The sequence below is a fragment of the Lithobates pipiens genome, unplaced genomic scaffold, assembly GCF_037356315.1.
Source record: "Lithobates pipiens isolate NorthernLeopardFrog02 unplaced genomic scaffold, aLitPip1_a1.2 Scaffold_28, whole genome shotgun sequence".
In the NCBI taxonomy this organism is placed as follows: domain Eukaryota; kingdom Metazoa; phylum Chordata; class Amphibia; order Anura; family Ranidae; genus Lithobates; species Lithobates pipiens.
Window position 1 is genome coordinate 169,051,804 of NW_027507789.1, and position 60,948 is coordinate 169,112,751.

Genomic DNA, 60,948 nt, shown 5'->3' on the forward strand with positions numbered 1-60,948 from the left:
GGCTGCTAAAACAACTTATAAATGTATCTACATCAGTCAATCAAAGCAAAGTCTTCCAATTACATAGCAATGAAAACAGAATTCTAGTAAATTTCATTCATGCACAGACAGGTCTCCTGTAAAATTCCCATTGCTCAAGAGAGAACATGGACTGCTTTCCTCTGTCATTGTTGGATTTAGGCCACCTACATGCACTTCAATTCTAAATGTTTACATAAAAGATAATAATAGGTTATAAGAGCAAACATGTGCTACTAAATTGAAATCTACACAATTCCTGCCACTTTCAGACTTGCTTGGTGTTAATGAAAAGGGCATTGATACAATCCAGTGTAACCAGTATTGATGCCACTTTCAGCAAATTAAAAGGACTTTTTTTTTGTAAAAAGCTCTATCTGTCAACATTTCTTTTTAGTCATGCACCTTTAGCCCCCGTACACACGGTTGGACATTCTGACAACAAAATCCATTGGATTTTTTCCGAAACTGGTGTTGCATACACATGGTCGGACAAAGTTGTCGGAAAATCTGATCGTTCGTAACGTGATGATGTTATTTCATTACGACGGGACTATGTACAGGCTAGGAGCCAATAGCTTTGGTCTAGGAATTGGATCTGAGCATGCGTGGCGCTTTGTCCGATCGGAATTCTCTACAAACGATCGGACAAAGTCCGATCGGATCATGTTGTCGTAAAATTTTATATCCAGCTCTCTAACTTTGTTGGTCGGACATTCCAACAGAAAAGGTCCGATGAAGCCCACACACGATCGGATTATCCGACAACACGGTCTGATCGGACATTTTCCGTCGGAATGTCTGACCGTGTGTACAAGGGCTAACAGTTAGACATGCTTGCATGTTGCTGTGGTATGCTTGTTGGTAGGGGTTAATTTAGTGCCCCTTTAAGGGAGAACTTTTTCTCGAAATGCTCCCAGGGAGTGAGGTAAGTTCACATTCTTCCTGGCAGGATCATAGCTTAGTCAGTGTTTGGTAGGCTATGGGAGTAGGTATGCATGGTTGGAGAAATGGATTAAGGACTTGCTACCCCTGTTTGGGCGCCACTGTACATGGTTGTGGAAGGTACACTGCCATGAAAAGAGGACTTGTTATGTTACTCCATGGGAGAGGATTCATTTATTTGGACTGTTACTATTGACTAACTCATGTACAATAAATGGCCTTTGGCCAATTTGGAATGATTGCAGTGGATGCCTGTTAACAATGGAGATGTAAGTTGGGAGAGCACCTCTTTGAGCCTTAGTGGAGTACCACATGGTGGGATGTAGGATCCTGGTGAGTCAACTCCAGTGTAAACCTTGTCGGATTGGGGCAGGTGGTGGATAGGAGATAGGTCTCCCTCTGCGACCAAGCAAGTTACCAATGACCTAATATCTCATGGGTCTCAGGTGTTCGGCAGAGTATCAGAATCCTATCCTGTAATCACAGGAAAGACACTGGACCTGATGCAAGGAGTCAGGCCTAAAGCCAAGATTGGAGGTTCATTGCTACGTTGACCAGGATTATGCACACAAAAGGCAGAAATGGAGTTCTGTTTGGGTTGTGGACTGTAAATGGCCAGTGAGTTTAGGCCTTAGTCAGTCCTTTTCTGAAAGAGTCCACCTGGTGGAGTGTTTAGCTGACTTTGTCACTGTTGGCCCTGTTGCTGCTGCCTTGACTCCCAAGAGCTTGTGCATAGGGAAGGGTTCTTGGGGAATCTAAATCTAGGGGTTTGTCTACATAACTAGGAACTGAGCTCCCAACAACTGCCCCTGTAGGATTTTTTTGAGGTCAAGTGAATACATCACAGGGAGTAGTAAAATCTCTAGGAAAAAAGTAAAATAAACCGCTAATGCTGGGAGAGGCTCTAGAAAGTATTGTCTGGGGGGTATATTTGGGTCATACAATAAATTCTGCAATGCTTTAAAAACCTTATTTTTATCTATAGTATGTTATTATATAATCAAATTTGCTCATTGCATAAAGTATGCTGTTTTCACTTTCTGCAGTGTTGCACAATGGCTGCTCACTAAAGTGGTTCTAAAGGATTTAGGTTTTTTAAGATAATGCTTTCTCTGCATTAAGGTAAAAAACCTTCTGTGTCTAGGATACCCCCCCTCCCCCCAGGCCTCTATTATACTTAACTGAGCCTAATCTGGATCCAGTACTGTGCAAAAGAGCAGCATCTCTCTCCCTCCTCATTGGTCAGATTAATAGCAGGAGGAGCCATTGGCTTTCTGCTGCTGTCAATCAATCCTGTGACAAGGAGCAGGGGTTGGGCCGAGCCCCACTGTTTGTAACTATGGACGCAGCCAGTGAGGCACATGCGTGAGCCCACACGAGTGCCCCCCAGGGAGAGGCTTCCAATTGGGGGCACACAGCAGTCGGGGAAGGAGCTAAGAGCACCAGTGGGGGACTCCAGAAGAGGAGGATTGGGGATGCTCAGTGCAAAAAACATTACACATAGCAGGAAAGTATAACATGTTTATTTTATTTTTTTAAAGTCCGAAGGTTTACAATTACTTTAATTCTTCTTTTATCATCCCATATGGGACCAACCTGGGACCAAACAAATTGCGAACATTGTATGTGGACATTTCTACTTGACCGGAAATCAATTGTTTGATCAACTTTTGTTGAAGGGACATACTGAAAACATTTCTTGATCAGCAGCTGCAGCCAGTGAGCAGGGTATTCTGACAGTGGTGGCTTCAGCTGTCAGAATACAATGTCCGGGGGAGGGGATTCCTCCATGCACCTCGTTTGTGGAGGAACGAAAAAAAAAACCTGTCTATTGCCAGTTTAAGAGTAATGAGCTATCTGCAATCTCTACACCTTTAAATGCTTCTGGTTGCCAGAGACCACATCACGTCAAGCTTTTTGTCACATAAGAATCTTCAGATGATTGGTAGATGATAACAGTTACTGTGCCAATTTGGGGAACCTCTAAACCAGGGGTCTCCAAACATTCTAAACAAAGGGCCAGTTTACTGTCCTTCAGACTTAAGGGGGTCCAGACTGCTGGAAGTTGAAAAAGTCCTGTTGTCATTGGGAATGAACAATTGTCCCATCTTTGGTTTCAGTGAGAGGAATAGCATTCCCTCATTTGTGTCAGTGGGAAGAAATGTGCCCCATTGTTGGTGTTATTGGGAGGCATTGTGCCCTATCATTAGTGTCATTTTGCCCCATCTTTGGTGTCATTGTGCCCCATCTTTGGTGTGATTGGGAGGAATTGTGCCCCGTCTTTGGTGTAATCGGGAGGAATTGTGCCCCATCTTTGGTGTGATCGGGAGGAATTGTGCCCCATAGTTGGTGTCATTGGGAGGAATTGTGCCCCATTGTTGGTGTCATTGGGAGGAAGTGTGCCTCATCCTTGGTGTCATTGGGAGCAATTGTGCCCCATCATTGGCGTCACTGGGAGGAGTTGTGCCCCATCCTTGGGGTCATTGGGAGCAATTGTGCCCCATCATTGTTATTAGTGGATGAAAATAGTGCCCCAACGGCCAGATAAAAGCAGGCAAATAGCCGCATCTGGCCTCCGGGGCACAGTTTGGAGACCACTGCTCTAGACCTAGGCGCTTTTGAATTAGGAAGTACACACTATTCTTCACAAAGATTTCCCATCTTACCACGCTTTCTATTTTCTCAAGAAAAAAAGAGAGAAGGCAGTTGCTGACATTTTGTGCACTATTGTAGCCAAACGAAAAAATTTTATGACATTTTTTACCTCCGCATGATTCTTCTTGAGATATAATAGTTCTTCTGTTAGGGACTCAATCTGTAATTCCAGATCAGACCTGGACATGGTCAGCTCATCCAAGACTCTTCGCAATCCATGGATGTCAGCCTCTACGCTTTGGCGCAAAGCCAACTCATTCTCATATCTGTGGAAACATCACAGCTATAAGTATCATAGACTTTTACCTATGCCCATCTTGTTAGGAGATATCCACTACATAAGTAAACATGTTACAATATCTAACTCACTTTAGTCTGAAGTCATCAGCTGCCAACCTGGCATTGTCAATCTGCAAAATGTACTTGGAATTTTCAATAGTTGCAGCAAGTATCTGAAATGGGAAAGATTGTAAATAACTGGTGCAATATACAGTACAGTGAAACCTGAGTATCGTGGTTTACGAGTTTTTCGCAATACGAGCTAAAAAGAAAAAAAAATCCTGACTCAATTTGCGAGTGCTCTCTCGCAAGACAAGCAAGATTCAAGCTGCTGGGGTGTGCAGTTCCGCATTTGGGCAGAGGTTCAGGGGATGCGGGTGGCGCTCGGAGACACTCCATTTCGGAGTGTCTCAGAGCATCTCCGAGTGTCTCTGGCCACATGTGGTACTGCATACACCGACGCCTCCGCACTTCTGGCCACATAAAGTACTGCATACACCAGCAGTCATTGAGTTTCCATTGATTCCTATAGGGAAACTCAATTTGATATATGAGTGCTTTGGATTACGATTCTTCTGGAACGGATTATGCTCGTAATCCAAGGTATTACTAGTAAACATAAAAACCATCTAAAAACATACGCATTGCTGGTAAACTATATGAGAAATAGATTTTTTTAAATCTCAAGTCACAGCCAAAATCAAGACTAAAGCAGGTCATACATGGCTTGAATTCCAAAAAAATTTTTTATGAGAATCTTAACTAAGAAATTTCTTTCGAATTTCCCACTATTAGTGGGCTGCAGCAACGAACAATTTTTATGCTTGACTGATCAGGCACATTGGATTTTTTGGGAAAAACAAACAAACTTCTAATCAATGATGGGAGAATCGTGTGAGAAATATAATCGAAAAAGAAATGTGCATGAAAAGAAAATTCCCGGAAAAAAAAAAGATTCCCAGCCACGAAAAAAAATATCTGTAGCAACATGAGGTGAAATTGAAGGCTTGGTTGGCCAAATTTCAAAATGAATGGTGGCATCATTGGATAACAAAACACACAAAATTTCTGATTTTCGAAAGAAAATTCATTGAGAATGGGACCCATGTATGGTCTGCATTAGCCTGTAGACAGTTATATCCAAATGAAGTGTCAGCATGTTGTACTGTATATAGGAACCCTAGTGCTTCCCCTCCCTCTCCCAATCTATGTTCTAAAGCCTCATACACACAATCGGACTTTGTACAAACTTTCCCGTGGACTTTTGTACAAAGGGCGTTGGCCATAAATTTGTATTGCATACACACGATCAGACTTTTTAGACAACAAACACGAATGTAGTGACCTTTCAACTTACTGACGACACTTCAAAAGAGGACATCCAATTACTCAGGCGCCACCCTTTGGTCAACTTCTGTATTGTTGTCTGATCTTTTGCATTGGTTCTAAGCATGCGTGTTTGTACTTTGTACAAAAGTCCTATGGTTTTCTTATGGTTTTGACAACATAAGTCCATCGGACTTATGTTGTCAAAAAATGTGTCCGTTCGCACAGTCAACAAAAGTCAGATGAAAACTGAAAAAGCTTGTCCAATGGAGCGTACACACGGTCGGATGTTGCCTTAAAACAGCTAATTTGCATGTTTGTTGTCAAAAAGTCCGATTGTGTGTACGGGCCTTAAGACTGGCCATGCATTATCCAATTTTCTTATACAACTTTCCTTTAGGTTTACTAAAACCATATATTATGAGGTCAGTCCTAAATACTTTCAAATTGTTTTCAATCAGGCAGGCCCTTGCACTACATAGTTAAAGGTAAATCTAAAGGAAATTGAATAAGAAAATTGTATAATGTATGACCAGCCTTAGAATAAAGGAAGCTAATATTGTATTACGTTCAGGTAACTACATATGCTAAAGTAAAAAGTCAGTTTTACATTGTTAGCAGTACTTTGAAGACTCATCTCTTCAGGCAAGCCTCCAACTAATCTTTTATCGCTTCCACCAGCTCATTCCCCACAGTTACAACCTCTTGCACCACTTGCCCCACCCTATTAGATTGTAAGCTCTTATGAGCAGGACTCTTAACCCTCTTGTATTTTATTGTATTGTAACTTACTGTCTCCCCTTTATATTGTAAAGCGCAGAGTAACCTGTTGGCGCTATTTAAATCCTGTATAATAATAATACTTTTTAATGCATTTTTCACCAAAAGAAAATATACCACCATCTAATAAAATGTATTTAACATCCAATCAGTAACAACGTTAAAGTCTAGTACACACAATCAGAATATTGTATAAAAAATACAGCTTTCGATACAATCGTACGATAATCTGATCGTTAGTACACAGCTTTCGTCAGTTATCAGAAGGGGCAAACACGAAAACTTTTCTCATACGATACCAGATCGTACAATTTTCATTTAATCAGTACAGTTTTTGTCTGAAAATACAATACAATACATCACTTCTAAAAAAAATTCTGTTGTAAGAGAATTCTCATACTTTAGTAACTGCTTAGTTCTCGATATGGAGACTAGTATGCAAAAACAGACAATCATTCATCCAATAATCTTATTGTATGGCTTTACTATACTAGGCTTTACGTATTTTTGTAAATCATCGGTCACTGTAGGGACACTCAGGAAACAAATGTTTCCTATGTGTTCCATTCACACTGCAACACAGCCTAGCGCTGTGCTAAAATGCAGATAGGCTGCATTTTAGCACAGCGCATCACAACGCCCACCATTGCACTGAATTAAGTGTACGTTTTGTGCACTTCAAATAAAGTTAGTAGAAAAAAAAAGGGAGCAGTGCAATGCGTTTAATCATGCATCACACTGCCCCCTAGCGCAGCCAATAGAAATATGTCTGTGTATACTGCGTGATTGTATACTGTGTGTGTGTGTTTGTGTATACTGTGTGGCCCCATAATGTCTGATTGGCTGGGGGGCCCCATAATGTCTGATTGCCTGGGGGCCCCATAATCTCCTATTGCCCGGGGGCCCCATGAGTTGTCAGTCCGCCCCTGCACCAATGGTCAAGATACTAGCTCAACACATGTAAAAGTATGCAGTCATTGTATTTCAATGTATTTCCCACAGGATTGGGATATTTTCATGGGTTTGAATGTACAGTAATACAGATTTTGCTCAAAGCTATGAAAGTCAAACCAATAATATAATACTACACATAGAACTGTAATGTATATGTAATCAACGTTGTACAATTTTTCAGTAATAGAATGCATTGTACAAGCAGCACTGATTAGTCACTAGAACAATGTGTCCCAACCTCTATTGTGCATAGGCTTCAGTTAACTCTGCATTTGTATTACAGCTGGATCATCCAGTTAGGGCAACCTGCAGGAGCTCACACCAGCCACTGCACATTTGGATAGACTTTGTGCTTAGGCCATTTAGACTTTCAACAGTGAATAGTTGGGAATATATGAAAAAATTTAATTTTTGAAATTACCCCTGACCACCTTTTCACATATTTGGTCTGTGCAGGACAAGCAGTGATTTTCTTCTGCATTTTCCAGAAGAAGATGCATTATAAAAATACGTTCTAAGTGCATTTTAATGTAGGCTCTAAATTACAGTAATTGTTATCTCCCTAAATGTTCTCGATAAAACGAGGTAGGCACAAAGCATAGCTGCTCAAATATTTTTTTCATACAGTATAATTATACAAAATGTGTAGGTATCACATTGTCCTACCTTATTCCGGAGGTCATCAATAATATCAAAATATTTGCTGTAGTCTGCTGCTCCAGCACCCGTAGTGGAACCTGGACGTTGTTTTTCATACCATTCTTTTATTTTGCGCTCAAGTTCGGTATTGCTCTCCTCTAAGGACTTGACTTTGTCCAAGTAAGTAGCTAAACGGTCATTGAGATTCTGCATAGTCTGTTTTTCATTGGTAGCAAGTAGACCACCGCCTGCTCCACCATATCCTCCCCCACCAAATCCCCCACCGCCTGCTCCACCATATCCTCCAGCAAATCCCCCACCACCTGCTCCACCATATCCTCCAGCAAATCCCCCACCGCCTGCTCCACCATATCCTCCACCAAATCCCCCACTGCCTGCTCCACCATATCCTCCACTAAATCCCCCACCAGCTCCCCCACCAGCTCCCCCACCATATCCTCCACCAGCCCCTCCACCATATCCTCCACCAGCCCCTCCACCATATCCTCCACCATCCCCTCCACCACTAAGCCTGCCCTGCTGACCTGCTCCAAAGCCAGCACTAAATTCATTACTTCCAAGGCCACTATCATAATAATCACCAAAACCTTCACCATTCATCACTAACCCTTTTCCTCCACTAGATGACATTCCTGAACTTTTGCCGTATTGCGTATAGAATGCCATTATGAATGAAGTGCTAAACTAAAGTTGGAGAGCTATCACTGTGATAGGGAGCAGACCACATTACGGACCTCCCTTATATATAAAGTTTAAATGGGTGTAACCTCTTGTCTTCCTTTACTGGGAAATATTATTGTGTAAGTTCCGTGGTTTGGTGCCCATCTGGGTAATTTATTCTTCTTCAATATGTTCCAATCTGCACAAATATTTTAGCTCAAGGCTATGTTTATTAAATTAAAAGGTGAATATGGGTGGAGTGACTTTAAACTGTCATTATATTATCTTTAAGCTGCTGAAGCCTATCTAGACCTGCCTAAACTAATTATTTATGCTTTATATTGTAATGTTTGTGCTGGAAGCAGTAATATTTTTGCCAACCGATAGACAGGCTCTGTTATCCAGGTTGTAGTTTCTCTTTTACTCGCCAAGGTTGAATTTTGATATGTGCCAGAGGACAGACACAGATCAGAAAAAGGTGGATGAGTTAGAACGTATGGACTTTAAAAACCATAATCATTTTATAGCATATTATAGCTATTTTAGGACTATACGAAAACAAGACTTTGCAAAAGGCAGCTTGTTGACATATCACCTCTTCACCAACTTCTGAAAAGCAATCCACCACGGGGCAGCAATGATGGTAAATGAGAACTTTAAGCCCCCATTACACCCTCAGAGCTCCCTTAGATCCCCTTTTGTTCCATGCACCCATCAGAGCCCAGCTCCTCTCCCCTCTTACATCCCGCTGAGACCAGTCCTCCTCAGACTGACACCAGTGATGCGAGGGCATTTATTTCCACTGACATTGATGCAGGACTATTTTTTTCTCTTAGCAATGCCACTGCCACAGGGACCATTTTACTTTCATGACACCACCAACACAGCAAAAATGTTTTCTTCAAGTAATGCCATTGAAGCAGAAACATTTTTTCCTTCAAGTGACACCAGCGAAGCAGGGCCACATTTTCCTTCATATGACACCACTGACACATGGATATATTTTCCTTTAGTGACATCTTGAAATGTGTCGATGGTGTGTTTTAAATTTTTTCTTATGGCGATTAAATATCATTGTTCCTGAAGAAACCACACAAAAGGATATCGGGGAACTGGAGAAAATGCAGAGAAGGTCAACCAAACTGATAAGAGGCATGGAGGAGCTCAGCTATAAAGAAAGATTAGAGGAACTGAATTTATTCTCTTTTTAGAACAGGAGATTAAAAGGGGGGCTTGATATGATAAACATGTATTAATAAATAAGTGGTCCATATAGGGAGCTTGGTGTTGAGTTATTCAATTTAAGGTCATCACAGCGGACAAGGGGCACTCTTTAAAGTGGTTGTAAACCCTGTTACACCACTTTTACTTACAGGTAAGCCTAAAACAAGGCTTACCTGTAGGTACCGTGAATATCTCCTAAACTTACACAGTTTAGGAGATATTCAGTATATGCGCTACTGCCGACGTCATCGTTGCATGCATACTGAAGAATTGGGACACTTGTGCCGTTTCTTTATGGTCGTGCCGCAACCGACGGCTCTTGTGTGCATGTGTGAGGGGTTTACTTCATCACGGCTCCGGCCAATCACAGCCACTGAGCCACAAACCCGGAAGTAACTCCAGTGGAAGATGTCCGCGCTGTACTCAGAGGGCCGATGCCGATCCAGGGCATTGTTCTAAGGTAAGTATTTCATAACGAGCTAGTATGTCTTTGTCTTGCAGGGTTTGTTTGTTTTTTTCTCCCAAGGTTTACAACCTCTTTATGTCTAGATGAAAAAGAGATTTAATCCCCAAATACAGGAGTGTTCTTGTGGTTCTGGCCATCTCAGTAGATTGCTTTAAAAAAGGCCTGGATTATTTTCTAAATGTACATAGAATAAGTGGATACTAACATTTATAGGTAATGTTGATCCAGAGAATATCCGAATGGCTCCTGGGGGATCATGAAGGTATTTCTTTCCCTGCTGGAGCAAATTGGATCATGCTTTGCTGGGTTTTTTCCTACCCATAATTGTGGGTATAGGATTGTGTAGCGGTACACCCATGAGGGCTGCTGATTGACTCCATACCTCACTGGCTACCCCGACTCTGCAGATCCTCTTACCTCTGATACCTTGGGTTCCATTCTTCAATAGGATGTTAGTAATGAGAAACTCACACAATGTCACTGAACCACTCAGAAAGTTTACTAGAGTGAATAATGGAACACAATGAACAATGAATAACCATAAACGATAATTGACAGTTGATCTGTTGAGCTCTTAATTCAGATATGCAAAACTGTTAACCTTATAGTCACCTCTAGGAGTATATGTAAACAGGTGTACGGTGGGATAAGTATTCAGTATATTTAAATACTTATATTAAACATCTTCCCACTGAGGCATCAATACACACACACCAAATTGCAATACAATATTCCTTACATTCAAGAACACAATGTAATGTCTAATGCCGCGTATACACAATCAAACAATCTTTTTTTACCCAAAAGTCCAGCGGACTAAGAAAGTAGTTTTGCACCAAAATATGTCCGCCATGTGTGTGCTAGTCCGCCGTACTTTTGAAATGAATGGACTTTCCCGTGCACGGAGAAAAGTCCATTCATTTTGAGCGTGGCTCCAGGTAGCTGGGACCAGCGAATGAAGCATCGCTGGCCCCATCACCTTGCATGGACTTAAAGGGGAAGCTCTACGCAGAAAAAACGGCGTGGGGGTCGGTCAGGAAAGGGAGTGGGGACGAGCGAGCACCCCCCTCCTGAGCCATACCAGGCCGCGTGCCCTCAACATTGGGGGTGCTTTGGGGGAAGGGGGGGCCACGCGGCCCCCCACCCCAAAGCACCTTGTCCCCATATTGATGAGGACAAGGGCCTCTTCCCGACAACCCTGCCGTTGGTTGTCGGGATCTGCGGGCGGGGGGCTTATCGGAATCCGGGAGCCCCCTTTAATAAGGACGCAGAGGATGCTGGGACTGTGACATCATAATGGGCGGGGACATCACCCGGCGATATCCCTATATAAGTCGCCGCACGCCGCGTGCCAGTCATTGTGGCCAGAGACAGCGACGAGTCAACAGCTCAAGAAGAGAAGACCAGAAGAACAGAAGGCGGTGCCAACGATGAAGACAGCGGTGACAGCGGCGATAGAAGACCGGGCCACCGCTTGTAAAAGAGCTAGAAGAAGGCGCGGAGGCCCAGCAAGAAGAATCAAAGCGGGGGACAAGACCCCCGATGGGGAGACAAGACCCCCAAAGTCTGAAGAAAAGGGCGGCGACGAAGAAGAAAGTCGGGCTCCTCCGCTAGTAAAAGAGCTACCTACAGGAGGAGTCCAGCGAGAAGACCCTCGAAGATGGAAGAAGACCCCCGGAGCTGTGCAATAAACTATTTTTAACCCTTGTGTGTTTTTTTTCACAGGTGAATGGGTAGGGGTACATTGTACCCCATACTCATTCACATAGGGTGGGGGGCCGGTATCCGGGGGCCTCCTTATTAAAGGGGGCTCCCAGATTCCGATAAGCCCCTGGCCCGCAGACCCCGACAACCAACGGGCAGGGTTGTCGGGAACAGGACTTGTCCTCATCAACATGGGGACAAGGTGCTTTGGAGTGGGGGGCCGCTCCTCCCCCTTCCCCAAAGCACCCCCCATGTTGAGGACACGCGGCCTGGTACGGCTCAGGAGGGGGGCGCTCGCTCGTCCTCACCCCCTTTCCTGACCCGGCGGGTTGCGTGCTCGGATAAAGGTCTGATATGGACCTGGGGGGGACCCCCATGCCGTTTTTTCGGCGTAGGGCTTCCCCTTTAAGTCCATACTGACGGGGCCAGCGACGCTTCATTCACTGGTCCCGGCTACCTTTAGCCGCGCTCAAAATAAACGTGTTTGTGGGCAAGTCTGTTCATTTCAAAAGTACGGCGGATAGTCCAGCAGACTATGTCCGCCGGAACTATTCTGCCGGAAAAGTCCCGTGTGTGGGCAGGTCCGCTTGTTTGGACAGTCTGGTGGACTTTGCGGCGGTTTGTCCGCCAGGCAGTCTGATCATGTGTACGCGGCATTACATGTACTCAAAGACTCCAACTAGGCTGTAATTCAAAACTTTAACTACAAGTAAAACAGCAGTGCTTAACAAAAAAAAGCAAGATGGTAAAAGTTCTTTAGTTCCAGATATCTTCAGCTAGCCTGTTGTTTAAACTGTAGTATTTGTAATCCACAAAACAAAGGAGAAGAAATGACTGTAGAATAAATGGTATGTCGATAACTGCTTAACTGAAGAAATAGATCATTTGTAGATTCCTCCTTATGTGTGTGTGTAAAACAGTACTGACCTTACAGTGCAGGGGAAAGAACAAAGCCCATAGTTCAGCTGTATGATGCTTGAGAAGAAGTAGAGTCACCTCCCTGGAACTACAAGTTTCACCAGCAGTCTGTAAAAAGAACTCACTCAGCAATACTGTACTCTCTACTGGAATGGGAGGGTACCCTCTCACCACAATAGACTCAAAGGCTGTAAGGCAATGTCCGAAATCCCCTCCTGATTTCTCTATCTGGTGAAAATGGCGCCACCACGCTGTGCTGCAACTCCAGGTGGGCTGAAGTGCAGGAGCTTCCAGTAGTTCTGAAACGCAGACCAATCCGATTGCTAGGATGGCAAAGAAGTATTCTGGGATCCCTCAGATGCTGGCGAGTAGGCTCCACGCTGTATAGGCTGCAGTCTCTCACTCCTGGTCACACACAGACCTCCTGCTGGCAGGTGTTGAAATGGCGTCCAGAGTGGCTGAAAGCAGGCCATGCCAATCCTTTTTTTACTGCTCCCAGCAGGCAATGCTGCATGCTTTGCATTGTTTGTATTGTAGTTCAGAGCTGATCCAGCTAACAGAGTCACTCCCTCCTCTAAACTATATCTCCCACAATACTTTGCTGCATTTTTTCTCAAGGATAAAAAGAACATCCTAACAGAACCCAGCAGGCAATAGAGGGAGCAAATTCATTTGAAATAATAACTGCAATAACTATAGTAGCAAACCCTTGGCTACAATTGTATATATATAGGATTGTATTTTTGTCCCTTTTATTGGTTGAACTAGCTGGACTTGTGTCTTTTTTCAACCATACTAACTATGTAACTATGAAGCACCATTTTATATACTGGGTGCCTTTGCTGACCACAGTTTGGTTCCATTTTGGGTCCTCATTTTACTTACCATTGTCCACCGGACATGACCAAAGCCTAGAGCAATGCAGGAATCTCCAGAACGAACATCTAGTGCAACTGCCCACATTCTGCATTGGCACTGTCATATTCTCCACATGTGCTAAAATAGGTTGGTTGACCCTAGAATGGGTATCCAGCAAGCTAATGAATGTGATTATTTCTAAATTTTTTGTTATACTATCCATATATTTACAAAATGTTTTTTTTTTTTTTTTGTATTGCTACATTTCTGCAGAGCACATCACTGAATATTTAAGGAAGCTGAGAAATCAGTGACTCTTGGTACATTCATAACTGGACTTCTACCAATAATAGGAACATTTTTACACATATAATTGATAACATTTAACTGATTGATGGTGTATTTATGTGTATGTACGGTGGGGATGAGCTCATTGGGAGCGCCACATTTTTATTGAAATATATATATTTGCTAAGGTGCTATTTATTTATTTAGTGATTTTTTATTAAAAAAAAATTTGTAGCACGGGAGCAAAATTATTATTTTAATACATAGAGGTTAGCTGTGATAGTTGTCAATGTACCGTATATATAAAGCCATTTTCCTTTAATTTGGTATAGACTAAATGCTCAGGTATTTCCTTCTTTCCCCATCTCTACTCTTTTCTCTTGGTAATTTTCCTTAGTGGTAGTTGGCCAGGTACCAACAGCATCACCACAAAACGACAGTTCAGAGAATTTTTGGTGAATGAAGACTGCACACCTGGACCTGTGACACCTCACAGGGCACTTGCCTATCTTCCTGGTTCCAATATAAGGACTGCAAAATCTTGACGTCTTTCATAGAAGAACGGTTCTCTTTACTACTTGAATGATTGCATCTTATTTATGAAATGCACTTACTAGGTTTTCATCACATTCTGAAAAATGTTACGATAATATGAATCTATGTGACCCAAACCTCTGTCATGTTTCTTCATTTAGCCATATATTGAAGAATTTTCCCTTCACTTCCTGTCCTGTAGACCAGCCCTCAAATTTCCCACTTGCCTACTCCCATTTTGCGAGTGGAAAATTGTTTCTGGCGAGCGAGGAATGCCTTGGTTCGGGGGGGGGCAAGCACCACTGGCATGCGGGGTTGGAAGGGAATCATTCTCCCAGCTATCACCCCTGGGGTAAGAGAGAGTGGAGGAAAAAATGAGCTTGCCAGATCACAGAACAGGGATAGCCCCCTGTAAAGCTTGCATTTTGCCATCCGCTCGTGGTCACACACAGCCTCCCGCCTCCTGACCTGCGCCTGTGACAGACAAAACACATCCCAGCGTTGGACCGGTGTCCTGTCTATCACACAAGCTGGGTCAGCTGTTACAGCGGCCTGGCCCCGCTCTGTGATCTGGCAAGCTCACCTCTACTTCTACACAGGTCACACTGCAATGATGGGCACAGGTAAGGCTACTTTGCTGGGCAGAGGTCACGCTGCAATGATGGGCACAGGCAAGAATGCATTGGTTGCTACAGATCATGCAGCAATGATGGGCACAGGTGAGGCTGCATTGGTGGGCAGAGGTCACGCTGCAATGATGGGCAAGGGCGAGGCTGCATTGGTGGCCAGAGGTCACGTTGCAATGATGGGCACATGTGAGGCTGCATTGGTGAGCACTGGTCACATTGCCTTGATGTGCACAGGTGAGGCTGCATTGTTGTGAAGAAGTCACGCTGCAATGATGAGCACAGGTGAGGCTGCATGATGGGCAGAGGTCACACTGCAATGATGGGCACAGGCGAGGCTGCATTGTTGGGCACAGGTCATGCTGCAATGATGGGCACATGCGATGCTGCATTGGTGGGCAAGGGTCACGCTGCAATGATGAGCACAGGCAAGGCTGCATTGGTGAGCACAGGTGAAGCTGAAATGGTGGGTACAGGTGAGGCTGCATTGGTGGGTTGTGGTAGGCACTTGTGAGGCTGCACTGATAAAGTTGTCATATGCATGCTGTGTCTCAGACAAGGAGCTTTCCTGCTCTGCTTACTCTCCACACCCCTAGTCACTATGTGCTCTCAGCTGGGGGTCACCTCTCACTTCAGGCCTGAAGGTTTTTCATTGTTACAGGATAGCACTTTTCCCTGCCTATCCATCAATGGCTCCTAGTTACACCAGATTTGTTCACTGTTGGGCACACTCAAATCTCTCTTCATAAAATGTGAGCTTTAAGAGATGCTCTATCTAGCATGGCTTAACTGTGTCCTGTTCCACCTCTCAGCAGCAAGGTTATTAGAGTCCACTTCATTCAGAAGCAGTCAGAAGCTTGGTCCAACATAATTTTATTATATCAGTTCACAGTGCAAATCTACCAGCTAATATCTTCTTATAGCAATCAGCAGTCCCATATAGTGTGGCAGTGAACCTTCATGTGCCCATTAGCAGGGGTGTCAAGAAATAAAGCTTTTATCTGCTATTTCATGCTATCTCTGTTGGCTTCTCTCTTCCCATCAGCCTGCTATTTACTCTTGCTAAGCTCCACCCACACTATTTAAAGAGGAACCAAAGTCTCTATACTTACCTGTTCAACAGTCCTGCACTGGCATCTTCTTCTGTGTGCCAGTCTTCAGGCCTCTTCATTGGTTCAGTTTACAGGGATGGAGAAGATGGCGAGTAGGCAGGTTGGGGCATTTTATTGCAGTAGAGACAGTGATTTGATAAAGGGTCACCGCCGAAACTGGCTGCCATGACCACAGCCTGCTGACAGCCTTCTGCTTTACCACTGTATCTACGTTCCATCCCAAGACTTTTTGGTAAGTCGGCCCAACTTCACTCTGTGTTGGTGACATGACATCCAGTGCACAGCCCGACTACACCAGCTGCACCATCCAGCAGTTTGGGTTTTTCTGCCCGGTCCATTGGGGGCCTCTCCACATCACTGACCCTTACGGGTTCAACCAGTGGTCTGTCATCCCTTCCACTGGTTGAATGCCCATATGACATCTAGCATCTACACACCTTTTGGTTGCCCCCAGCACCGACCCAGAAATGCAGAGGTTTGGGTGAGATCGAGGTTTATAATCAAGCATGATGTTTAACATATATTGCCTGTCAGACATATTTTATCCCTCTCCATTCTTGGAAATCGTTTGACTTTGCTTTCATAATAAATCTTTTAATTTCAGACAGACATTTTTATGACTTTTCTGAGGTATGGTTTCAAGTGGTTTGTAGCCATCACCCCCCAGCGCTGGATTAAGAGGAATCTTTTGTTGTTTGTTCTGTAGAGGCATAGCTTGAAGCTTGTAGGCCCCGCTGAAAAAGTTGACATGGTCCCCCCCCCCCACTACCACCCACCACTTCCACCGTGCTTGCAGATACACTCACCGCATGCCAAGATACTCAAATGGCTTAAGAGTTTTGAATTCCCAGAGTTCCTCCTTACATCAGAGGACAGGGATCACAGCTGAAGAATCAGAGGACGAGGACAGGGATCACCACTGGAGAATCAGAGGACAGAGACCCCTAGCAGGTCACTTGGCAGAGCTCCTTTCCCATCCCAGCACTGTATACAGCCCCCCCCCCCCCTCACCCTACACAGAGCTGGAATCACATTCCTTTACAAACAGTCTGTCAGCCTTCACAATATGTATCTGGCTTTTATGTTCCCGTTCTGACCTGTGAAATTCTCTGGTCAAAACGGCAGTGTAGATGCAGTAGGCAGATACACCCTGTGAAGATGGTGGCTGACTGTGTTGTAAGGGAATGTGATCTCAGCCCTGCGGAGGAGGAGCAGTATAGAGTGCCATAATGGGAAAGAAGCTCCGCAGCCGGGCATAAGATCCTGGTCAGAGGGGGTGGTCAGGGGACTTTGGGGGGCGCAGCGTATATCCCCGCCAGGAGGTGTTAAGGGATTTGTTTTAGCAATTTCTGAAGTTTTCTTTGTCAGTGTTGGCAAGTGTTGGAGGAAGGTCACCTCCCAGAGGTGTGTGTCTTTTTCCCAGTTGTCAGTGTAGCACTAACCCCCGAAGGAGCTGCTGGTTATTTTTGGGCTTACCGTTACCTTTCGTTCTCCTTGTGACACATCTAGGGGATGTCCCGTGGTAGATGGCCCAGTAACTTGAGACTGACAATAGATCCACTTGAATGGATTTTATTTGCAAAAACTCGAACCATTGAACAGTCTTTCAACTTGGGATCAGAGGGTTGGGAAGGAGGTTCAGGTGCTCTCAATGTCAAAGTCTATAAACGTTAAAGAACTTGCTTAGTTTGACTGCATCCAGAGAATAGCCATTCGCAGCTGGATGACTCAGGTTGGACATTCCCTCTCTCACAAGGCCTAGCAGCCAACAAGGTGCTTATTCAGGAACAAAGTCTTTGTCACAGACGTTGTTGCAAAACACGTAAGAAACTAAGCTGTAGAACACTTGTAGGATACCTGGATCTTTCAGCCCGCTTGGCGATATCCACAAGACTGGATTCTCTCGGTTACTTCAGTCCTTCCTTGTTAAGAAAACCAAACTCACACGTGGTGTTCTTCTAAAGAGTCCTCCCCTGGAATGCTTGAAGTACAATGGATCTCTCTCGAACTGGAGATGGCACCCAACCACCTCAGAATCCTCCTTTAGTTTCCCTGCCTTGGGCTAGCCAGCCCCAAGGCATTAAAGTCCGGTGGATCCGCACCCCAGGCCATAGCCTTCCTGGGGGCTGGTCAGGAGGACTAGGACCAAGTAGTCAGCACATCATATTGGAACGGAACCCAGAAGCATGTGATGTCTGTATCTTAAATACCCTCTCCCAGTGGGCACAGCAAGAGGGCCACTCCCACTGACCTGGCTCTGAAAAAGAGTAACTTAAGCGCCTGACCAGACCATAGTTCCACGCCTGCCACAAGAGACAGTGCCCCCTGTGGCCATGCTGAACATCTCACAGCCCAGTCAGACTGACATAGAAGTCAAATTTAGAAAAATAGACACAAACCAAACTGTAGCTTGGGTAAAGTTTTAACTTTGAAAAACAAGGAGCCCACCACTACATCAGGGAAGAGGTGTAAGCATACATCTCTAGGTGGGGGATACAAAGAATCCTAGCTGGTGACTAGGAGACATTGAGCGGTGTCTTATCTCACCAGTAACATCCGTCCCATCGTGGCTACAGGATGCCACTATTCTCCTCTCAAGTTGTTTAGCTTGGTTACCATTCCATGTTGCCAACACACAGCACAGACACTTCCTCATCCTGGGCTGTTCTCACCCCATTCTCCTCTCCATTCAGGAAAAGGCTCACAGCTTCTCCCCAGGCAATGAGAACAGAGGGGTGTAGCCTGTGGAAGGCAAAGTGGAAGCCCAGTATTGGAGCCTGGCTGTGGGGCCCTAGAACAGATCAGAGCTGGACTTTGTAGAGGATATGATAATATGACAGGGAGGCTGCAGGGGCCCCCTGGGGCAGGGTTGCGATTGTGACCCCCCACAACCCCTTATGCTACGTCCATGCTCTTCTGCAATAAAAGCCTGCCTGCTTGCAGTTTTTCACAGCAGGACTTTAGTTCAATTTTAAGGAATCCTGAATGGAAGGAAATTAAATCTAGTTCCTGGAAGGATTTAAAAGAGAAACACACCGCTGCCTACAAGCTGCTATTGTCCTTGTTAAAAATAAATTCTGAAGGCTTGCTAAGGTGAAATTGAGTGACTATAACCCCTTCCTACCCAACCCTAGCATCCTTTTAACAGGATTCTGATGCCCAGGGGATAAGAGGACTTGCCAATCACGTGACCACTGTCAGATCATTACGAAAAAAAAATACTCAAAAGCTGTGTATGACAGCTTGGTCACTATGCTGGAAGCATGTACCAGCACAGAACTGGAGGCTCTGACCCGAGGAAGCAAAACCCTGCTTCTACCAAGACATAAAGACACATAGCAGTACAAGACATGGCAAGTGGGTAATATGGAAAAATCAGCTAAGCTTGATATTGTGTCAGGACCTGGACTTGAACCTGGGACCTCGGCTGTGTCTGGCAATGAATCTTCTCTCTGAGCTATCTGAGATGCTGGACAGTTACTTGTCAGATCCTTTTGACAACCCTGCCTTGTACCTTGATTTCAGCTGAACCTTGAACTCTTTGCTCCTCCCATGAACTTCCTGATATAAGCCATGTCTCTGCCCTTCCTCCTTGCCAGAATATTGTGCCATCTCCAGCCTGTATCTCGCTCCCGTCTTCTCTGCTGCTGCTTATATTTTACTACTGCTCGTTATCGACCCTTGGCTTGTTCCACGACTACGCTTCTGCCTGATCCCAATCTGCAACAACTCGTTACCTACCTTTTGGCTTGCTTACTGACCACGCTTCTGTTTGATCCTTACCTGCTCATCCGCTACTGAACCCCGGCTTGCTCACCTCCTGGTGGGGCGAACCTGAGGACCGCGACCTGGTACTAACACGCAGCTAAATCCATCTCTACCATCTGGAGCTCTGGTGAAAACCGGTTAGTACTTAGACTCCGCACCTCAGGTGAGCCTGTGTCTTCTGCCAGGGTGTCGGCCTGTGTTCCTTATCCTGCTAGTGGTAATCCTGCAACTGCTATAGCAATTGGTCTTCGAGCCTGACCCCTGATCGTGACATATTGGTTACAATTACTTTTCCCTCTGCCTGCCTTTTTGGGCACAGTTTACAGACTTCAGTTCCTCTTTAAGTGGCATTTTAACCCCCCCCCCTCCTTGAGTCTGCAGCCCTAGGCAACTGTTTATTCTTTTTATTATCCACCACTAACTTTTAACATCAGGCAAGCAAGTCCTGGTTCCAAACTGATTCATTAAAACACTGGAGGAGCTCTTTTAGCTTGATGTTGAGCGGACACATGTATCTTCCCCCATTGGTTGCCACCCTAATCCAGATTTCCCCTTTGGCATGCTAGTCATTCCCAAAAGAGATGAAAAAGGCATTAAAGTATTACACAAGAAAAGAAAAGTTGGAATTTAATCATGATTTATTTCCAATAGTATACCCAAGAGGCAATAATTTTGTGTGCTAGTTTTAATTAATGTATCTGAAACTTGTATGCTTGAGGTGCTTTATTACTTCTGAATGGTAATGAGTTAGGCATAATCTGGGAGCTTACTTTGCACAATTGCAACAAGATAAGACAGCTTGCATTTACCTGCCAAGTACATTTTTGGATGATTTTGGCATGCTTTCATTTGTTTCAGTTGAAGATCTGACTTTCTTAGGTCAGATACAGATTATCTCTAACATCAGGGAAGCTAAGAACACTGCTATCAATATTAATTTCAAACCAGACATCTTTTTAGAATTTCATTTGTGTATTTAGTTGCAACAAAAAATATTTCATCGCAGGTTTTCATGTATTTCTAGACTCGAAAACAGCAAACTGGGCACTTCTACAATTGATAGTAATGATGGATGGGGAGATTATGCCAACCCACCCAATGAATGGCAACCCAAAGCAATGCTACAGTAATGGCAATGCACCCAACACTACTACAGCGCACCACAACCCAGAATTCATGCATTGTGGTGCATTTGTTAGGAATTAGCTGACAATGCACCAGAACTGATGCCACAACATAGGTGCGTAATGAAGGTGTGTTTGGGCTTAGTTCAAAATGGCTGAAAGGCAATAATGTAAGTGAAGACCGGATTTTTGTAGTCGCCATAAATAAATTTTCTTGGAGTCCACTGAGGAACATATTGTAGGAAGTCATTCCCCTTCGGGTTATACTGAAAGAACTTGCTCTACACTTTCAATAAATCTTCTCCTATGGGACTTTGCCACTCATCCTATTGTCAGGGCTGGCTTAGCCCTTCCTTCTCTGGGCTGGCTGCTCAGCTGTCGGCTAATTGCTAGCTCTCATATCTCTCCACAGTTATCAGCTGTTCCTGATCATGCTCGTCTGACCTGCCTACTTAAAGCTGTCTGGCTCACTTCATATCCGCCTTCACCTTGGTCACATCACAAGAAACCATCTCCTGTGGGTATGTTTGCTGTCATCCCTTCTGGCTCATGGTCCTTGCTGTTGCTCCACTTGGATCCCTGACTTCTGGCCTGGCTGATTACCTGATCTGGTTATTGAGCTTTGGACTGGCTGACTACTCAATCCAGTTTCTGGACTCTGGCTATGCTTTGGATATGCTTACTCTATTTACCTTTTTATTTTTATTAATAAACAAGTGTAATTTAATTGTACTTCTGTCTCGGTCTAAATCATGGTTTCTGACACCTATACTCTATTTAGTTTTGAATATTTTTGACAAATGCATTTACATTTTTAACATTTTATTGCATTTGACACATTGACACTGCAAGGACTTTTGTGGTGCGATATCAATGGCTAAAGTTTGGGGAAACCTGTCCTACACCCAGCTTTCTTCTTTCTGTAAAGCCCCGTACACACGAGGGGACTTATGTCCGACAGACTTCCGAAGGAGTTCCGTCGGAGTTCTGCTGGAATTCCGACGGAGTTCTGACAGACTTTTCGGCTGAGCGGACTTGGCCACACACGATCACACTAAACTTCGACGGATTCAAACGTGATGACGTACGACTGGATTCGAATACGGAAGTTCATAGCCAGTAGCCAATAGCTGCCCTAGCGTCGGTTTTAGTCCGTCGGAATAGCATACACACGAGCGGATTTTTTTAGAAGGGACCGGGTCCGGCGGAGTTCCGTCGGGAAAATTTGAAGCATGTTCCATATTCTAAAGTCCTTCGGACTTTGGCGAGTCAAAAGTCCGTTGCAGCCCACACACGATCGAATAGTCTGACGGACTCAGTCCGTCGGACTTTGGATGTTGAAAAGTCAGCTCGTGTGTACGCGGCATTATCGTTGCTTATACATTGTTATAATTCCAATCCAATATGAATATAGATCAGTTTGGTTATAGTTTCCCTTAAGTCTACTGAAGCCTTTATTCAAATATTCTGAGCCCTGACAAAGGGGCAGTTGTGCAATGCGTTGGCTTTTTTTATGTGACAGTATTGCGAACAATTAAAGGCACTTTGTCTCTTTCACTTTGTGGTTTGGTGCCTATGTGTATACTTTGGGCAATAACAAGTTTAACAAGTTGTATCTGAGCTTGTGACTTTAAGGAGGGTCTAACCCTTTCTCAATCCGATAAAAAAAAAAAGATTTGGCTGGATGATTTTCAACCAATGGCATTCACAATTATAATGATAAAAAAGTATGGTAATACGTTTACCAAAGGAATGCTTTTGCATTGCCGGGAATGAATTTGTACCCATCTATTAGTTGCCTGGGGTTTTTATTTGTAGTCATCTTCTGCAACTGGAGGTTTGAAGACACTGAATATGACTGACACCTCTTTTTTCAACTCAGTAGTAGTTATCTATACAAAATATATCTATTCAAATTTATTGGTAAGGTATAGTGAGGATTTTGTACTTTGTACTACATGAACAATATCAAATATCCTGCAATTACCTCCCCTCTCGCAAGCAAGTCTTTTAATGTCCCTTCACCTGTCTATACATGCTACAGTTGTAGAGAAACCTGTTACTTATTATTTATTTTTGTATTGAATGTTTTTTTTTTTTTTTTTTTATATAGATTTTAGGAAGTCACAGTTACACCAACCTATCCACCACAGGTCATGTCACAAGTCAAAATCAGTTGTTCAGACATTTGGAGCAGTCCATGTAAAAAAAACGATCAAAAACAGCGCATCAAAGGGACTAGTAGATTGATGTGAAAAAGACTTTAAAATGTCATTTATTAAATGTAAACAATGAACACAGACATCTGATCCCTGCAGGATCTAAAACACATAAAAAACACCAATCATAAAACGGACAGATGTTTGATAATAAAAAGCTCCTCAGATCTCTCAATTAAAACTTTGAAAAGGTGAAAACCAAAGACCAATGTGCACAGCTATCGAATGCCTAATGAATGCAATCAATCATCTGAAAGAACCCAGAGCGTTGTATGAAAAGTCAGTGTAAACGAATGGAACAACGTTCCTAGGGACACTCACTTCATAGGTGTTCAATGGGCTGCAGAGCTGATGAGTCCAGTCTGATGACCGAGGGGGAGGTGTTTATTTCAGCTCCATCTGAAGCGTTCGGCTTGGAGGCAGAGGTGTAATGCTGCACGCTGGGTGGTAAGGATCAAGCTTAGTCACCAGATGATATCAGCTGTACACATAGGCAGCTTAGAGAACGCTGCACTGCTTGCAGCGCCGCTTGTCCGAGCGGCTGTGGATCACATGAGAGGCTTGTCACGTGGAAGGCTGTGAAGGGGAAGGTTGCTATGCCGACTATATTGTTTTGTTTTACGGAGCAGTCCATGTAGACTGGGGCGCATTAAGTGTTATAAGCACAGTATGAGTGAAAAAAAAGTAAAATAAAAAAGATTGAGAAGAGGGGATGGGATTTAGGCATCAGTGACTTCATACGCTTTAAAGTGGAGCTCCACCCAAAAGGGGAAGTTCCGATTTAAGGACTTGTCCCCTTGCTCCTCTTAAATAATTGCCACTTTTGAGGAGCTGGGGGGGGGGGGGTGTGGGTACCCGATTTTGAGAGTTACCCACTCCCACTTCCGCTCCGAATGCCTAGACAATCAGAAGTGGAAGTTCTCCTCCCTCCCCCACAGTCTTCTGGGATACGGGACAGGTCCCAGATGACTGCTTCCACCATTCATGCTAAGTGGGCACCCGGCTGTGAAGCCGCAATTTGTGACTTCTGGGTTGCCCATGGTTGAGATGCCGGTGTAGAGGAAAGAAGACAGCGGGTGAAACCGACTGGGGTGAGCGCACTGCTGGATTATGGGACAGGTGAGTTGCTGTTTTTTAAATGTCAGCAGCTACAGTTTTTGTAGCTGCTGACTTTTATTTTTTTTTTTTTTTACAGGAGGCTGGAACTCTGCTTTTAATAACAGTATTGCATTGGAGTAACAATCTGAGTAGGTTTTCAAGGTTTCATTAGGGAAATGTTCTGTGTACAGGATTCAATCCTGTGACATGTTCCACTGGGTTCAAATACACCTATCCCCTAATATTTTTGCAGTTGGTTTTACCTTTATTTATTTTTTACTTGAAATAAATACATTTATCTAACACATGCATCTGTCAAATACAGTGCACTGGGATCCCAATACTGTCATATTCTCCACAAGTCAAATTCAGGTTGCTTGGTGCCCAGTTGGGCTTCTTGAAACCTTCAAACGCATTAGTACTTATACTGATTATTTTCAAGACCTTTAGCCTTTTAAAGGCTATAAGGCTGGATTCACACCTATGCATTTTTAGTGCTTTTTGCATTTTGCAGATTTGCACTACAGTCCATTAAACATGGTTTCCTATGGAACACGTTCTGTAGTGCAAATCTGCAAAATGCAAAAAAGTTCTAAAAATGCATAGGTGTGAATCCAGCCTAAAACCTGTAGAGGTTACCAATAACTTTACACAATTAATTTTCTGACACTCTATATTTTGTTACCTTTTGTATACTCTCATCTGTACAAGTCATTCTAGCATGCACTTTACCTTATTCTGTATCAAATAAATGAATAATAATAAATAAAAAAATTAACTTTTTTAAATTACTACAATTATTTGAATCTCCCCTATGACATTCTTTCTTCTTTTTCACAATTTTTTTGAGAAATCCTGCACTTCTCAATGCAGCATAGGCAGAAATAGCATGTCAGCTAAACCAGGACATTAGGAGCACACTGGATTTCTGGCAGACCAACTGGTATTTTTCTGTACTCAATAATACAATATGGGAAATGTGCTTGTTTTGTACTTATTTCTAATATCTGGTCTGTTATGCACGTCGTTTTTTGCTATAATACTTCTTTCATTTGAAATATGAATTCTGATTAATTATATTTGCTCCAGTTTTGACAAAGAATTTGGACTTTCATAATAATAATAATAATAATAATAATAAGCATTATATATATATATATATATATATATATATATACCTACACACATTGTAATCTGAAAAAGCCAGAGATCACCAGCCAGACACTTGTAAAAGTAACAGTTCTTAACCATGTGACATCTGGAAAGATTTACCCCCTTTATGACCAGGCCATATTTTGCGATACGGCACAGTATTACTTTAACTGACAATTGCACGGTTGTAGAACACTGTCCCCAAATAAAATGTATGTCCTTTTTCTCCCATAAATAGAGCTTTCTTTTGGTGATATTTATGCACCTCTGCGTTTTTTATTTTTTGCGCTATAAACAAAAATGTTATTAAAAAATAATTAAACAATAAAAAAAAAAAAAGAAGCAACATCTTTTTACTTTCTGCTTTAAAACATATCCAAAAAAAAAAAAATCATATTTCTTTATAAATGTAGGTCTATATATTCTGCTACTTATTTTTGGTTAAAAAAAAACAACAAATATACAATAAGTGTATATATTGATTGGTTTTTCGCAAAAGTTATAGCGTCTACAAACTATGGCATATTTTTATATTTTTTTTTTTTACTAGTATTGGTTGCACACAGCAACTTATAGCGGGACTGCAATATTGTGGCGGACATTCTGACACTGACTGACACTTTTGACACTTTTTGGGGACCAGTGACACTAATACAGTGATCAGTGCTAAAAATATGCACTGACACTGTATGAATGACACTGGCTGGGAAGGGGTTAAACATCTAGCGTGATCAAAGGGTTAAATGTGTGCCTAGCCTGTGTTTTTTTGTACCTAGTGTGGTGCTTTTACTAGGAGAGGTAATTGATTTCAGTCCCTGATTTGCGGGGAAAGTAAATACTTCCCTGCTGACAGGACAGAGCTCTTCCTTGTTTACATAGGCAGAGCCCTGTCCTGTGTGTGTTCAAGATGATTGGCGGGTGCCATTGGTAATCTATGCGTAAAATATATTAATAGAATATTAATGGCAAATGCTTTTTTCAAGTTCACATAACATAGCTTTTAATCGGCCAACTGTCTAGTTTACAGCAACTATACGTAAAGGTCCCCTTAGGGGCTTCTGGTTGTGTGCGTGGGAAAGATAAAGTTCTGTGAGTTTTTTGTTTCAATCTGACATTCATATTTATAAACTAGTGTAAAAATAAATAATTAATCTCACCACAGGCAATAACAAGAGGCTACCTCCTATCAGTCCACTGGCCGAAAAATATAACAGGTACTTGGCTACAATTTTCCAAACTCCACCCATTAAAAGTTGGCAAAATGTAAATAATTGCTTATAATATAGCATTTTAGATTTTATGTTATTTCCAAAAGGATTCTAGTTTTGATCATGTGCTATATCGGTATAGGGGACTAACAGGGGAACAAAGCCACACATTAGGAAGTGGAGGGGTCAGAGGAGTTAATTTTATGTTCATTAAGTGAACTATTGCAACTACAGTATGTTGCTAGTTTCTAAACACAGACTCCATAAGTCTTGTTTCTGGTATATAGACTTAAAGGCCCCTTCCACACAAAGGCAGAGGTGGCCCGTCCCCTCTCTCTAGGCCACCCCCTATATGCAATGGATAGATGAATCTATCCATGGCTGCCACAGCCACCCCCAATTCATGCATCTGGCCCCTTTCAGGGCACCAGGTGCATGAATTACAGCAGCCAGTTTTTTTTTGAAGCACCTGATTAGAGCCATAGACTCTAATAGGATTCAAAAATGGGTGGGCTTGGGTTGTAGAGGATGCGTCCAGACCCTAGCTGGGTGTGTTGCAAGGGTGAATGAATATTCGCCCTTGCAACACTGATCCTCCTCTCGGACAATCAGGAAGCGGGTCTGATACCTATCACCTGATTGGTTGAATCCTATTGGATGCCTAGGAGGAGGGGAGGAGAAGAGCCGCTGGCCTGAATGCATGGTCTCTGCCTATGCCTGGATGCCCAGTCCCCGCTAATGCCTGAATGCCTGATCCCCGCCGCCACTCCTCAGATGCCTGGTCCCCACAGATGCCTGGATGCCCGATCCCCACCACCACTCATCAGATGTCCGATCCCCACCACTGCTCCTCGGATGCCCGCGGATGCCTGATCTCAACCGCCTAGATGGGGTAAGTGCTGGTGTACCGACCGCAGACAGTAGATCCACTACTGATCTAAACATAGTCCACTCTGTTTGGAAGAGACTGAAGTGTTTTATACATATCATTATGTGCATAAGGCCGTTCCAATGAACTGGCGGGCAAAGCGTTCTTTTGGAGGAATGAGTCAGGGGATGGAAGACACAAACAGAATCAGATTTTCTTTCTTTATTGTCCATTGATGGACCTGGAAATTGTAGATAATCTTAGACCAATGAGTTATACAGCAGAATGGGACTCTTGAATATAAAGTGTAAAACACCACTCAAGAACCTGGTGCTCATAGAATATGTTAGATTTTATGAACTCATTGTTCATGTAACTTCTGAGCTGACGAGGAAGCCCTGTAAGCTGCTTTGCCTGTGGGAGTTCTGTGGAGGGGATGTGCAAATATAATAGAGACATATCCCAACAGTAATTAAAGCAATCCTTTTTCCAACTCAGTGATTCTGTTTTTTATTTTTTTTTTATTTTTTTCCTGACATGTTGGTGTTATATCTTTTACTTGGATGTTATAAGTTGCACTAGTAAATCCAGCTGGGTAAAACAAAAACTGTGTCTGTCTTAATTTCAGGCTGCAAAGCAACAAAATGTGATTACTGTATTTATCGGTGTATAACACGTACCTTAACTTTAAGAGGGAAGTTTCGGAAAAATAAAAAATACAATTTTAAAATAAGGGTCAGTGCTCTGCAGCCCCACCAGTGCCCATCAATGCAGCCTGATCTATGCCCATCTGCAGCCTCTAATATGCCCATTATTGCAGCCTGTTTAGTGCCCATTTGCAGTCTCTAACATGCCCATCTGCAGCCTCTAATGTGCCCATTATTGCAGCCTGTTTAGTGCCCATCTGCAGCCTCTAATGTGCCCATCTGCAGCCTCTAATGTGCCCATTATTGCAGCCTCATGACCCCCATTCCAATCCTCAATCTCTCTGCCATTGATGTTCTGACCACATGGTATTACTTGACCCTGCATTTGCACTAGTCTGAACTCTACCTCCCTGCAGGTTTCTTTTCTAAGCTGTAACGTTTATTTTTTAAGTTACTTTATCCAAGAGACACATGTGAAGAAAATCAATTTACTAAAGTATGATTTACTAAAGTATTGATTGTAGAGATTTCTGAATGTGTCACTTACAGTATAACAAAATACACCACTAGTCATGTAAGAGGCAACATAGACTTTACTGAATCAAAAAGTAAATAAACTAAAATTATACATTTAGAACAGTAATTTGCTCAAATCAGGATTAAAACTATCAATCTGACACTAAACAATATGCATATTCTACAAAAAATAATTGATACACATCCACCACTTAATGGTCCTGCATTCTATTTTTAGTCATTATTAGCCACTTGCTAACACAAAGTCTGACCACACCAGCAAATAAATAAATAAATAAATTTGGAGATTTGGAAGAGGTTGAGAGCAATAGATGGTATTATTTTGAGCTTAAAATACATACTTTAATAGAATTTTTTTTAACCCCTTGGAGCTGGTTGCCGCTGGCCCTTTAAGGAGTTTGCTATTCCGGGAAGTGGGCTGGGCTTATGGCCACGTGACTGCCGTGATTGGAAAAGTTCAGATCACAAACAGTGATTGGCAACTTTACGTGAGCCGCTGGTCACTGTGTCGGGAGCGGGCAAGGCGTGCACTCTCGGCACAGCACTGTTGGTACTATTGCATGCAAATATGCAGCCGTTTGACACCAAGGCCAGGCCACCGAGAGCCCGCATATTCGTATGCACTTGGCTCAAAGAGGTTACACGACAATTTAGTGTAATTTTAACGGTTTCCTCAAACAGTTATATTCAATGCATGCCTGCGGTAATAATAACTGTCATAATTGCCAGTGTGCTCTCAAAACGTTCAAGTACTCAAATATGTGCTGTAATACATGATCACATGGGCAGAAACTAAGATGGCACCATTCTCGGCTGTAATGGATAGTGCTAAGGCTAAGTTTGCCTACCTCACTTATATGCTTACATGTGGCCATATTGGGTCCAGTCCATGAGGTAGAGAGACCTAGCAGCTCTAGGGTTTTGGTTTTATCTTGTTAGAATAACCCACTCCTACCAATTAAAACTCAGGGTCACCTCATTGGTTCAGAGTTGCCTCCAATTCTGATTGGCTGTAATTTCAAGCCCAGTTAAACATCATGCTTAAACATTACTCTTTGGTGCCTCTGTGTCTGCCTTAAAACAGTTAGCTCTCTTTGATATAACATAAATTTGCATTTCAAGGACTTGCGATCAGGTAGAGCCATTATGTCTGAAATGGCCCTCTATACAAACAATAGGGTAACTCAGTTACTATGCAGACAGCAGATCAAACGCGTTGGTGTATTTAAGATACCAAAAACAGTAAATAGGCCCACCTTATAATACACATGTTCCTATAAGACATAAACACACACACACACACACACATATACATATATATATATATATATATATATATATATATAAAATGATGGGGCATGGAAATTTAATTAGAGTCCTTGCAGTGGTTGCCTGGGAACTCCTTGATATAAATATGGATTTCAAAATCTCCACCACAATAAGAAGGTTTAGTTCCGCTTTAGGAGTCCCACCATAATCGAGCTCCGCCTATTGTTGTCCATTATTACTTCTTTCTTTTGTGTTCCTTTTCTTTTTAGTTGACCTTTTGTTCAACCTCCTCAACTCTTGAAGACACAACTTGTCCATCAATCACTTCTTCTTCAAAGGTTTTCACTTTTACAATTTTGGTTGGATCTAACATGAAGATCAGTCAAGTGCATTAATGAGGATTCTAAGGTCAAAGTTTTGTTTAAAATAAAATCACACTAAAGCTAGGATTTATGGGAGCGAATGCAAAGCTTCCAGTACCAAGGTTTACTAGGTGTATTGCCCTTCCTTGAATCGGTGATTGGTTGATCCAGCCTAACAATGCATACAATATACAACTCAACCACTACAAAGTCTTTTCTCATCCCTTTTGCCAATTTAAAACTTTGGATCTGGTGGCTGAGAGGACCCATAGCAAATGTTAGGAATACTTGCCAAATTACCCCTTTACACGCTTTAAGCAACCTTGACTAAAACAATTATTTTATTTTGACAAAGGCATACATTATATATGAAGGAAAAAAAAGTGCTGATTCCCCCATGCACACATTCAAGGTTGATGGGGGAATCATTCCCACAATGCTATTGTGGTCAGAGAGCCTTCCCTGCTGGTAGAATACAACGATCAGGGTTGCCAACTGTAGCCAGCGGCACTGATTGATCCAGAAAAACACGACAAGTTGGTTGTACACAAGTCAAGCAATAGGTTGAATTGTGTACAACCAGCTAGCTCATGAATGGATCAAAAAAATTGTCTGGTCCCTGCTGAACAAGTCGAATTTCAATCCATGTGTGGCTGGCTAAATTTCCCAATTGTTTTTTTATAAAGGTATACATTTTATGATGGAAACCAAAAACTTGCTAAGGTTCTGGCCTTCGGATTAACTATGTTTCACTGATAGACACCTATTTGTTAGCTAATCCTGGATTCAGCTACTCTTATCTAAGATTAAAGTGGTTGTAAACCCTTACAACCAACTTTGACCTACAGGTAAGCCTAGATTAAGGCTTACCTGTAGGTCCAAGAAATATCTCCTAAACCTACACGGTTTAGGTGATATTTGCCGAAAGACAGGCACTGAGCGCCTCATGGTCAACGACGATATGCCCCGAGTGGTGGCTCCCATGCGCATGTGCGGAAGTGACGTCATCGCGGCTTCGCCGAATGACAGCGGCGGAGCAGCGAGACACACGGAGAAGATGGATGCGCCGGACTACAGGGGACAGCGGTGACTTCGCTGGCTCCTGTGTCAGGTAAGTGACACATAATGGACTACTATGCGATGCATAGTAGTCCATTATGCTTTACCTTTGCAGGGAATCAAAGAGGAAGTAAACTCATCAGGGTTTACTTCCTCTTTATGCATAGACCATCAACTGAGACTTCAATCTTAGCCAGTAGCCATGTTCTCCAAGATAATTCTGTTGGTACAGTCTGCTAAGATCTGGTCTGTAGACAACCAAATTGTCATCTAATTCTCCCAGCTGGCATGTTAAGCTTTTATTACTTTAACTCTATATTTTTTTTATACATTGTTCTCCTAAAAAGACATTACCTATATTAGTATTGGGTTACCTTTAACAAGTTGTATAGAGGATGACTGAGATTCTATTGTGGATGATGCGGAAACTTCTGAGGTTGATTCTGTTGAAAATTTACTGACTGTGGATTCAGTCACTTTGCATACAATGACTTTCGAGTCAGTTGCTGTGGATAAGCTCCGGGAAGAGGAATGACTGTGGGAATAAAGTATCATGATCAACACATCATAATACAGCCGGTAAATGTTTAATGAATCTTATTCCGCGTACACATGACCGGACTTTTCGACAGCAAAGGTCCGACGGAACGAATCCGCCGGACAATTCGATCGTGTGTGGGCTTCATTGGACCTTTGCTGTCTAAAAATCAGACGGACTTTAGAAATAGAACTTGTTTCAAATTTTTCCACCGGAACCAGTTCCTATCGAGAAATCCGTTCGTGTGTATGCTAGTCCGACAGACAAAAACCGAAGCTAGGGCAGCTATTGGCTATGAACTTCCTTATTCTAGTCCGGTCGTACGTCATCACGTTCAAATCAGTCGGACTTTGGTGTGATTGTGTGTGTCCAAGTCTGTTCGGTCAGAAAGTCCGTTGGAACTCCATCAAAAGTCAGTCGGGAAGACCGTCGGACCTAGTCTGCTGGAAAGTCCGCTCGTGTGTACACGGCATAACAAGTTTTAGACAATCATGCAAAGCCTGAATTTAATCTGTACATTATTTGTTTTGTTGAATGTAGCTTGGTATTTCAATTTACACATTTACCACATATTTTGGTGTTGTGACATTCTGCGATAAACACCAAGTGACTTCTCAAGAGTTAATTCCTGTAATTTTAGGATTAGATATCGAATAATGTATTGATGTCTCCAGGTGCCATACATAGGAATACCAACATGCAAACATTTACGAAAGACAGCACCTACTGAATGACCCAGATGGTCCTTCTGTGCAAACTTTATCACACGTTTAATTCATAAAAATCTGATTTTTTTAGTTACTTGTTGTCGCTTGATCCCTAACCTCTGTCTCAATCCTTTGCATAGGGAGCAGCGGTGGAGTTTTTCTCTGTGGACTGATGTCAATACAGGAAGTGACATCATCGTCGTAGACTTCAGAGAATGTTGACTCATTTAAAGAGGAACTGCAGTCTGCTCACATATTTTGTAATAAAAACATCTTTGCCATTCTGAAGCTTCCAACCACTTTGCATATTATTTTATATATACTGTGACAAATATGCTGCAGAAATTTCCCCCGCTAAGTCTGGCTGCATCCATTTTAACTGTGGGCAGCTGAAGCTGCTGCCTGTTTCCTTCCTGGATTTATACAGACAGACAGAGGCACACCTCCAGCTCTGTAGCTCTGATTGGCCCTCTTATGACGCATCCCCCCCTCCCTTCCATGAGAGTGTGAGAGAGAGCTGTGCGTGATGTCATTAGGGTTGCCACTTGTCCAGGATTTACCCAGACTGTTCGGGTTTTGAATGATGTGTCCGGGTTTCAGACCACTTGAAACTCAGACACATTATTCAGACTGGGCTATGGCTTCCCAGCAGGGTTGCTGGCTATAGTTGTCTAACCTGAGAGTGTCTGTTACATACACATACAGGCGGGAGAGGATAGAGGGCTTGATCTGCTCCTCTTCCTCCCGCCCCTATCCCTCTGTGTCTGCCCACACTCCAATCCAATAAGAAAAGGGAAGTGGGGGAGGGACATTTGAAGCCCAGCAGGCGCAGATACATCTGGATGAGACGTGCCAACTGCCAAAGGGTGAATGAGCTCTCCATCCATCCCTGTCTGTGACTAAAGTCTCCCCCCTCCCCCCTTCTTTCTCCTGCCTCTGAGTGAGCACACTAATGTAAATCAGCACCCCTTACATCAGAGCTCCCCTTTACAGAGTTCTCACTGTTTCCTCCTAAATCGGGGTTCCCAGACCGTCCCTTATATCAGAGTACCCAGAGTTCTGAGTTACATCAGTCTGCAGAGTCCCCCTAATGCCCTGTACACACGGTCGGACTTTCTGATGGAAAATGTGGGATCGGAGCATGTTGTTGGAAATTCCTACCATGTGTGGGCTCCATCTGACATTTTCCATCTGAATTTTCCGACATACAAAGTTTGAGATCTGGATATAAAATTTTCCGGCAACAAAATCCGATTGCGAAATTCCGATCGTGTGTAGACAATTCCACGCATGCGCAGAATAAATGACGAGACTGAAGCTAATGGCTTCTGGCTATTGAACTTCCTCTTTATAGTCCCATTGTACGTGTTGTACGCCACCGCATTCTTGATGATCGGAATTTCCGACAACTTTGTGCGACCATGTGTATGCAAGACAAGTTTGAGCCAGCATCCATCGGAAAAAATCAGATGCATTTTGTTGTCGGAATGTCCGATCGGGTGTATAGGGCATTACAGTGTAAGCGAACACTGCAAGTTCAGATGTAAGAGCAAACTCTGCAGATTCAGATGTAAAAGGGAACTCTGTGGATTCAAATGTAAAAGGGAACTCTGCAAGTTCAGATGTAAAAGGGAACTCTGCGGATTCAGATGTAAAAGAGAACTCTGCGGATTCAGATGTAAAGGGGAACTCTCTGGATTCAGATGTAAAGGGGAACTCTGCGGATTCAGATGTAAAGGGGAACTCTGCGGATTCAGATGTAAGAGCAAACTCTGCGGATTCAGATTTAAGAACAAACTCTGCAGATTCAGATGTAAGAGCAAACTCTGCAGATTCAGATGTAAAAGGGAACTCTGCAGATTCAGATGTAAGAGCAAACTTTGTAGATTCAGATGTAAAAGGGAACTCTGCGGATTCAGATGTAAAGGGGAACTCTGCGGATTCATATGTAAAAGGGAACTCTGCAGATTCATATGTAAAAGGGAACTCTGCAAGTTCACATGTAAAGGGGAACTCTGCGGATTCAGATGTAAAAGGGAACTCTGCGGATTCAGATGTAAAAGGGAACTCTGCGGATTCAGATGTAAAGGGGAACTCTGCGGATTCAGATGTAAAGGGGAACTCTGCAGATTCAGATGTAATTCAGAGTGGACACAGTCCCGCTCTCTTCTATGGGGCAATCAGATGGAAACAGACCACCTGTCTGTTTCCATCTGATCCGCCAGATGGATGGGGAATAGGACCACCATCCATCTGTTTTAGGTGGACAGGATCAGATCGGATGGCTGCGGTTGTCAGCGGACATCCACCACTTCGTAGAAGAGACTGGAGGGTCCAGTCAGGTCTACCTGAAAAACCGACAGGTGGACCTTATCGGATCACCTGTGTGAAAGCAGCCTTTCTGTCTCTTTCCCTTGGCAATACAGAGGCAAAACAAAGGGAATTTCAGAAACTATCTAGACTTCAAATGAGCAATTGTTCGAATAATTAATCAGCGAATAGGCAACAGTGATGATATAAGGGGGGCGACAAATGAGAAACTGAAAATATGACAGCATCAAATGGGCAATCATGACGATATGTTTTTATCTAGAGACGTCAGTAGTTGACAAATCCATCAATATAACGTTTTATATTTCTTTGCACTCACTCTAGTTCTCCCTCCAGTAGGTGTCGGTATGTTTCAATTTCCAGTTCTAGTCTGGTTTTGATATCAAACAATTCTCTGTACTCCAGGCTCTGATGTTCTGTGTCTGATCTGATCTGTATTAGCTGCTCCTCTGTTCCACCAATCACAAGCTGGAGCTGCTGGAGCTGTGCTCCATAACGGCTTTCTGTTTCAGCCAGGTTGTCTTCATAGGATCTTTTCTGAAATTTGTTTTATAAAAAAGAATTAGTTAAAGAAATATTAATTCTATAGTTATAAGCTAGTGTTAAAAATGTGACTGGTCTGTCTGTCTGTTCCCCCCCACAATCCAGACATACTGCTCAATAACTCACCTACATTTCAAACTGGGCATGATGAGACTATGGCCCCTTCCACATCAGCGGACTGATCGGTTCCACCTGTCCGTTTTTCAGACAGACCCGATCGGACCCCCATTGTCCTCTATAAGGCGAAAGTCAGCAGACATGCGTCCACTGTCACCCGCTGGCATCCGATCCAATCCAGTAAGGTAAAAACAGACAGGTGGGGTAAGGTGACCAGATTTTTTAACCCTTTCATGACTAAGCCTATTTTTGACATTTGGTGTTTACAAGTTAAAATCCATATTTTTTGCTAGAAAATTACTTGGAACCCCCAAACATTATATATATATATATTTTTTAGCAGAGACTCTAGAGAATAAAACGGCGATTGTTGCAATATTTTATGCCGCACGGTATTTGCGCAGCGGGGAGGGGGGTGACTTTAGTCAACAGTGCTAAAAGTGATTGTAAACAATCATCTTGTACAAAAATCCATTCAATTTAACAACTTGTCGACCAGCCGCCACAGTCGTACTGTTGCAGGTTGGCACGGCTGAGCGAATCGCCATCATTATACGTCGGCTGCTTTAAGAAGCTAAAGGGGGCACACGTGAGGTCTGCCGACCACCCGCGATCACACCACAGAGAGCCAGAATGGGGATCTGTCAATTTAAACAGACAGATCCCTGTACTGTCAGGGGAGGATAGACAGATCGTCTGTTCCTAGTGATTAGGAACAGCGATCTCTCTCCTCCTCCAGTCACTACACTCCCCCCAAAGTTAGAAACATCAACCTAGGGAACACTAAACCCCTTGATCGCCCCTAGTTTTAACCCCTTCCCTGTCAGTGACATTTATACAGTAATCAGTGGCTACTTTTAGCTCTGATCACTGTATAAGAGCCCTTTTACACTGAAAGCGACTGGGGGCTGGTGGTAAAGTGTCATTTTAGCAGTGCTATTCGTCCGCTAGCCGGGCAGTTTTAACCCCCACTAGCGGCCAAAAAAGGATTAAAACCACCCGCAAAACATCACTGCAGCGGTGGTTTGCCGGCGGTACGGCGGCACTGCCCATGTCGCAGCCCTGCTAAAAATCACAGGTCACCGGCATTACTAGTAAAAAATAAATAAGTCATAAAAATGCCATAAATCTATCCCTATTTTTTAGACACATAACATTTGCGCAAACCAATCAATATACGCTTATTGCGATTTTTGTTTACCAAAAATATGTAGAAGAATACATATTGGCCTAAACCAATGAAGAAATTAGTTTTTTTTTTAATTTTGGGGGATATTTATTTTTTCAAAATGGTTCCTCTTTTTTTGTTTATAGTGCAAAAAATAAAAACTGCAGAGGTGATCAAATACCACCAAAAGAAAGCTCTATTTGTGGGAAAAAATTACATAAATTTTGTTTGGGTACAACATCGCACAACCGCGCAATTGTCAGTTAAAGCGACCCAGTGCCATATCGCAAAAAATTGCCTGGTCATTAAGTAAGCAAATCCTTCCAGTCCTTAAAGTGGTCCACCCCAAAAAAATAAAAAAATAAAAGCCAGAAGCTACACATGCTGCAACTGCTGGCCTTTAATAATAGGACACTTACCTGTCCTGGAGTCCAGCGATGTTTTCGTCAGTTTTCTGATGCTGCTGCCGCCATTGTGGGTAAGTGAACCCAGCAGTGTAGCCTTACAGCTTCACGCCGGGAACCCTACTGTGCATGCGTAAGGCCCAGCTCCTCTCTCCTACTGGCCCGGCCACAGGGGGAGGAGGAGGGAGAAAGGGGGGAGCTCTGCGGTGATGTCATGGGCCACAGCCCGGACTCCCGGAAGAGGGACAGGTATCCTGTCCCCCCTACCCCCGAAAGGTGGCAATTGTGGCACTGGAGGGGGAGAGGAGACAAATGAGTGGAAGTTCCACTTTTAAGTGGTTAAAATAGAAATAGAAGGCAAAACATTTCTATATAGAAATAAAAAATGTCAATACCCTTTTTCCGTTATAAGTGATCACATATTCTCTGTTCTCAGCTGCATATGAGCTAGGGGAGGAGAAGCTGCAGCACACTGAACTTCCCAATGACTTTGCAGAGGTGGGGGAGTGTCAGGACAAGTCTGATCATTGGAGGAGAGTATAACTATAGAACTGACCACTTTCCTGCTTAGTGTGGTCAGTTTTTCATAGGAAAACAGGGGGATTGGAAGGAACACCAGTGATTTCACACATAGGAAGCATTACAAAGAGAACAGGAGACTTTTTCATAAAAGTATACAGTGCAGCAAACACATGTTAGGAATGTGTTGGGCTTACATATTCTTTAATGCAGTGTCTCTAAACCTAAATTGTAAAAAAAATAACTTATAGATCTAAATATCACAGCAAAATCTACACACATCTACATAGATTGACCCCCGTGCTGAGAGAAAGAGAGAGGTGAAGGGGAAACAAGAACGTCCATAAGTGCCTGATGTCCTTCTATCAACCCATGAGGTCATTGGTTGTAAGGAAGCTGCCATCTGGCCTACATGGTGCCCAAGGTTGTAATGTTGCACAATAAAAACTTGTGGCTTTGCGTTACCAGGAAAAAAAAAATGCCAAGCCTGATCCACCTGCCGCCACCTTGTTGACAGTTTTTGGCCATTTTTAAGAGATTTTGGCAAGGTACCTTCTGAAGAACCGAGAAGGCACCCCAGGGAGCTACAGCACCATGGTTATAGAAGGCTGCTTTAATGATAGCTATTCTGATCGTATTTTTGCAGATACCTCATAAACAGTTTTGGCTATTTACAACAGTGGTCATCAACGCTCTCCTCAGGGCCCACTAACAGGCCAGGTTTGCAAGATAACTGAAATACATGACAGATGATATCATTTGCTGCTCAGTGATTGCAGTATTCTAGTCTGCATCTCCCCAAGGTAATACATAAAACCTGGCCTGTTAGTGGGCCCTGAGGACAGGGTTGATGACCACTTATTTTACCACTTATTTTATGTATGGTACCCTAAATTGTATTGACAGATACAGTATCATTTACTTCCTTAATAAAATCGAACCTGAAGTTCACAGGGGGTATGAGTGTATGGGTATGGGCTTATGGGTTGTTTCCTGTTTGCTACACCATTGAAGAAGCTCTTATTGTCCATCAGTAAACCACCATGTCAGGAGATATGCTTTGGTGTTAATAAATAATAAGTTTTTCTTGGCTGATTAAACACGATTTCTATGTAGATGTTTATATTATTGTTTAAATTTACCATTGTAAGCAGAGACTGGAGCTCAGTCTCTAATGCTTGGAAGGAACGTCTGAGGTCGAAGATCTCACTCTTGCTTGACTGCACTTGTTCCACACCAGCTGAAAGATCCTTCTTCAGCTCATTACTCTAAAATAAAAAAATAAAAATCTTGTTCATTTCTTATGGTCTTATTTAAAGCATTAGTAAAGGAAGATATTCCTGCGCCAAGTCAGGGTAAAGGTAGATGGTGTACTGCTGCACACACTGGGAGGGAAATATCTGAACCCGGGGGAATAGTAAGTAAAAAAGAAGTAGTGGTGCGCTGTACTACGGTGGGATATGCCTATCACAGAGGGCAATATACTAAATCCACAGTTCGTAAAGTACAAAATAAAGTTTAAGGTAAACTGAATAGATACACACACACACAGCATATATGTGAATCTGTGCAACATATTAAAGTAATAATAAATAGTATAAATCATCAGTATAGGATATATAAAAAAATCTAAAATAAAATATATAAATTCCAAAGTGCAGCGTGTTGCGATAACAGAAATCGCATAAAGTGCAAGTGCTCTAGTGTGATGCACGTAGGCAACCCTTCAAATATACACAGAAATATTGTGACAAGCAATGCTGGTGTATTGAACAAATGTCCGTTCCAAGTGAAAAGTGCTGCGATTCTTCTTATAATCGCACAGAGTATGGATGCTTCAACATAATGATTTGTGAAAAATGTGGAAATATTGCGATGAAAGGGGCAGTGCTGCTGGTGATGGGGGATATATGCTTCGTGGTTCCGTGTACTCTGATGATGGGTCTCCCCTTACCTTACCGCTGTAAGGTAAGGGGACCCCTGATGAAGTCACGTGACCCGTGACGAACACGCGTCGGGACACTAAGCTACCGGAAGTGACGTAGACCGAGCCCGCAGCTCGTTTGTACATTGCCTGTATACACTCTGTGTTTGTGAGTATTTTAATTTTCTTTGAATAAAAAAAATCTGATTGTTTAACCACTTCCCGACCGCCGCACGACGATGTACGTCAACAGAATGGCACAGGCAGGCATAAGGGCTTACATGTACGTCCTTGCCTGCCCGCGGGTCGGGGGGCCCGATCGGGCCCCCGCCCGGTGCCTGCGGCGGTCGGTATTCGTTCGGGAGCGATCCCGGACGAGGGGACGGCCATTCATTCATGGCCACCCCCTCGCGATCGCTCCCGACGAATGAAAATGCTCCGTGACATCATTTCCTCTCCTGTAATGTAAACACAGGAGAGGAAGTGATGTAATCTCTCCTCCGTGTCGGTATTTTTCGTTCCGACACCGAGGAGAGAGGATCGGTGAGTTGCACCAACACGACACTACACAGTAGAACATGCCAGGCACACTCACACCCCCCCGATCACCCCCCCAATTACCCCTGCCCCCCAGTCACAGTGACACCAATGTCATTTTTTTATTTATTTTTTTGCATTGGTGTCATTTGTGACTGTAATAACTGTTAGGGCAGTTAGGGTTAGCCCCCTTTAGTTCTAATGTACCCCCCTAACCCCCCCAATAAAGGTTTAACCCCGTGATCACCCCCCGTCGCCAGTGTCACTAAGGCTGGGTTCACATTGCAGCGGTTTATGAGAACGAATGTGATTCGCACCGCACTGCAGTGCAAATCACATCCGATCTCTGTGCGATTCGAGTTCAGCCATACAGATAGTATGGCTGAATTCGCATCGCACCCGCCGCAAATTCGCACGGGACCCTTTTTTTGGCCCGCAGCAGAATCGGATCGCATGGGTGTTCACACAATGCGATCCGAGTTTGCAGATCGCACTGCGATATGCGAACTGATCTGGGGGTGTCATTAACATTTCACTGACACTCCCAGCAGTTCGCATAGGGCAGTGTGAACTGCCGCCGGGAGGCATGCGATGCGGGAACCCGCCGCGGATTCGTGGCGTTCCCGCATCGCTCCAGTGTGAACCCAGCCTAATAAGCGATCGTTTTTCTGATCGCTGTATTAGTGTCACAGGTGACGCTAGTTAGGCAGGTAGGTATTTAGGTTCGCCGCAGCTTTTTATAGCGCCAGGGACCCCCATATACTACCGCATAAAGCCCCCTGATTGCCCCCTAATTAACCCTTTCACCAGTGATCACCATATAACTGTTACAGGTGACGCTGGTTGGTTAGTTATTTTTTTATAGTTTCAGGGCACCCGCCATTTATTACCTAATAAAGGTTTAACCCCCTGATCACACGGTGGGTGTCATTTGTGACTGTAATAACTGTTAGGGCAGTTAGGGTTAGCCCCCTTTAGTTCTAAGGTACCCCCCTAACCCCCCCCAATAAAGGTTTAACCCGTGATCACCCCCCGTCGCCAGTGTCACTAAGGCTGGGTTCACATTGCAGCGGTTTATGAGAACAGATGTGATTCGCACCGCACTGCAGTGCAAATCACATCCGATCTCTGTGCGATTCGAGTTCAGCCATACAGATAGTATGGCTGAATTCGTGTCGCACCCGCCGCACCCGCCGCAAACTCGCACGGGACCCTTTTTTTGGTCCGCAGCAGAATCGGATCGCATGGGTGTTCACACCATGCGATCCGAGTTTGCAGATCGCACTGCGATATGCGAACTGATCTGGGGGTGTCATTAACATTTCACTGACACTCCCAGCAGTTCGCATAGGGCAGTGTGAACTGCCGCCGGGAGGCATGTGATGCGGGAACCCGCCGCGGATTCGTGGCGTTCCCGCATCGCTCCAGTGTGAACCCAGCCTAATAAGCGATCGTTTTTCTGATCGCTGTATTAGTGTCACAGGTGACGCTAGTTAGGCAGGTAGGTATTTAGGTTCGCCGCAGCTTTTTATAGCGCCAGGGACCCCCATATACTACCGCATAAAGCCCCCTGATTGCCCCCTAGTTAACCCTTTCACCAGTGATCACCATATAACTGTTACAGGTGACGCTGGTTGGTTAGTTATTTTTTTATAGTTTCAGGGCACCCGCCATTTATTACCTAATAAAGGTTTAACCCCCTGATCACACGGCGGGTGTCATTTGTGACTGTAATAACTGTTAGGGCAGTTAGGGTTAGCCCCCTTTAGTTCTAAGGTACCCCCCTAACCCCCCCCAATAAAGGTTTAACCCCGTGATCACCCCCCCTCGCCAGTGTCACTAAGGCTGGGTTCACATTGCAGCGGTTTATGAGAACGGATGTGATTCGCACCGCACTGCAGTGCAAATCACATCCGATCTCTGTGCGATTCGAGTTCAGCCATACAGATAGTATGGCTGAATTCGTGTCGCACCCGCCGCACCCGCCGCAAACTCGCACGGGACCCTTTTTTTGGTCCGCAGCAGAATCGGATCGCATGGGTGTTCACACCATGCGATCCGAGTTTGCAGATCGCACTGCGATATGCGAACTGATCTGGGGGTGTCATTAACATTTCACTGACACTCCCAGCAGTTCGCATAGGGCAGTGTGAACTGCCGCCGGGAGGCATGCGATGCGGAAACCCGCCGCGGATTCGTGGCGTTCCCGCATCGCTCCAGTGTGAACCCAGCCTAATAAGCGATCGTTTTTCTGATCGCTGTATTAGTGTCACAGGTGACGCTAGTTAGGCAGGTAGGTATTTAGGTTCGCCGCAGCTTTTTATAGCGCCAGGGACCCCCATATACTACCGCATAAAGCCCCCTGATTGCCCCCTAGTTAACCCTTTCACCAGTGATCACCATATAACTGTTACAGGTGACGCTGGTTGGTTAGTTATTTTTTTATAGTTTCAGGGCACCCGCCATTTATTACCTAGTCTCACTAGTGTACCCCTAAATTTAGGGGTGTCTACTTTCCAAAATGGTGTCATTTGGGGGGGGTTTGTGCCATCTTGGCATTTTATGGCCTTCAAAACTGTAACGCCCTTAGAAAGCCTGAAGGCGGTGCTTGGTTTTCGGGGCCCCGTACGCGGCTAGGCTCCCAAAAAGTCCCACATATGTGGTATCCCCGTACTCAGGAGAAGCAGCAGAATTTATTTTGGGGTGTCATTTCACATATGCCCATGGCATGCGTGAGCAATATATCATTTAGTGACAACTTTGTGAAAAAAATAAAAATAAATTAAAGTTTGTAATTTTCCCGCAACTTGTGGCAAAGTATAAAATATTCCATGGACTCAAAATGCCTCTCAGCAAATAGCTTGGGGTGTCTACTTTCTAAAATGGGGTCATTTGTGGGGGTTTTGTGCCATCTTGGCATTTTATGGCCTTCAAAACTGTAATAGGTAGTGAGAAGTGAAATCAAAAATTTACGCCCTTAGAAAGCCTGAAGGCGGTGCTTGGTTTTCGGGGCCCCGTACGCGGCTAGACTCCCAAAAAGTCCCACATATGTGGTATCCCCGTACTCAGGAGAAGTAGCAGAATTTATTTTGGGGTGTCATTTCACATATGCCCATAGCATGTGTGAGCAATATATCATTTAGTGACAACTTTGATAGGCAGTCGTAAACTAAAAGCTGCGTAAATTCCAGAAAACGTACCTTAGTTTGTAGATGTGACAACTTTTGCGCAAACCAATAAATATACAATTATTGACTTTTTTTTTACCAAAGACATGTGGCTGAATACATTTTGGCCTAAATGTATGACTAAAATTGAGTTTATTGGATTTTTCTAATAACAAAAAGTAGAAAATATCATTTTTTTTCAAAATTTGCGGTCTTTTTACGTTTATATCGCAAAAAATAAAAATCGCAGAGGCAATCAAATACCATCAAAAGAAAGCTCTATTTGTGGGAAGAAAAGGACACAAATTTTGTTTGGGTACAACATTGCATGACCGCGTAATTACCAGTTAAAGCAGCGCAGTGCCAAATTGTAAAAAGACCTCTGGTCATTTACCAGCAAAATGGTCCGGTCTGAAAGTGGTTAAACATTTTACACTATGGAGTATCCTTCCTCCATGTCTGTTTAAACCCACATACACACTACTCCACTGAGGAACCCTTGCCGCAATACCCCAGAGAAATCCCTTAAAGGGACAACACCATTTGTCAGGACCTGGGAACTTCACAATAGGATACTAAAGGTGAAACACCGCCAAAGGATCCCAAAGATCTTTATATACGCTGTTACCTTACAGCGGTAAGGTAAGGGGACACCCATCATCAGAGTACACGGAACCACGAAGGATATAATCCCCCATCACCAGCACCACTGCCCTTTTCATCGCAATATTTCCACATTTTTCACAAATCATTATGTTGAAGCATCCACACTCTGTGCGATTATAAGAAGAATCGCAGCACTTTGCACTTGGAACGGACATTTGTTCAATACACCAGCATTGCTTGTCACAATATTTCTGTGTATATTTGAAGGGTTGCCTACGTGCATCACACTAGAGCACTTGCACTTTATGCGATTTCTGTTATCGCAACACGCTGCACTTTGAAATTTATATATTTTATTCTATATTTTTTTATATATCGTATACTGATGATTTATACTATTTATTATTACTTTAATATGTTGCACAGATTCACATATATGCTGTGTGTGTATCTATTCAGTTTACCTTAAACTTTATTTTGTACTTTACGAACTGTGGATTTAGTATATTGCCCTCCGTGATAGGCATATCCCACCGTAGTACAGCGCACCACTACTTATTTAAAGCATATCTGTTGTCAAAATTTAAAATCACATACCGTATATACTCGAGTATAGGCCGACCCGAATATAAGCCGAGGCCCCCAATTTACCCCCAAAAAACTGGAAAACTTATTGACTCGTGTATAAGCCGAGGGTGAGACATGGCTGTCCATCCCTGTGTGTCCGTCCATCCCTGTGTGTGTGTCCGTCCATCCATCCCTGTGTGTGTGTCCATCCATCCATCCATCCATCCATCCATCCCTGTGTGTCCGTCCATCCATCCCTGTGTGTGTATCCATCCATCCCTGTGTGTGTGTGTGTGTGTATTCATCCATCCATCCATCCCTGTGTGTGTGTGTGTGTGTATTCATCCATCCATCCATCCCTGTGTGTGTGTATCCATCCATCCATCCATCCATCCATCCCTGTGTGTGTGTGTGTGTGTGTGTGTGTGTGTGTGTGTGTGTCCGTGCAGCCTTGTGTGTGTGTCCAGCCTACCTGTGTCCCAAGCCTCCGTCCCGAGCCGCCGTCGTCCCGAGCCTCCTCTGTCCCGTGCCTCCTCTGTCCCGTGCCTTCCGGTGTCCCGTGCCTCCTCTGTCCCGTGCCTCCTCCGTCCCGTGTCGTGCCGATGGATCGCCGCTCTTCTCGGCGGCCATTCTACGATTCAAAAGCTGCGCCTCCGTCCTCCGCCTGTGATAGGCGGAACACTCAATTTCCCAGCAGCCTGTGTTCCGCCTATCACGGACATCCTCTCATACTCGTCCGTAGTATGAGAATGAACGGATGTCCGTGATAGGCGGAACACTGACTGCTGGGAAATTCAGTGTTCCGCCTATCACAGGCGGAGGCGGAGAAGGAGGCGCGGCTTTTGAATTTTAATGTCCGCCGTCTGTCTGCTCGATACGCTGATCGAGCAGTCAGACAGCGGTGACTCGAGTATAAGCCGAGGGGGCACTTTCAGCCTCAAAAAAGAGGCTGAAAATCTCGGCTTATACTCGAGTATATACGGTATTCATTTTACAGTATATTTCAATTATTTCTAGCCTTCTCCTAGTAAGCACTTCAGCTCCAGAAGGTTTTGCCCCCACTTATGACCAGGCAACTTTTTACTATGAGGCACTGCATTACTTTAACAGACAATTGCGTGGTCATACAACTTTGTACCCAAATGAAATTTATATAATTGTTTTCCCACAAAGAGAATTTTCTTTTGGTGATATTTGATCACCTCTATTTTTTTACTTTCTGCTATAAAACATATCCGAAAAAAAAATGAAAACAAAGCAAATCTTTTAATACACTTTGGCCAAAATGTATTCTGCTCTATGTCTATGGCAAAAAAATCCCAATAAGTGATTGGTTTGTGTGAAAGTTATAGCATCTAAAAATGATTGGCTTCATACTGGAATTTTTATTTATTTATTTATTTTATGCTAGTAATGGTGGCGATCAGCGACTTATAACGGGGCTGCGATAGTGCGGCGGGCAATCTGACACTAGGGGGATCTAGCTAACTACTACTGACATCACCAGTGACATTATTACAATGATCAGTGATAATGATGTGAACTGCCACTGTATTAATCACACTGGGCAGGAAGGGGTTAACATCTAGGGCAATCAAGGGGCTAAATGTGTGCCTTACAAGTGTTTATGTTTGTACTGTGTGCTGCTTTTACTGGGCTTTTACTTTTACTTTTTCATACCCTGTTTAGCAGGGAATGAGCAAACAATGTGATCCCCTGTAACTAAACACTGCTATGTGATGTTTACATTCACAGAGCTATGTTCGATGAAGCTTATCGCTGATCACCGGGTGCCGGCGATCAATCATTGGCTGGGACCCGGTGATCGGTATGTGCGGTCACGAATCACAGCACAGCCAGGACAGTGGGAGCACGCGCTCCCCCTGCCCCGGCACACTGATTACATACTAGGTATGTGATCCAGGCAAAAAAGGACACTTTTCCGCCGTATATGCAAGTTATACAGCTGGCAAGTCGTTAATCTGAATGATCTTGAAGTTTGTAAAATTATTTTGTGAAGATCCCCACACATTTACTTCATTTAATTCTGTGACACGTATTCACTATGCCTTGTATGTAGGCACTGCTGGGTCACAGAATTAACAGAGCCTGACTTCTGAACTACAGAGGTGCTGAGAGGAGGAGATTCAGGAGGTGAAATCAGTACAGGAATCATTGTTTTGAAGGCAGCAAGGTACCATGGGATATGTAGTCCTTAGACTTTAAGTTAGCAGCAGAGGAGATGCTGCAAAGCATGCAGGGAATCCAGGAAGTTGTGGAAAGAGATGGACAGCAGACAGGCAGCACTCATGACACTAAAGGAGATAAGTAAGCTTATACTGGTTTGGCAAATATACATGTAGCGCCCTGCTCCTGATGGGCAGACGCTATAAGTAGAAATTTAGTTTTGTCTGAGCTGTAGTTTAGCTCAGACTGATTGTGTAAAAATTCTGGTTTCTGTTCCAGCTCAGTTGAGTTGCATGGTTTTCCACTGATAACTGTTATTAATTATTAATTCCACAGGGGTGGCGCTCTCCTCATTGGCCAGGGTTGGAAATTGCAACAGGCTGGGTGTATTGGGTGCATCTTTGCCTGGAAGCAGTCAGTGGGAGTGGTTTGTCCGCTGTGCATTCTTGGAGAGGGTACTTAAGGAACAGACCCTGTGGTAGGGTGTTCCGACCTGATGGCCCTCCTGGCCTAAGGTGTACCGTAGCCATTCAATTGTCTCAGGGCCGGCTGGGCTGAGGCTTTGTTACTGAAAGGTAGGCCCAGAAGTCCTGGGGCCTACCGATCCAGGGGTGGTCCTGTGATGTCTTGCCTGCGAGGAGAAGCCAAGCAATTGGAGAAACCAGGGGAGGACTCTTCAGGGAGAAAACCCAAGCGGCACGGCCGGTACCTCAAGAAGAGCCTGAAGACTCAATTGGAGGACGCATCCCGGGTAATTTAACTCACAGTATCGCTGGCTTGGCTGAAAGAAACTGGTACTGTGTGGCTGTACTTTGATGTTACAAAAGTTATTGGTTACACAATCCTGTGGCAGAGTATTGTGCAACGGTTCTACTTATTATTCAAGTCTGTGGCAGAGACTATGACCGAGCATCGCATCAGCTGCTAGGTCGGTGAGAGAGGCCTATCTGCTGGATCCAGTTGTGGAGTTGTTTTGTCCTCTGGATCAAGAAGTACCCGTGCCCCGCACTATAAGGTACCTGAACTTAACCCTCTATCCCTCCATTTGAACTTCTTTTCTGTCAATAAAGCATTGGAAAAAAAAAACTAAGTGTCGGAGCTGAAATCTGTGAGCAACTCTTTAATGGGACCCCTATGACAGTCACAGTGGAACGGTGAGGTAACGGTAAGCCCAATCAAAATGCCAACAGCTCCTTCGGGGGTTAGTGCTACATACAGTAACTAGTGTATTGTTATAAAATAAAAGTGCACACTGTGACAATAGAACTCCTTTAATTATTCTGATAAATTCATATTATGATATATTTTGTACCTGATGCTTAAAGAAAGTTCTACATAAGTCAGTTGTCACAGCGGATGAAGCCAGTTTATGCTTATTCAGCTGATCACATCCAAACTACATTGATAGGGAAAAAACAATTCTAACAATATTAGATCATGATATTACATAGTTAAAATGATGCCACGATGACCACACTATATCTATGTGTCTGATCTTCACATTCTGTGTTGTTTCTATTGCCACATAAATAGTTTTTTGGTTTGGAAACTGAATGACCAGGTATTTCAGAGTAGACCATAATTGAATAACTAAATTACTAGCAGAATTTTTCTTTATCCAACTGTGGATATATCTACAAGGGTATGGACACTTCAATGTTTGAAAAAGCTCCACCTTACCTTCTGTAGAAACAAAGCCTCGGCATCTCTGCGGTTCTTCGCAGCCAGAGCTTCATAGTTACCTCTCATGTCATTCAAAATCTTTGTGAGGTCTACTCCCGGAGTAGCATCCATCTCTACATTAACCGTGCCGGCAGCACTGCTTCTAGCAACATGTGCTTCCTAGGTATTGGTAGAAAAGGTTTTTTTTATATTAAAAACTCACATCAAATTTATTGTGTACTTAATTTAGGATAGAGGCTAAAAAAAAAAAAAAATGCACATACACGACTATTGTCTAGAAAAATTGGGACAAATAAAAGTGGAGCTGTTGCTTATGGCCTCCAAATTTGACTGAATAAACTGAGCCCATATGTTACACATTTTTTTTGGTAAAGGCTAGCAAACTGATAAGTCAAAATTATTCAATAGTTATCTTGCGTACAATGCTGGCCATAGATATGCCATAATGTATGTAGGCCATTTTTGCTGTTTTCTCCTGCACAATTCCTATTGGGCACTGAGGCTTCCCATTATAGTGATGGACCTATAGGAATATGTCAGGACAGGACCTAGTAGCAAGCCTCAATTCTACCCAGAAGTGTAGTAGCCCCATTAGAAGCCTGGCATATAGAACCACTGGATACTGAAAGCTACAGCAGGGTGCCACTGGGTGCTTGGATTTTAGACCTGTCAGCAACAGTTAGCATTCTTAAAGTGACAGTCTTATGCTGCATACACACGAGCGGACTTTTCAACATCCAAAGTCCGAGGGACTGATTCCGTCAGACTATTCGATCGTGTGTGGGCTGCAACGGACTTTTGATTCGCCAAAGTCTGACGGACTTTAGAATATGGAACATGCTTCAAATTTTTCCGACGGAACTCCGCCGGACCCGGTCCCTTCCAAAAATTCGCTCGTGTGTATGCTATTCCGACGGACTAAAACCGACGCTAGGGCAGCTATTGGCTACTGGCTATGAACTTCCTTATTCGAGTCCAGTCGTACGTCATCACGTTCGAATCCGTCGGAGTTTAGTGTGATTGTGTGTGGCCAAGTCCGCTCATTCGAAAAGTCCGTCAGAACTCTGTCGGAACTCTGGCAGAACTCCGGCAGAACTCCTTCGGAAGTCTGTCGGACATAAGTCCTCTCGTGTGTACGGGGCTTTAGTGGTTTTATTGATCATTTATGCATCACTGCATGTGCACTAGTGATGGACGAACTTCCGACGGGACGTTTCGCGAACGCGAAATGCGAACGGACCCAAACGTTCGCGAAACCGAACGTTCGCCGCGGGCCCCATTGACTTCAATGGGAGGCGAACTTTGCAAACCTTCATGTCGAATTTGCGGCCACGTGGTAATTATTAGGGGGTAAAACGTAGTCCCACCATCTGGACAATGACATAATACATGGATCGATAACTACAAGCATTTTTATTTTATTTGGGAAATTGTTCTAACAATTCAGGACTATGGAGCTAATGAAGGCAATGGAGGAGAGGGAAGGTCAGGGACCAGGGTAGGCAAAGAAGAGGGTGCAGGAGATGATCACCAGCAGCGTGACATACCGGAATGACACATGCACCGTGATAGAGGCATCTGACAGCAGCACCGTAATACAGAGCACTGACAGCAGCACCGTGACATACAGCGCTGACAGCAGCACCGTGACATACAGCGCTGACAGCAGCACCGTGACATACAGCGCTGACAGCAGCACCGTGACATACAGCGCTGACAGCAGCACCGTGACATACAGCGCTGACAGCAGCACCGTGACATACAGCGCTGACAGCAGCACCGTGACATACAGCGCTGACAGCAGCACCGTGACATACAGCGCTGACAGCAGCACCGTGACATACAGCGCTGACAGCAGCACCGTGACATACAGCGCTGACAGCAGCACCGTGACATACAGCACTGACAGCAGCACCGTAAGCAGCCCCAGGAGGAAGTCAGCACAGCACAGGGATGGTGTGATCCCCTCATAATAAGAACCCCCAGGAGGAAGTCAGCACAGCACAGGGATATCATAAGCAGCCCCAGTAGAAATATGACACCGCTCAACCTCTTCAAAGAGGAGGGTAGGGGCATATAGTACGGTGTGCTTTTTTGGGTCAAGGAAGTGAGCCAAATGAATTAAGAAGGTCTGTGTGCTTGATTAAAAAAATAGTTTATAGACATATACATGGTCTACTGGTCACATGTGTTGAATTCCTCCGAGATCCATGCCTCATTCATTTTTAGAAATGTGAGGTAGTTAACACTGTGGTGAGCTAGGCGAGTACGCTTATCGGTCACAATCCCCCCTGCTGCGCTGAACGTCCTTTCGGACAGGACACTGGATGAGGGGCAAGCCAACAGTTCGATTGCAAATTGGGCAAGCTCTGGCCAGAGGTCAAGCCTGCCCACCCAGTAGTCTAGGGGTTCATCACTCCTCAGAGCGTCCACATCGGCCGTTAACCCAATGTAGTCGGACACCTGACGGTCTAGGCGTTCCCTGATGCTGGATCCGGATGACACCTGTCGATGGGTCGGCTGAAAGAATGACCTCATATCCGAAGTCACCAACACATCTTCAAACCGGCCTCTTCTTGCAGGCGCTGTTGGATTGGTACCCGCAAATCCTTCTCTGGGAGTGGGAATTGCTCCTCTGCCAGCGCACGCAAAAGCAGAATGCAGCATTTCTCGAAGCAAGGCCTGGAAGTGCTGCATTCTGACAGCCCTCTGCGACGGCGGTAACATTTCCGCCATTTTGTGTTTGTACCGGGGGTCTAAGTACGTTGCCACCCAGTACTGGTCCTTGACCCTCATGCTTTTTATACGGGGGTCCCTATTAAAACACTGGAGCATGAAGGCCCCCATTTGCACTAAAGTGGAAGCGGTGTGGTGGCCTGGCTCCTGCTCATCATCCAGGATAATGTCGTCCTCTTCATTCTCCTCTCCCCATCCTCGCACAACAGGGATCCCAGAAAGGTTTAAAGCATGCTCTTCTTGCTCCTGCTCATCCGCCCCGGCACCATCCTCCTCTGACTCCTCATCAGACTCCTGTTGTTGACTTGTCTCAGATAGAGTAGCCCCCCCTGGGAATTCATCCAGCATTGCGACTTCCTCATCTTCCCGCTCCTGCTCCTCCACAGCCTGATCAATGACACGACGCAATGCACGCTCCAGAAAGAAGGCATAAGGTACCATGTCACTGATGGCGCCATGGCTGCGACTGACCAGTTTGGTGATCTCCTCAAATGGCCGCAGAAGTCTGCATGTGTCGCGCATGAGCAGCCACTGGCGCGGTGAAAAAAAACCCAGCTCCCCAGAACCGTTTCTTTCGCAGAGTTCATACAGGTAGACGTTAACTGCACGTTTCTGCTGGAGCAGCCTATCAAGCATATAGAAGGTTGAGTTCCATCGCGTCGGGCAATCGCAAATAAGACGTCTGACCGGCAGATGGTGTCGCCGCTGAATGTCAGCAAGGCGAGCCATGGCCGTGTAAGATCTTCTGAAATGGGCCGAGATTTTCCTTGCCTGCCGCAAGATGTCCTGGACCCCAGGGTATTTGACAAGGAATCGCTGCACGACCAAGTTTAAGACGTGTGCCATGCACGGCACGTGCGTGATTTTGCCCTGTTTCAATGCGCTAAGCAGATTGGCACCGTTGTCACACACCACTTTACCAACTGTCAAATTGAGCGGTGTTAGCCACTCATCTGCCTGTGAACGCAAAGCTGAAAGGAGTGCCGGGCCAGTGTGGCTCTTTGCTTCCAGGCACAACAGACGCAGCACGGCATGGCAACGTCTCACCTGGCATGTGGAATAGGTTCTGGGGAGCTTGGGCGGTGCAGTGGAAGAGACGCTAGCAGCGGAAAAGGAGGAGGCAGCTGAGGAGGAGAGGGAGGAGGATGGAGTAGGAGGAGGAGAAGAAGAGTCAGGCCTGCATGCAATCCGTGGCGGTAAAACCAAATCTACACGGGTGCCACGGGTTACATGCTTGACGGCCGTCAGAAGGTTCACCCAGTGGGCAGTAAAACTGATATACCTTCCCTGCCCGTGTTTGCTAGACCACGTGTCTGTGGTCAGATGTATCTTGGCACCGACACTGTGTGCCAGAGATACATTCACTTGCCGCTGAACATGGCCATATAGCTCTGGGATGCCCTTCTCTGAGAAATACTTCCTTCCTGGGACCTTCCATTGTGGTGTTCCAATGGCCACAAATTTGCGAAAGGCCTCCGAGTCCACCAGTTTATATGGCAGTAGTTGGCGGGCTATGAGTTCTGACAAGCCAGCCGCCAACCGTTGGGCAAGAGGGTTATCCGGCATCATCATTTTTTTACGCTCAAACATTAGGCCCACGGAAGCCTGCCTTTTTGCAGAAAAATGTGAGCTTGGCGTGATGGAAGGTGGAGTGGAGGACAATTGTGAGGAGAGAGGAGAAGGAGAAGTAGAAGACGAGGCTGGACGGTGAGAGCCTGCAGTGTGGCTTTGTGTGTTCCGTTGCTCCCACTGGGCTCGGTGATGGCTGCTCATGTGCCTTCTTAAGGCGGTCGTCCCTAGGTGAGTATTGGGCTTACCGCGACTAACGCGTTGACTGCAAAGATTGCAGATGGCAACGCTATTGTCAGCAGCGGACACGTTAAAAAAAGCCCACACTGCGGAGCCATGTGCCGGTGTCCTGGGAGCGCCAGATGTGACCGTACATGGTCGATGACTCGCTCCTGATACATTTGCAGTCTGCTTTGTCCCTGCTGTGCAATGTAAGTCATTGCTGCTTCTCCTCCCTATCTGCTGGTCCATATCTCCCTCTGAACTCCCCTCCTCTTCCTCTCTTGTGGGCACCCACGTGACATCACTAGACACGTCATCATCAACGTCACCTTCCCCACCGCTATAAGTAGAGATCTCGGAGTAGGCAGCAACACCGGGGACCAACCTCCTCCTTGGGCTGATCTGGGTACTGGCGTCAGACTGCTGAGTAGCGCTTGTTGCTACCTCCTCTTCCTGATCCAATACCAAGAGTGGCTGCGCATCAGAAATGTCCTCTTGATATGGATCGGAAAATAATTCCAGTGACTCAAGCGGAAGGTATGTGGTGGTGGTGGTGGTGGTCGTGTTGTTGGTGGTAGTGTCTTTGGGGGTGCACATAGCAGAGAGTGAAGAAGAGGGTGCAGATCGAGAGGATGAGGAGGGTGCAGAAGAGTAAGGCTGAGCGAGCCACTCAACCAAGTCTGGTGCATCCTTTAAAGTAATTGAACGCACCTTCTGCAACTTCCCACTTTGGCTCAAGCCTGTTGCTCCTGCCCTACCCCTACCACCCCTGCGGAAGGGCCTGCCTCTTCCTCTGCATGTCATTTTTTAAATGACCCTGTGACAAAACTCTTAGTCCCTATACCGCTGAAGGACTGCTGCAGTATAGGTGAGCGGTCAGCAGTGGTGCACGTCAACCCTATCTATTGTGGACCTATAGCGGTCCTTACAGAACAGCAGACTGTACCGCACTCAAGCCTATGTACCGTAGCACCCTATACCAAGTTACCAGTCCTTATAAGAACTTTTGTGGACCAAGCAGGTTGTGTATTAGTGTTTAGCAGACTGTACGTCAGTCCCTATACCGCTGAAGGACTGCTGCAGTATAGGGCAGCGGTCAGCAGTGGTGCACGTCAACCCTATCTATTGTGGACCGATAGCGGTCCTTACAGAACAGCAGACTGTACCGCACTCAAGCCTATGTACCGTAGCACCCTATACCAAGTTACCAGTCCTTATAAGAACTTTTGTGGAACAAGCAGGTTGTGTGTTAGTGATTAGCAGACTGTACGTCAGTCCCTATACCGCTGAAGGACTGCTGCAGTATAGGTGAGCGGTCAGCAGTGGTGCACGTCAACCCTATCTATTGTGGACCGATAGCGGTCCTTACAGAACAGCAGACTGTACCGCACTCAAGCCTATGTACCGTAGCACCCTATACCAAGTTACCAGTCCTTATAAGAACTTTTGTGGACCAAGCAGGTTGTGTATTAGTGTTTAGCAGACTGTACGTCAGTCCCTATACCGCTGAAGGACTGCTGCAGTATAGGGCAGCGGTCAGCAGTGGTGCACGTCAACCCTATCTATTGTGGACCGATAGCGGTCCTTACAGAACAGCAGACTGTACCGCACTCAAGCCTATGTACCGTAGCACCCTATACCAAGTTACCAGTCCTTATAAGAACTTTTGTGGAACAAGCAGGTTGTGTGTTAGTGATTAGCAGACTGTACGTCAGTCCCTATACCGCTGAAGGACTGCTGCAGTATAGGTGAGCGGTCAGCAGTGGTGCACGTCAACCCTATCTATTGTGGACCGATAGCGGTCCTTACAGAACAGCAGACTGTACCGCACTCAAGCCTATGTACCGTAGCACCCTATACCAAGTTACCAGTCCTTATAAGAACTTTTGTGGACCAAGCAGGTTGTGTATTAGTGTTTAGCAGACTGTACGTCAGTCCCTATACCGCTGAAGGACTGCTGCAGTATAGGGCAGCGGTCAGCAGTGGTGCACGTCAACCCTATCTATTGTGGACCGATAGCGGTCCTTACAGAACAGCAGACTGTACCGCACTCAAGCCTATGTACCGTAGCACCCTATACCAAGTTACCAGTCCTTATAAGAACTTTTGTGGAACAAGCAGGTTGTGTGTTAGTGATTAGCAGACTGTACGTCAGTCCCTATACCGCTGAAGGACTGCTGCAGTATAGGGCAGCGGTCAGCAGTGGTGCACGTCAACCCTATCTATTGTGGACCGATAGCGGTCCTTACAGAACAGCAGACTGTACCGCACTCAAGCCTATGTACCGTAGCACCCTATACCAAGTTACCAGTCCTTATAAGAACTTTTGTGGACCAAGCAGGTTGTGTATTAGTGTTTAGCAGACTGTACGTCAGTCCCTATACCGCTGAAGGACTGCTGCAGTATAGGGCAGCGGTCAGCAGTGGTGCACGTCAACCCTATCTATTGTGGACCGATAGCGGTCCTTACAGAACAGCAGACTGTACCGCACTCAAGCCTATGTACCGTAGCACCCTATACCAAGTTACCAGTCCTTATAAGAACTTTTGTGGAACAAGCAGGTTGTGTGTTAGTGATTAGCAGACTGTACGTCAGTCCCTATACCGCTGAAGGACTGCTGCAGTATAGGGCAGCGGTCAGCAGTGGTGCACGTCAACCCTATCTATTGTGGACCGATAGCGGTCCTTACAGAACAGCAGACTGTACCGCACTCAAGCCTATGTACCGTAGCACCCTATACCAAGTTACCAGTCCTTATAAGAACTTTTGTGGACCAAGCAGGTTGTGTATTAGTGTTTAGCAGACTGTACGTCAGTCCCTATACCGCTGAAGGACTGCTGCAGTATAGGGCAGCGGTCAGCAGTGGTGCACGTCAACCCTATCTATTGTGGACCGATAGCGGTCCTTACAGAACAGCAGACTGTACCGCACTCAAGCCTATGTACCGTAGCACCCTATACCAAGTTACCAGTCCTTATAAGAACTTTTGTGGAACAAGCAGGTTGTGTGTTAGTGATTAGCAGACTGTACGTCAGTCCCTATACCGCTGAAGGACTGCTGCAGTATAGGGCAGCGGTCAGCAGTGGTGCACGTCAACCCTATCTATTGTGGACCGATAGCGGTCCTTACAGAACAGCAGACTGTACCGCACTCAAGCCTATGTACCGTAGCACCCTATACCAAGTTACCAGTCCTTATAAGAACTTTTGTGGACCAAGCAGGTTGTGTATTAGTGTTTAGCAGACTGTACGTCAGTCCCTATACCGCTGAAGGACTGCTGCAGTATAGGGCAGCGGTCAGCAGTGGTGCACGTCAACCCTATCTATTGTGGACCGATAGCGGTCCTTACAGAACAGCAGACTGTACCGCACTCAAGCCTATGTACCGTAGCACCCTATACCAAGTTACCAGTCCTTATAAGAACTTTTGTGGAACAAGCAGGTTGTGTGTTAGTGATTAGCAGACTGTACGTCAGTCCCTATACCGCTGAAGGACTGCTGCAGTATAGGGCAGCGGTCAGCAGTGGTGCACGTCAACCCTATCTATTGTGGACCGATAGCGGTCCTTACAGAACAGCAGACTGTACCGCACTCAAGCCTATGTACCGTAGCACCCTATACCAAGTTACCAGTCCTTATAAGAACTTTTGTGGACCAAGCAGGTTGTGTATTAGTGTTTAGCAGACTGTACGTCAGTCCCTATACCGCTGAAGGACTGCTGCAGTATAGGGCAGCGGTCAGCAGTGGTGCACGTCAACCCTATCTATTGTGGACCGATAGCGGTCCTTACAGAACAGCAGACTGTACCGCACTCAAGCCTATGTACCGTAGCACCCTATACCAAGTTACCAGTCCTTATAAGAACTTTTGTGGAACAAGCAGGTTGTGTGTTAGTGATTAGCAGACTGTACGTCAGTCCCTATACCGCTGAAGGACTGCTGCAGTATAGGTGAGCGGTCAGCAGTGGTGCACGTCAACCCTATCTATTGTGGACCGATAGCGGTCCTTACAGAACAGCAGACTGTACCGCACTCAAGCCTATGTACCGTAGCACCCTATACCAAGTTACCAGTCCTTATAAGAACTTTTGTGGACCAAGCAGGTTGTGTATTAGTGTTTAGCAGACTGTACGTCAGTCCCTATACCGCTGAAGGACTGCTGCAGTATAGGGCAGCGGTCAGCAGTGGTGCACGTCAACCCTATCTATTGTGGACCGATAGCGGTCCTTACAGAACAGCAGACTGTACCGCACTCAAGCCTATGTACCGTAGCACCCTATACCAAGTTACCAGTCCTTATAAGAACTTTTGTGGACCAAGCAGGTTGTGTATTAGTGTTTAGCAGACTGTACGTCAGTCCCTATACCGCTGAAGGACTGCTGCAGTATAGGGCAGCGGTCAGCAGTGGTGCACGTCAACCCTATCTATTGTGGACCGATAGCGGTCCTTACAGAACAGCAGACTGTACCGCACTCAAGCCTATGTACCGTAGCACCCTATACCAAGTTACCAGTCCTTATAAGAACTTTTGTGGAACAAGCAGGTTGTGTGTTAGTGATTAGCAGACTGTACGTCAGTCCCTATACCGCTGAAGGACTGCTGCAGTATAGGGCAGCGGTCAGCAGTGGTGCACGTCAACCCTATCTATTGTGGACCGATAGCGGTCCTTACAGAACAGCAGACTGTACCGCACTCAAGCCTATGTACCGTAGCACCCTATACCAAGTTACCAGTCCTTATAAGAACTTTTGTGGAACAAGTGAGTTGTGAATGTTTAGCAGACTGCAGCAGAAGGGCAGCAGTCAAGTATAATATCCTTTCTATATTTGGAAGAAAGAATATTATACATGTACAAGCCTATTACTGTACCACTGATACCAGTCCTGAAAAGAACCTTTGTGGAACTAATAATAACAGCAAGTCTTTAAAATTACCCTCACTGCCTGACAACACTGCTTCCTTCCTGTCCCTATACAAATTGGCAAAAAAAGAGAACGATTAGTGGTTACTGGAACAGCTCTTTTGTGGACCTTGATAGTAACAGCTAATGATGATGATGATGATGATGATGATGAAAGACTAATCTGGCTGTCCCTGTAGCATACACCGTCCTTTCCCTTTCTCTAAACTAACAAAAGACACTCAGGCTGCTGCAAGAATCAGCAGCACAGCAAACCTATCAACACCTAACACCTATACCAGTCCTGAAAAGAACTTTTGTGTACCAAATAGCTAGTGGTTTATCTCTCCCTACTCCACACAGGAACCTGTCCCTATCGTAACAGAAGAAAGAATGTAAAATGGCCACCGGATCGGGTGTATTTATAGGTTAGGGGGAATGTACAAGTGTCCATGTGCTGTCATGTCTCAATTGGCTGTCCTGTATCACATGATAAACGTGTCACCAAAGGTTAAAGTTCTTGTATACATTAAACACGTAAGTCCGCCGCGGCGAACGACGGAAAAAGGCGTTCGAACGTGCGGACCGCGAATGTCGGAAATTCGCCGCGAAACGACCGCCGGGCGAACCGTTCGGCCATCACTAATGTGCACCCCTCTCCAAAGGTGTCTTGCATATATTAGATATTTATCCAGCATACTGCTTACTTTCTCATGATTCTTCTTCAAGTAGGCCAGTTCTTCATTCAAGCTCTCAAACTGAGTTTCAAAGTCTCCTCTAGACAATGTAAGGTTATCTAGAACTTTTCGGAGCCTATTGATATCAGATTCCACACTGTGGTGGAGAGCCTGCTCAGTCTCATACCTTTGGGAAATACAAATGAAATACATCTTAGAGGACACCATTCCACAGTATATGTCATAAACCTTTTTTTTTTTTACTCTGGGTTTATTTGTATTTTTTAACACTGTAAGTACAGGAAAATACCCTTTAATTTGGCAGAAATCCAGTGGCCTCCTAATGTCCTGTTTTGGGCTGACGACTTAGTGGCTTTTGACAAATATCCCAACCAATATTGGCTGCCCTGCCTGCTGAACTACAGAACCGTGCCTACCCCCTCCCCCCCTCACTACCCATGGATACATTGCTTTATAAAAATATTTTCCAGCAACACATGCTGTTGCATTGACTCCCAAGAATCTGCTTATGCATTGTATGCAGAGAAAGCGCTTTTGGGAGATGTAGTTCTGGTGGTGTGCAAGTGTCAATAGCAGCTGACCTTTCAGCAAATTTCCCTGTAAGGTTTTTCAAACTTGGCGATGACAACAAAGTGATATAGTCTAGAGTGGGAGAGGAAGAGTTGGAGGTAAATTTCTGTAATGGTTGGAAATACTCTTTAAGCTTTTTGGATTTGTTCATTGCAGGTGAAATGGTAGGAATCGGTTGTAGTTAATTAAAATATTTCCAACATTGAAAGCCAACAAAAAATAAATGCAGAGAGGTATGCTAAAGTATTATTTAAAAAAAAAAAAAAAAAAGGTTTTCTAAAGGGTTCTTTATTATAAGAGACGTAATAAAAGTAAACATTCTTCAACCAGTGATGGGACTAATGGGTATTTGAGACCAAACCAGAAAGGACATGAGTAAAATTGGACATTGGTCTTTGAATAGGGAGGTTCTGGTTGTCATTTTTAAAGGTTGGATTTTGCATTATATATTTATCAATTTAACAAATACATCATTTGTTGAAATAATATTTTAACATTATAATGAACAACTGACTTACTTTACTCTGAAGTCATCGGCTGCCAGTCTGGAATTGTCAATATCCAGGACAATTTGAGAGTTCTTAATTTTGGCAGCCAGGAGCTAGTAGAAAAAAGTTTATTTGTATTACTTATATGCTCTGATACCTACAGTTTTACATCATAGTATTGCAGAAAAATCAACAGAACAATTCTGATGAATCATTGTGAATGTTAATGTTTGGATTAAATGCATAAATCATCTTTAGTAAACAACAACATTATATTAACTGTAAATTAAAAACATAAAAAATAGTTATTATTAATGTGTTTTATCTATTTATATGATTAGTAATTAATGAGGTTGTTATAAATGCATTTAGAAGTACATCCATAACTTACCTTGCTCCTCAAGCCATTGATGGTATCATAGTATTTACTGTAATCTTTGGCTGCAGAGCCAGCTCCAATGCCAACTTGCTTGTCATACCAACCACGGATCTTGGTCTCCAGCTCGTTGTTGGCTGCTTCCAGGGCCCTGACTTTTTCTAGGTAAGCAGCCAGGCGGTCATTTAGATTTTGCATGGTTTCTTTCTCACTTCCGGACAGGAAACCAAAGCTGCTGGATTCTGCCCCTCCAAATCCAGCAGAAGAACTGAAGGAAAAAACACTGCTGGATCCACCACCAAAGACTCCACCAAGGTCTCCACTAAAGCCTGCACCAAGATTTGCAGCAACGCTAGGTTGAAAGCCAGCAGCACCACCACCACCAAAACCTAGTCCAACACCACTTCTAAAACCTGCAGCCTGAGGAGGTTCAAGGTTATGCCTATAGAAGGTCATGGCTGATGTTCTGTCACACAAAATGTGTTAGAAGCGAAAAAAGGACAGACCTGTGGACTTAAGGACCTCTTTATCTCTATATATACATACACATATATGTATTTATGTATGTATGGAGCAGTGGGTGTTTTATTTTCTAAATGATCTTCCTCCTAGAGTTTTGTTCTCAGCCTAGTCAACACCTGTTTGTCACCTACTATGATGTAGTGTGTTTAAACTTACATAAATAATGCAGCCCTTGGGCTGTTTGTCACATATAAACCGGGGTAGGCAAATTCCTCTTTCCTCAGAAGTTTGTTCTTCAATCCTATCTCATTTGCTATCGGCATTATGGTATGAAGCTGTGGAACATGCTCAGGCCTCATATGCTAAGCACTGATGACCCCTGAGTCTCACCACACAACATCGCAACACTAAATGTGCCTGTCAATTGAATTTCTATACACATATTATATTTATTTCATTGCCATTCATTTAAAAAAATTACAATTCAAAATGTGCACAATTTTCACAAATCTTACTGTTTACCATTTAACTGTTATGTGTGCTCTGCAACAGTAGAGTGTAGTCCATTCCAGATCCAAATTATGAGATAAATTGTTGAAAAAATCTGGTCCCC

General features: G+C 44.4%; 2 protein-coding genes across 3 annotated transcripts in view; both read right to left on the bottom strand.

The window, feature by feature from the left end:
* Positions 1-8,344, bottom strand: part of LOC143935767 (keratin, type I cytoskeletal 12-like) — a 12,982-nt gene extending 4,638 nt beyond the window's left edge. Inside the window, exons 1-3 of the mRNA XM_077459874.1 lie at positions 7,624-8,344; positions 3,988-4,070; positions 3,728-3,884 (exon numbers count right to left, since the gene is read on the bottom strand). Of these exons, the coding sequence (XP_077316000.1) occupies positions 3,728-3,884; positions 3,988-4,070; positions 7,624-8,283 (900 nt within the window). The 5' untranslated portion in view covers positions 8,284-8,344. The remainder of the gene's footprint in view (positions 1-3,727; positions 3,885-3,987; positions 4,071-7,623) is intronic.
* Positions 8,345-28,666: 20,322 nt separating this feature from the next.
* On the bottom strand, positions 28,667-60,442 carry LOC143935769 (keratin, type I cytoskeletal 47 kDa-like). 2 transcript variants are annotated; one of them, XM_077459876.1, is made up of 8 exons: positions 59,889-60,442; positions 59,528-59,610; positions 58,449-58,605; positions 48,314-48,475; positions 38,788-38,913; positions 35,214-35,431; positions 31,693-31,853; positions 28,667-30,242 (listed from the first exon to the last, which is right to left on the bottom strand). In XM_077459876.1, the coding sequence occupies exons 1-8, from the start codon at positions 60,327-60,329 to the stop codon at positions 30,163-30,165; spliced, it is 1,428 nt and encodes a 475-aa protein (XP_077316002.1). In that variant the 5' UTR covers positions 60,330-60,442; the 3' UTR covers positions 28,667-30,162. The 2 variants fall into 2 exon arrangements, with proteins under 2 accessions (XP_077316002.1, XP_077316001.1); XM_077459875.1 differs by having other exon boundaries at positions 28,667-30,263; positions 59,889-60,435.
* Positions 60,443-60,948: the final 506 nt, after the last annotated feature.

Coding starts and splice junctions, on each gene's coding strand:
- LOC143935769 (XM_077459875.1), bottom strand. CDS start 60,329: ATGACCTTCTATAGGCATAACCTTGAACCTCCTCAGGCTGCAGGTTTT. Junction 38,914..48,313: donor AGGCTTTGTTTCTACAGAAG/GTAAGGTGGAGC, acceptor TTTTTATTTTAG/AGTAATGAGCTGAAGAAGGA. Junction 30,264..31,692: donor CTCTATACAACTTGTTAAAG/GTAACCCAATAC, acceptor TCTTCATGTTAG/ATCCAACCAAAATTGTAAAA.